This window comes from Salvia hispanica, chromosome 1, assembly GCF_029641045.1.
Source record: "Salvia hispanica isolate PSC_SH4W2 chromosome 1, Shi_PSC_v1, whole genome shotgun sequence".
Lineage (NCBI taxonomy): Eukaryota > Viridiplantae > Streptophyta > Magnoliopsida > Lamiales > Lamiaceae > Salvia > Salvia hispanica.
In genome coordinates, this window is record NC_142692.1 from 19,956,059 (window position 1) to 20,028,147 (window position 72,089).

The 72,089-nt window shown below is 41.1% G+C and overlaps 2 long non-coding RNA genes and 1 other non-coding gene across 3 annotated transcripts; 1 reads left to right on the top strand and 2 right to left on the bottom strand.

Moving 5' to 3' along the window:
* Positions 1-6,746: 6,746 nt before the first annotated feature.
* Positions 6,747-7,801, bottom strand: LOC125218653 (uncharacterized). Its single transcript, XR_016135866.1, has 2 exons — positions 7,743-7,801; positions 6,747-6,937 (listed from the first exon to the last, which is right to left on the bottom strand). It is a non-coding gene; the product is annotated as an uncharacterized LOC125218653 (long non-coding RNA).
* Positions 7,802-8,327: 526 nt separating this feature from the next.
* LOC148933404 (uncharacterized) lies at positions 8,328-10,259 on the top strand. The gene is made up of 2 exons (XR_016134757.1): positions 8,328-9,952; positions 10,038-10,259. It is a non-coding gene; the product is annotated as an uncharacterized LOC148933404 (long non-coding RNA).
* Positions 10,260-63,196: 52,937 nt separating this feature from the next.
* On the bottom strand, positions 63,197-63,303 carry LOC148933405 (small nucleolar RNA R71). Its single transcript, XR_016134794.1, has one exon. It is a non-coding gene; the product is annotated as a small nucleolar RNA R71 (small nucleolar RNA).
* Positions 63,304-72,089: the final 8,786 nt, after the last annotated feature.

Below are 72,089 nucleotides of genomic sequence, written 5' to 3' on the forward strand. Positions count from 1 at the left end.
GTCATCCCGTCCACTCGATCCTGGGGCATGGTCTTCAGCTTAGTATCCCACCAAAAGTCGGCGGACCCGGTCAGTTGATGCGTCACGCAAATCATTTTCTCCTCGCCGTTTCACACCAAAGTCTTGAAGATGCGCTCCAACGCGCGTACCCAAGTTTCAGCCTTCGCTGGTTCGCCCATTCCGTCGAAGGTAGGAACAATTTCACGATTTCCCTATCTACTCGTGGAGGTGGTGGTGGCGGCCTTGGTTGCGTCACACTTTTTTCTTCCGAAGCCTGGGAAGTGGATTCCTGATTCCCACGTCCTACGTTGGGTCTAGGCGGCATTCTAATTCATTTTTACTCGAGTCGTTAGCGTACTTATTCAAATCCAATAATAGTGATGTGGTATATTTGAAAGAAAAGTTTGATTCTTTCTACAAGCAGGGTCCAAGGAATGACCACTCAATCGCATTGTAGGAAAACAGTTGCGCAAGAAAAGAGACAATAAGGTTGCACCACAAGATGAAAGATGCTTGGGAGAAAAAAAATAGAACGGGCAAGTACATTCTCGCAATAAGGTAGAAAAGAGTAGAAGTGGCTCAGTGCAAGATAAAATAATAAAAGGTGCGAATTTCCCATAGAATATCAAAATGTGGTCTCAAAGGGGTCTCAGTACAACGAACGAAAAGGAGTAACGCCAATGCGAAGGTAAAATGGTAAGGTGAATAAAAGCTTTAGAAATCTCAAATTCCATACCAGACTGCCCGATCAAAATTTGCAAAAAATTTCGGACAGCGGTTATTGATCAATCATGTCAAGGCCTAAAACAATCAGTCGCGTCAGAATTTAGGAATATAGACAAATGTCATGAAGTTGCACTAATAAGGGTTCGACGGGTTTGTTGAGGGAAACTCAAAGTGATTGGAACTTTTCAGAACCGTTAAGGAAGAAGAGAACATGATAGCCTTAACTTGGTGCTGAAGAAAGAAAAATCATTGGGTGTGAAACAATATATGTAGTGAAACCGAGCTAAAAAGAATTTCACTTCTGTCAGAAAGAGCTTGCCACAAACATGGTTACAAAACAAAGGGGTGAACCAAAGTTCCAAGAAGAATATTCCATCCTTTGAAGAAAAACAGGTCTGGAGATGTGATCATACTGAAGGTCATAAGTTACAAACAACTTTAGGATTAAAGTTCAATGTCGGAAGCTCATAAAATCAAATATCGTCCTTATGAGTGACGAATTAAAGAAGTCTACTCAATCAAGATGTCCAAGGTTACAAGGGCAAACACAAATTTTCAAGTCAAGTGAGCCATGACTCGATATAGGAAAAGAAATAATGGACATCACTTGCAAATTGCGAGTCAACCAAGATGTTTAAATAGACAAGGCTCACGGCTATTCAAAACGTCCCGAAAAGAACTTAGAATCCAAGTAAGTACTGTTGATTTAAAAATCGGTCATTCTAACTACGAAGGTCGCACTCCCTCGCACATTTTTCCGAGCTTGATCATGGCAACGTCGTTCTATGAAACCGTGGACTCCAAGTTGAGATTCATCGTATCGTCGAAATTAATAACTATTTTGATGGTCGCATCTTCAAAGTCTTCTTCTTTCCATGTCACATAGTCTTTTTCGATTGCCATTATACACGTAGTCTTAATGTGTCGTAAACGTCGTAGTATTTGTGTCGCGTCGCCACTTTGAAGACTGCATAGTTTTATTAGATCTTAGGTATGATCTCGCCATTGTAAGGATACACCAAAGTTCGGAATATATATATTTTCGTTGGTTTTATCACTCAGGAAAGTGATATTGCAGTTGTCAACTTACAACTAAGTTCTAGCCTACTTCTTAGGCACTCGATAATTTCAAGCATAGCTTGAAGTCTCATACTAGTCATTCCGCGTTTCTTGTAGATATAAGCGCTGTGATCGTACAACTAAGGCATGCTAGGTTCCAAGAAGTCCAGGTCTAAGCATCACAAACATTGCAACATAATCTCACGTAATCACATTCGCATTTCACAATTTTAACAAGTTCTCATACAACATTCAACGGATCACCATTCGAGAAGCATTGCTTCACATTCACAATATTTCCAACACTTATGGCATGCTTTCTATTTTCACAAAATAACATTTCCCACCGAAATTTTTAAGAGCAATCTATTTCAATCATAAGTCATAGCAATATTTTGTACCTCTTTCTTCGTGGTTGAACGGGACAAGTTGCGGTGTTGAGCCTTCCATATTTAGTGCGTTAGAAAATGGTGACAAGGATAAATTTTAAATTTTGAAAAGACTCTTGGGTCCAGAGCGGAAAGAACTGAGGCTCTGATACCATCTGTAACAGCCCGCCCTCCTAGGGTACAATAAATGCGGCGACTGCTACCAAAACGGACTTAAAAGAATTTAACATAGGCTAGGGATTCATTTAAAGAGGCTTGGCCTAGGTATCAAACGAACTATCAGAGTCGGTTTAATCAAGAGAAATAAATGAAGGATAAGTACTATAAAGTATGATCAAAACTTAAGAGTTCAACAAATCCCAATGATACCACAAGATGTCTCAAGATTCTAAAACGAAAGGAACAAGTGCAAAATATCCGAATAATACTAAAGTGTTTCGAAGAAAATTCAGCGGAAACGACCAAGAGTGCAGCTATGTATGAAGACACAACTACGCTTGAAGTTCAAAACATCCATCTTAATTAGTTAATATGCTCAACACTCGCCGCCGCTCGTCGTCGTTCAACCTGCACATAAGGAAAACACATGTAGGGCTGAGTATTTTAAAATACTCAGTGGACTCGTGCCAAAACATTTTATTTAACAAGTTATGCCACCCTTAACATAGTGAACTCGAGGTTTTACAGTTATCAAAATAAATATTCAACGAGTAACACAAAAATAATTTCCATAGACTGGCCAGTCAAACATCTCCCCGCTTTCTCATCAATATCCACAATCACAATCTCAATCACAATCACAATCTTTCCATAGTGCGACGAAAGTGTGGCCACATTTTCACCCACGAGACCTGCCGACTAGCAAGGACGGCTCCCGATCCCACCGTGTACACAGCCTGGTAGGGTTTGCGGCCCGTACTCAGACCCGAATTCGTTTATACATATCCATAGCCACTGTAGCCTAATGGAGCGTACTCACAAACTAGGCATTAGGCACACATCATCACAACAAAACAGACATAGGCATGGCATAACAGTTAAACCACCCTTATCTCTCCACTTTCATAAATTTGCAACATAAAAGAGTTTGAGAATAAAGCCCACCTCGACTGCTTAGATTTCAAGTATGTTCTTTCCTTTGTTATCCTGCTTCGCAACCGAGGTTTCACCTTTTAATCACATAGGCATATATCACAAATCAGATTCAACACGAACTCCTAACTCATGCATGTCTCAACGCTTTCCCTTTACCCATCGATTTATCTTAACATCATCAATCAAGGCCATGTTCATCACATAAGTTCCATTCGCATCTCAACTCTAGATCTAACATCAACATATGTCACACAAGAGTATTTTGCCAACATAGACACAACACACACACGCAACACGCATACACACCACGCCACGCACACACACGCCACACACACACACACACACACACCTACATGTTTTCCATATTCCCTTTATCCCACTTTCACTCAAACAAGATGCATGAGGGTTCAAGAATACCGATTAATCGGTTAGAAAGAAGAGGAATCGAGTAGAAAGAAGAAGATTAATATTAGAATACCTTTTTGAGAAAAACAAACGATAGAAACGAAGTAAAGACTTGGTTCTTCAAAAATCTTGAGGCTCAAACTCTATTTCTTCTCAAAGGATGGAGGATTATTGGAGAAAAGTAGAAGATAATTGAGAGAGTGTGAAAAGAGGGAGGGGGCGAAAATTGTGATGGCTAGGGTTAGGGGTTTCTCTTATTTATAGTGCTCAATAAAATCTTTAGGTAAATAAATAGAATATTTGGTAAGATTTGATTCTACACAATTAAAATATTGTGGAGTAGGGAAGAAGAAATAACAAAAATAAACTAGGGTATCAAGCATGGAAATTTCGAAATATATGGCTCTTAATTAGCCAAGATTTTGTTTTGGTATAGTTTACGGAGTAGAATAAAATATCACGGAGCAAAATAAAAATAAGAATTCTCCCAACTAGGGATTGGAAATACGCATGTAGTAGGCCTTTTAAATAAGGAATGGATTTTTAATATTAACTAAAACAAGATATGGCAAGATCTCTTGAGGCATGGAAAGATTTAGTAGAATATTTAAATTCTAGGTATGGAAGGAAATCAAATAAGGGATCAATTAAAATAAAATTAATTCTTCCTTCCCAAGAATAGGTGATTTTCGAAATCACCTTAGAAATAATAGGGTGCGATTTTTTTCTCATTAAGAGATAGAGAATAATTGGATTTTGGATTTAATTTGGATAAATATCCCAATAATTATTAAATCCGGAAAAATAGAATTCCCTCTCCAAAGAGTCAAGGGGTTCGAAAATCTCAAGAATTAGGTGGCTAGTATTTATGGAAATTTTTCCTAATATTCTCACCCACCCTTAAACAAATAATTCACCTCATAATTCCTTTAATTCAAATATTCACATGCCACGTCATATATTCAACAAGTTTGACTTTTCAAACTCCAACGCAACCCTAGACACAACTCGGTCATAGAAACTCATGCAATAAATTCATTCATCGTTTAATTCACGTCTCCCACGTCATCAAAATTAGGGCTCGAAAAAGCGGGGTGTTACACTTTAATCTTTGCGAGGTATGAATAAATGAAATTAGTCAAATATTGTACTTTGTTTTATTTGGGGGGAAATTTCATTTATTGCAAAATTCTATCTGTTTTGTATTATGTTTATGACACTATTATAGATAACATGATATTCATTACAAATATTAACATCTATTAACTTAAATTTTGATTAATTTTGCTATGATCTAGTATATTCCCAGCGCGTTGCGCATCTGACGAAATTCGTACCACATCTATAATCCGTGCGAGGTATGAATAAAGGAAATTATTTAACACACTCCGTGCCCAAAAGTTTTGTACGATAATACATCAATGATACAATTTTATTAATCCCTTCCCATTCTTCCGTTTTTTTAATTTTCTTAATGACACCTTTCCACGATATTTCTTCCAAATTTAGAGTAGTACTGTTCTTTTAATATTAATGATATCTCTTCACGATAAGTTTTAAAATATTATGAGTAGTACTACTATTACTTTTTGTCATAAAAATAAATGATTTAGTCACTTTAAAACTTTACAATATAGGAAAATTACTATTAATATACAAAGAACAACGAATTGAATATAAGTAATTAACGATTAATATTACTTTGATATATCATGATATGTAATATAAACGTATGATTACAGTCGAATCTCGTTAAAATATGTAATTTTGATTTTGTTTCTTTAATTTTTAAAATTTCAATTTCTTTAATTTCTTTTATGTTTGGAATGCTACAGTCGAATCTCGTTAAAATAATTCTTGTATTCTTAAATCATCTATTTCATATTTTAAAGCTATATGATTGATGTTTTCTCTGTTTCTTTATAAAATACACTTTGCAACAAAATCAATTGTTTATACTAAATATATCATATTAATATTAATTTAGTTTACTGTTGTGATTTTAATAATTTCATAATTTTAATTCTCCATTATATTTATATCTTTTACGCTCTCCAATCAAAATCAATAAAAACATAATCAAATCTTGCAATATATAATAAAGTGATTTGAATTTCATGAAATTTTAATTTTTGAACATTACAATCGAACTTTGCTTAAAAAATCACATGTTCTTAACTCATCTATTTAATATTTTAAATCTATATAGTTAATATTTTATATTTTATATAAAATATTGCATAGCAAAAAGTACATTACACAGTGTTGTTAAATTGTAAACTATGTTGCTAAGTCGGTACTACAACCTAGCCCTATCGATTACTAAACCCTTTGGGGATGGATTTAACTTCAATCACTTAGTGAACACTATGCCATTGAGTCGGTGCTACACCCTAGCCTCATGGACTACTAAACCCTTGGACTGTTGTTCCCTAATCACATTAAATTGTCAATCAAATGACATTCATATGATTAGTAAATTTGTACTTCAGCCCAACGTGATGCGCATACGACGATATTTATAGTAATCAAATAAGTACGTAATCATGTATTATTGATACATGTGAACTTTACTACTGTTATATAGTACTATCAAATTGTTATGCATGTGAACTTTTTGAATGCACATTGGAACTTTCGTAAATTCACATTCACAGTAAAAGATGGAATAAATATTAGAGTTCTTAGGTCTATTCACTACTAATATCAGTATTATACTTCTTTTTCTTTTCCTGACACTTGTCATTAATTTTATTATTGTCTCTGTGTGAAGAAGTGCTACATTGTTGAAACAAATACAAAAAAATAGTATTCTGGGATGAATATAAAAAAACAATGATTGTAGATTACATGCTCAATCATGTTTTAGATTACCACCCGTTTATACATATAATAAATATATAAAAAAAATAATCGATAAACAGATCACATTGAAATCATATTTAAAATATAGTTGATTTAATCTGTCACGACCGCACTTTCTAAGGATAGAAAGCTCGGTTGATCGCGACTAAGGGAGGATGAAAGAAGCGGGAAAGAAAGGGGGAAACTGTGGCACGACTGAACATGAACTGAAATAACTTGGAATATATGTATAAATCAGAGTGCATAATACAAGGAGTGTAAACTCGACTTTTACATTGCAGCGGAAGAGTCAAGAGCAGATGACATCGTGTATGGAGACACGACGCATCCAAGAACTATTCTATCGAAGGATCTTCATTTGTCTGTGCTCAACACCGCCGCCGTCATCACTGCTCAACCTGCACATTTTTAAAACATATGCAGGGCTGAGTACTTGGTGTACTCAGTGGACACGTGCCGAAATATATTTTACTGAAAAGAAAACTAGTTTTGTCAAGCCACTACTGAGTGAGCTCGGGGTTTTATCTTAAAAGGCCCGAGGACACTAAAAGCATTTTCTAAGTAAAATATGTGATCATGATCTATTTTTCCTGGAACTAATGCCATGTCTGAACTGAGTGAACCGGGTATGTATGGGTTGACCCCACTTACAAACCCGCATTCACTAATTTCTGGTGAACCGAAATTCACGAACTCCTGGTCCAGTAGGGACGTCGCCCTTGCTAGACAAACAGATAGGCAAAGTTCAAAATAAAACTTGGCAAGACAAAACATACTGATAACTAAAATAACTGAAAGCATTCGTACTGGGAACGTAAATAACTGTACTGTATTCAAACTGCAATACATACTGGGAACATAAACAACTCAAAGCATATCATATAAGGCTCACGTAATATCATTTCACAATAGCACTTTTCATAAAAAAAACTGTACTTTAAATATAAAGGCATCATCGTATCTTAAATAGAAAGCCTACAATCATAGTGTAGGTTAGAAAAGCCCACAATATACTTATCATAAATACTGTATATTAAACAGAAAGCCCATAATATACTTATCATAAATACTGTATATTAAACAGAACTGTACTGTAAATAGAAAGCCCACGTAAAATACTTCTCGTAAAGAACTGTACTGTAAATAGAAAGCCCACAAAACATATACTTATCATAAATACTATACAGTAAACAGAAAGCCCACCTTGTTCGCTTAATTTCCTTTACTTGAATTTCTCGCTCTGATCTTAACTTGCGGAGATAGTCCTTTGTGAAAAACACAACATACTAATTAGACTTGAGACAAAAACTCATACTTAGGAATGCATGCCCTAATTAATTTCTTTTATTCTTTGCTTACTACTTGGAAAATTCTAGAACTTGCATATTAATTAAATCGGGAAATTTAATTAATAGCACTTCTTTATTAAACTTAATTATTTTCATGGCTCGAGAACGTCGTATCTTTTTCCTCCCATTTCCTTAGTGGCCGTTCGAGGCGTCGCGGGGCGACGCCGGTCGACTTTCGCGTCTCCCACTTTTCTAATTTATTTTCCTGGAATCTAAATAAATTATTCGGAAATTAATTAATTGGGCTACATCTCAATTCTTAAATAATTCCAACTTCTCATAATTAAATCTTGGCCCAAACAAACACCATTTCCGGCCCAATGTAAATTCCTCAAATTACTTCTCAAGAGGCCCAACTTCGTTAAATAAAATTGGTCCATGCTCCTTTCCACTTTAAAACATTTCGGCCCACTTCATCACTAAATACATTGAGCCCATCCAACTAATTAAATCAGCCTCCACTTCAATTAATTACTAAAGCCCAACTAAAAGCTATATCACTAGCCCATCCTTTTAGTTAATGGAGGCCCAAACAAAGAAAAAGGGGAGAAGCCCAATTTCTCCCTAACCCATAACCATCGACATCTCTCTCTCTCCTTCACAAAATTCCCAAATCCATCACAAAACCTAAACCAACTCTCTCTCTTCTCTCTGGGCGGAAATCGCCGCCATCCGCCACCGCCGCCTCGCGGTCGCCGCTCGTCCTCGGCTGTCCGACGAGCAGGGCTGCCGCCTGCTGCGTCGCTTGGCGCCACTCCGGCCATCTCCTCTTTTCCCCTCTTCTTCTTTCCTTCTCGGCGGAAATTGACTCCGTTCGCCCCGCCTCGCGGCCGCCGGAGCACAGCCGTCGGCTCTGCTTGGTGTTTCCCTCCTCCGTCGGCGCATCTGAAAATCGGATTCCCACTCTCGAATTCCCCTCTCCGTTGAAGCCATGGAGGAGTTCTCGGCTCGCGCCGCGTCGCCGCTTTCGGCGCGACACCTATCTCTGCCCCCTTTCGGTTCGAGGCCTAAGTCGCCGCTTCCTCACACTGCTGCTCTAGCAGCGCCGCCGTACGGTCAGTTCACCGGCTCCGTCGTCATTCGGCCCTAGCTGGACAGCCCTGTTTGGTCCCACTCTCGATTCCGAAGCTAAGCTCTACTACTCCCTTTCATTTCTTAAAATAATTGTTTGAAGCTTGGGCAGTAGCCCTGTGATGTTAGAGCTCTTGATTTAGGTGTTTTATAGTTGATTTTGGAGGAAGCATTAGCTCTCTGGAATGAGCTTGACCTTGTTTAACTTGCTATGTTAAATGTTGTTTCTATGATTCTAAGAGTTGGAGTTCTACTGGGGCTTTACTAATCTGCAGTTATCCTATGAGTTTGGTTAAGAAATGTTGGTCCCTTGATTATTAAAGCTCATTACTTGCTGTGAGGCTGGATTTAGTATAGTTAACACTTGTGCTATGTGGTGATTGATCTAAACATGATGTAGATAAGGTGTTGGGGTGTTGAGGTGTTTACCTCTTGATGTAGTGAAGGAATGAGGCTGCCCTTGTTGCTGCTTGAGATCAGCTCCTAAGGCACCAAGCTTTCTAACTCTCTCTGAATTTTGCTGATTATTTTGAGAAGTGTGGGAGGGAGTTCGAATGTGGTGTGGAGGCCCTTGTTTTATAGGCTGATTTTGTGTACCTTAGGGGAGTTAATGAGGCTGACCTTGTTTGGTTTATTGCCCAGCATATCTCTTGTTCTTGATCCCCAAAGCAGCCTTTTACATGACACATTTTGGTGCTACTTGGAGTACTAGAGTTTGACTAATTAATTTAACTTGTTCTCACATGCTCTCATAGTACTTTGGTTCATAACTTCATTTGTTTGCAAGCTGCAGGAAATCTCTCACTTCCTTGATCTCCACTACTTTGTTTGAAGGAACTTGGTGTTTTGCTAAGGACAGAGGACTTCTCATTTACTCACTTTGGTGGTTTGTGTGACTAAGAAAAGCTGGTGTGCCGGCTGTTTTTTTAGAGGAGTATAAAGGCAGATTTGGCTTTCCTCATTTGGGTAGGTCCTTAGTCCTCTATCACTAAGGTAGGATTGTCTCAATTCCTTAAACAAAACTCCATTTAACCTCCTGTTCCCTAGCTGAAAATTAAGGCTTTATCTCATATTGCAGGTGGGTCACCTTGGCTGCTTTGATGTTCTCGGATTCGGCCCGCCGTTCGGCCGATGGGTTGCTCAAACGGGCCACGATTTGGGCCTGAGGAGGAAGGCTCGAAAAGCATCTAAATTTTATTTTCTTTGTTTTCTTTCTTTGAAGCCTTGATCCACATATTGTAGTATTTTTGACATTAGTTGTTCGTTTGTTGTATTAGAAATGTTATTCGAGAATTCTCTTGATCGGTCGTAAACATCCAATGCTCCTTTAATCGTCTAGTTCGATCGAAGATTTCTTCACTTGATCGCGTAATTGGAAATAAACGTGAAAATACTTGAGCTCTTGATCAATCTTAAATGTCCAAATTCTCCTTTGATCGTCTTAACGATTATCTGTAAAAAAAAATTTGTCTAGCCATTTCGGTGTCCCTTTTAGAAGAGCTTAAAAGATGTCCAAAAGTTGGGGTGTTACATAATCATTCGATTATATTGTTTTTCTAATTTTAGAAATTCAAGGTTACCAATTTAATTTTATTTTCTAATTAAAAATTCATGGATCAACAAACAAAGTCAATACTCATTGATAAATACTCCCTCCGTCCCACTTTAGGAGTCCCGGTTGAGTTCGGCACGGGTATTAAGAAATGTAAAGGAAAGTTGGTGAAAAAATATAGTGGAATGTGGGTCCTACCTTTTTATATTAGTTTTATAATAAAATGTGAGTGGAAAAAGGTTAGTGGAATGTGGGGCCTATTACCAATTATGGAATATTCCAACCGGGACTCCTAAAGTGGGACATCCAAAAGTAGTAAACCGGGACTCCTAAAGTGGGACGGAGGGAGTATAAAATAATGATTATAGTAGTACATATTTAAACATAGTTTAGACTATTGCCAATTATATTATAAGAACAAAATCATTAATCTATTATTGGGATAATTTTGATATACTAAAAATCATATCGGAAATATGATCAATTAATCTATCATTTAGATTTTTTAATTTTAAAAATCAAATGAGAGAAATTCAATTTTAAATTTTAAAGTTCATGATTACCCGAAGGAACCAAAATCCATATATAATTGAAATTAGAAGTTAATATCAAATAATTTGATTTGGACTTATTAAAGGTTCGAATAAATAAATAGATGAAAGCCATAATTTAAGGATCTTATTGAAGCCTATTACAACTATACAATGAAATTTAGGTAATTAATTGTAGGTATAGTTACTGATATTTTAAATAATCTATTAACTAATAGTTTGATATATTGAATAATTACTAAAAATTAGTATTTTCTTATGATGGATGGTAAAAAGAAAATATAATTTTTGAAAATGCGAGAACCACGTGTTCTTAACTCATCTATTTAATATTTTAAATCTAGATAGTTAATATTTTTATATTTCATATAGAATATTACATAGAAAAAATATATTGCACAATGTTGTTAAATTGTAAACTATGTTACTAAGTCGGTACTACAACCTAGCCCTATGGATTACTAAACCCTTTGGAGATAGATTTAACTTCGCTCACTTAGCGAACGCTATTTTTTTGTGTCGATACTATACCCTAACCCCATGTACTACTAAACCCTTGGAGTGTTGGATTTACATTTCAGCCCTGCCGCGATGCGCAACTGACGATATTTTTAGTAATCAAATAAGTACATAATCATGTACTATTGATACATGTGAACTTTAAGAATCGAATCGTTATATGCTCCATCCGTCTAATGAAATATTGTCCATATATTCAATCCCAGCGCGATGCACTATTTTATTAATTGAATAAGTATATATAATTAAGTATTGTTAACAACGTTAAATTTTGATATCACTATATAGTATTAAGATTGATTTCTATTCCACAAAAATAAACAATTAATGATTTAAATGAAGAGAGAAAAAGAGCAAGATATTTTAATTGGAATGAGAAACGTGGTTAAGTGTATCAACTGAAGAAGGAAAGTTTTAAAAAAAGAGAAAAGTGTCATTTTATTTGGGACAAACTAAAAAGAAAAATGTGTCATCTTAAGTGGGTGATAAAATTTACTAAAACTAATACTCCTACATGGCCATGATTAAAATTTTTAAACTAATACACCTACATGACCATAATTAAAATTTTACTAAAACTAATACCTTCAATTTACTAAAAATAATATTCCACACGGCTATAATTAAAATTTACTAAAACTAATACCTTCAATTTACTAAAACTAATATTCCTACGCGGCCATAAATTAAATTTTAAATTATCATTTATTAATTCGAAGTAGGGTTTACTTAATCCTAATTATATTTGGTCCAAAACATATTAGCTTAGCCCAAATTCACTTTTAGGGTCCAATGGCATTTTTCAATTCCTCCTAGCGGCCCCTCTCTTTCTTAGTTATTTCTACCTCTTTCACGCCACAAATTTTACTCCAGATTTCTTAAATTTTTTTTGTTTGCTAAGAATATGGAATGCGTATATTGTGGAATAAAAAAAATATGGAATGCGTATGATGTGAAATTTTACTCTAGATTACAAAAAATAAAAGAATATGGAATGTGTATGATGTGTCTGATATAATTTGAAACTTCATATAGTGTTATTATAAAAAATTAAAATAAATATATAATGGTGTGGTTGGATACTCACTGATAAATAAAAAAATGTATAGTTGAAGGGTTAAATATTGAGTATATCTTAAAATATTACTCCCTCCGTCCGCGAATAGGAGTCCCAGTTGAGTTGGGTGGGGGTTTCAAGAAAAGTTTGAGTGTAATAATTTAAGTGTGTGATAGTGGAATGTGGGACCCATTTATATTATTTTTTGCAATCAAAGTGGATTAAACTTAATTACATCTTCTAAATTAAGGGAAAAGTGGGGTCATTTTTTATAACCAAGATAAAATGTCTAACCGGGACTCCTAATGGCGGACGGATGGAAATGGCCAACCGGGACTCCTATTCGCGGACGGAGGGAGTATAATTTATTATTTTGGGTTCTCTTATACATATATCATACAAAAAGTAAATTTTCCATTGTACAAAACAAAAGCTTGATTGATAAAAAGCAAATGTATACATTGAGCCAAATTGATTAAATTTATATACTCTATATATATCAGAATGTGAAACTATTTTTAATTTATATGACCATACCTAATATAAAGTACATAGCATTACACTATGGTAACAAATTTTTACTTTGTATTCGTAATTAGTTTTTGACAAAATTTAATAAACCATTTAAACGATTAAAATCTAAGAAATAGTTTGATACATACCATCATTATGATCTAATTAATGTATATTTTTTTGGAAATCGCTAAACAACTTATTTGATAATACCATCAGTATTAATTACCCGGTAATCTTATGTTTAATCGGATAATGTACAACAAATATTAATAAAATTATTAATGAAGGAGTGAGGCGGTAGGTCAGGCCAACAACATAACAGTGTGGGTCCCATCCCAATAATCCAATCGCCCTTTCCTTTATCCCAAAAAATTCCAAAAGTTACATCAATTATATAGTTTCTTTAAAAAGCTTTGCACAAAATCTAAATTAAATAAAAATGTATACGTTGTGTCAATCTCTGTAGGGGTTTTTAACATGTGAGATATAGATAAACTATTGATTAATGACATAAAATTATATTTCCTTCCAATTTGATCAAATTTGTATATTCCAATATATATCGGTATGCGGAACGATTTTTTCTTTGCACAAATGAAAGGAAAAGATGGATTAACAATTTATGATATTGGAATAGGAATAGCCATTATAGCGTCTACAGTCTACAGTGTGAATTGGGAATATGAAAATGCATTGACAATAGAGAAAACTTTTTGGAATATGCATCATATGGACAATTCTTTGTGTGGAAAGATTAAAATTATAAATAATCACTTTAAATGTATATTGTTAAAATATATTCCCTCCGTCCCTCTGTAGTTGAGTCATATTCCTTTTTGGGTTGTCCCACTGTAGCTGAGTCGTTTCCTCTTTTTTGGCAAAAAGCAACAACTTTTCTTCTATCTTACTTTACTCTCTCTTACTTTATTCTTTCTTCATCTCTCTACATTTATCATTTTCTACTTTATTATTCATTTATTTAACTCACTTAACACAACTTTTGTTAAATCTCGTGCCGAAAAGAAACGCCTCTACTACATAGGGAAGGATGGAATATCAATTATATCACCTAATATCCATATTATATCCCAAAATGATAAACCAAGATCCAATGTAATCTATACATCCATATCTGTATTTATACATATGTAAACGTTAAGTTATGAAAATTTTTGCATATGTATGCTAGCAAATGATTAAATGAAAAAAAATGTCTAAATTTTAATGTTTAGGCTAAAAAAATGCTGACAACATTTTCGGTCTTTTTTCTAACATGCATATGTCGTACGAAATTGATTGGTAGTAGTTGAGACAACTATATAAGTCATCTTAAAAAGAATGAAATAAGGAAGATTTACTTAAGGAATGAAATCTACATTAATCATAGATAATATTATCGGATTAAAAAATTATGCTCCACTTACATATAGGATTATAATGAAATAATAATCTAATTAAATTTCATATCACAATATGGGCGAATATATGAGAGAATATTAGTAGCAAACATTTTCGTATCTTTATTGAGAGAATATGAGAGAATATTGGCAGCAAACATAAATGAAATTACAATCCAATTAATTTTCGTATCTTTATTGTGCAATTGAATTTGTAAAAACACACAATTTAACACAATTGAAAATCTATCATTTCTAAATAAACAATGCTTATAAACAAAAAATCAATATCTAATGTCTAAAATATAAAAAAATAATACTATTTATATAATACTCTTTTCATTCCCTCATAGTCGGGAAAATCTTTTTGGCACAGTGTTTGAAAGGAATATTTAGTGTATTAAAAGAATATATATGCTCTCGTTAATTTATTAGAATGATGCAATCGATTTACATTTCCTTATGTACTTGAAAAATTGAAATAAACCGAGCGACAATATTGTCATATCTTTTAATATTAGTAATGTTAGTTAGTGAAAATTTAGTGATAATGTAATATATATTCCCTAAAACTATAAAATAATATATTCCATATATACACCCAACCTTTTCAATTCTAGAAATGAAATATATATCTTCTATTAATCTATTATATTTGATAGATATTAATGTATATGTAATTTAGTAGTACCATCAAAACTAATTAATATGGTTAGACGTTAGACGACTACATGAAGTATAAATAGAGACAAAGCAATAGATAGAAAAGGTTTACAAAAAGTAGTTGAATATAATTATTTTGGGTTCTTTTATATATATATGATGAAAAAAATAAATGGTCCATTGTACAAAATAAAAGTTCAATCAAAGTTAATAAAAAATTCTAAAATTTACAATAATTATATAGCTTCTTTAAGAACTTTTGCACAAAATCTAAACAAAGTAGTGATTCAAAATACTGTAAAGCCCCTTCAAACAAATTTGATTATGATATTATGTTTTTCACAATTTTAATAATACATAGTGTATTAAGTTAATTTAAATTGTTGTTAGATTATAATTATATAGAAATAAATAAATAAAATAGAATAAAACCTTAAATTATATCCCATAAAACCTTAAAAGTTTAAAACTAATACACCTACATGACCATAATTAAAATTTTACTAAAAGTAATACCTTCCATTTACTAAAACTATTATTCCTACACGGCTATAATTAAAATTTACTAAATCTAATACCTTCAATTTACTAAAACTAATACTCCTACACGGTCATAAATTAAAATTTAAATTATTTATTAATTCAAGTAGGTTTTAGTTAAGCCTTAATTATTTTTGGCCCAAAACATGTTAGCCTAGCCCAAATTCACTTTTAGGGCTGCATTATTCACTATATAATCCAATGGCATTTTTCAATTCCTCCCAGCGGCGCCTCTCTTTCTTACTTAAATCTACCTCTTTCACGCCACAAATTTTACTCCAGATTTCTTGAATTTGTTTTGTTTGCTAAGAACATGGAATGCGTATGATGTGGAATAAAAAAATATGGAATGCGTATGACGTGGAATTTTACTCCAGATTACAAAAAATTAAAGAATATGGAATGCGTATGATGTGGCTGATATAATTTGAAATTCCGTATAATGTAAATTATGATTGATTTAATGTAAATTATGGAAGACGTATAATGTAAATCATGACTTATTTAATTTACAATGAATCAATTATAATACAAAATGCTGTATTTTTCTTTTTATTAATTCGATCAAGCCCAAACGGTGAAAAGCTCAACTAAATATTGGAAACCATTTGCTTTTTATATAATTAGAAAGTTAAATTAAACAGAGAGACTATCTCGTCATATTTTTTAATGCTAGTAATATTAGTTTTGTGTATAACTTTGTCATGTATAATTTAATTTGTCTCTATATTCAAAAGTTGATGTGATGTCTGTTTGATTGTAAGTTTTATCAGCTTTAAAATATTGTTATCTCATAGTCAATTAACAATCATTGAAGTGTATTTAAATATTTAAAAAAAATGAACATATCATAGTTATAGTGATAAGATAACTTTCCCTTATTTATGAAGAGTCACTTTTAAAAGTTGTTGAATAGATTATTAGAATCTCTTTTAACCTGAAAAATTTATTTTCGATAAATGATTAATAAAATATTGTAAAAATCTATGTCATTTTAAAATTCATATTTTAAAAAAATAAAAAAAGGATAAATTTTTTTATACAATTACAAATTCATAAACTTTATGATATTGTAAGAGTATTGCAAAATGATATTAATAAAAAAATATACGTTATTTATGTATAAACTTTGTATAAATTATAGATACAATGAATTTGAGTATCACTTACTATCTTTTCTCATAGTCAGGGAAAAAAACAATATTTTTTTAGATTGATATCCCTCATACTTGAATAGTCTATTTATATTTAATAAACTAAATAATTTTTAAATTAATAAAATAGAAAATAAAATAAGAAAGATAAAAGTGCATTAAAAATGAATATGATATGGTAATACTAACACAACAAAGGGGTATAATTTGTCATTTTTAATATTATCAATTTTTGTTTAAGATTTTCTATAACGGTTGAATTCAAGCTTCAATTATAATTTTATTAAATTAGAAAAAATATGATCTATTAAACAACAATAAAAATATTAAGCAAATAAGTTAAATATCTAGAAACTATAAATAGTATGTGATAAGTCGTATTCTAAGCCTTGGTTACAGGTCAGGATGTCGTGAAATGCATGTATTATCTGCAAAACAGTTGCTCAAGTGCGCAGGATTAAGGGATCCAAGTCAGTAGGAGATGATTCAGGTGACGCAAGTGAAAAGAGCGCCAGAAGGGTGCAATACTGACCAGGATGCATGCCAGAGAAAAGGCTCGAGATGGAGAAGAAGGATAGCTGGGATGATCATTAACAAGGGCAGAAAAGTCAAATCGTGAAGGAAGTCTACCCTAAAAGTAAGGGCAAGCCTCCCTATAAAAGAAGCCACTTGGAGAGAGAAAAGAGGAGGTTCGGTTCGGAGTTCCAAAGCTCTCGGTTCTCACACACACTTAGTAGAATTCTCTCTAGAAGATCACTCCTTCAGCATTGTCCAATCTCTCGTTCCTCGCCACAGCTATGGTCACTTGACGTCCAAAAGTCTGCCGGAGATTCATCATTCTACCGTTCCAGCCAATTTGTCGTTGTAGTATAGCAGTATCATTGCCCGGAGTGGCAAAACAATTGTTATTTTGCTTTCTAGTTTAATCTTTACCTGTTTTCGTCGTTGGATTTGTTGCAAACATTTATCGTTGTTTCCTTTTGAAGTACTTTGTGAAGATCCAAACGTTTAAGTTATGAAGTTTCTATTTCGTATGTCGCTTTGGTTCGAGTTTGCTTCATTCTGCCTAGGAAAGTTAGATCTAGTCGTTGCTTTTAATTTCTAAGTGTTTTCTTATCTGGAGTCTTTAATCTGAGGTGGTAGTTATGTTTCAGTCTAATTTTCGTGCATGAGTCTTTCGTTCTGCATTATAATCACCACCTTGCATGTTAGTCAGTAGTGGTAAACTGCAGTTTCGCCGTTCATCTTAAGTTTGAGTATTTTAATTTTATAGATCTTGAGTTTGAAGTCATGAATCCGAGTTTGGTTATGGTGTTTGTGTTCATATGATTTCTGTTAATGCTCGATGAAGAAGAAAACGTCAAAATCAACTTTAGTTTGGACCACTTTACTTTTAAGTTACTTTTGCTTTTGTTCCCTACTTTTCAGTTGTACCTTCCAGACCTGTCAGAAAGCCAACCAGCCACCAGATATACCTTGTTGTCTAAATTTCCTCTTTTAGTAACTGTCTACTTTTCATATACCTCTGAGACACCCTGTCCCCTATTTTCACGAACACAACCACATGCCTGTTATTTTCATGCCTACTAGTCAGTAGAGTACCACCTTTATTTCTTGCCTAGGTAAAATCTCAACCCAAGCGTGGTAGCTAACCAAAAAAACACCCAGGAATGTAACCACAGTATCCGAACGTGTCCATCCTTGTGGGATTCGACCCTTACCTCCATTATACTAATCAGTAGAAGTGGGTTGAGGAATAATTGTTTGATACTAGGTTATGGTTATCGTGCCAACGACTCGGCTGGGTCGGGAATCTCATCCTGATCAATTGGATACACTCTTGCAGTTACATACGTTGACCGAGAGAAAACCTGCACTTCAAAATGGCGTCGTTGTCGGGGATGGATGGCGTTCATACCTGTTATTGTGTGTGATATTATTGGTGTACATACTGTTTATAATTTCCTTTTCTTTTTATTTTTAGTTTATGAGAAGTGGCTCGGCTCCTGGCCAGTGGAGACCAAGGATACTTCCCCGAGAAACGATACTCGTTACCACTCGTTCTGGTCTGTCGACAGCACTGTCCGACCTAGGCACGAGCAGCGACGAGGAGAAAGAAGATCTAGAGTACCAACTCCCGGAGCTTCCACCCCAACCAGTAAGAACACTAGTGAGAATGGCTGACCAAGGTGAGGACAATCCCGAGCTCGCAACACTTACTGCACACGCTGATGGAGATCCCCCACAAGCCATAGTGGTCACCCCAGGCCAGACCGCCTGTGATGTGAAACCCCACGTTATTGCAATCCTACCAACGTACTGTGGGAAGAGTTACGAGGGACCCTACGAATTCTTAAATGAGTTCTGCAAAATCTCTAAGGCGCAGAGGTGGCCAGCAGGAGCAAGCGAGGATGATTACAGACTGAAAGCCCTACCTTTTGTCCTAAAGGGAGAGGCCAACACCTGGTTCATGCGCCTGCCAGCCGACTCCATCAATACATGGGCCGATTTCAAGTCAGTTTTCCCAGCTGAGTTCTTCCCAGCTGAGCGAGTACTGGGAGAAGTACATGAATCTTCTGGAGTCATGCCTCAACCATCGCATGAAGCCGATAGAGGTGCACCACACCTTCTATGAAGGGATGGACAAGGAAACAAAGGATCTGGAGAATTCATCATCCGGAGGCGATTTCACACAGTTGAGAGCCAGTGAAGCCAAGAAGGTGTTACGTAAACTGTTGAATGCGAAGAAGACGTACGACAACGCAAGGGATGGGTACAGCAGAGAAAGGGTAGCAAGTGCTTCTGCTACTGACTAGGAGGAAAGGATGGAATTGAAGATGGATGAACTAAAGAAAGAATTACTTACTGCAATCAAGCAAAACACTCCACCACCTTCTCCGACTGGAGGCAAAGAGGCCCCAGAACTACCATATGATCAGCAGGACAAGTCGCCAGATGTGGAACAAGCAAATGCCGCAGGATACTACAATTCCAACGGCAATTGGATTCTGGGAAGGCAGAGGGATGCACCGTGGAGGGACCACCAAAACTTCCGATGGGGAGATGGAAATCAGAATCAGAACCAAAATCAGGCTCAAAATCAACCCAACCCCTACCCGAACCAAAATTCCTACCGTGGCCCAACGAATCCTGACTACAAGTCTAACTGGGTAGGAAGAAACCAGCATCCTCAGAACCAAAACCCTCAAAACCAGAACCCGAACCCTGCCTATGTACCACCCCATCAGCGAAACAACCAGAACCAAAACCAGAACCAATTTAACCCACGGCCTCAACATAACAGCCACAGCCAAAACCAAATTCAGTACCAGCACAACCACGACCAGTACAACCCTCCTGCCCAGTATAACCAGTACCCACAAAACCAAAACCAAAACCAACAAAATTTCTCGGGTTATCAGTCAAACCCACCACCCCAGCATTACCAGCACCAGGGCTCGAACCAATTCCATCACCCAAACAGATCGAGGAGGTCTATAGAGGACATGATGGGAGAGATGCTTGCTTCGCAGCAGAGCATTAAAAGCGACTTGCAGTCCAGTAATGAAACAATGCAAGGAATGCAAAGTGCCCAGAAGGAGCATAGGGCAAATATGGATATGATGAACAGGCAGTTGGCCCAGCTCGCTAACTCGGTGGGCGAAATGAAAGGGAACTCAGGGAAACTCCCATCTACAGTTCATGTACCTGAAAAGGCAAATGTGAGTAAGATTACACTGCGGTCTGGAACAGCCTATAATGGATCTCAACTCAAGAACCCTATTGGGGAATCTAGTGGAGCAAGGGTGCTGAGCGACACCGTCTCAGCAGAAGAGCTCAAGAGGCCTCTGCCTCAGAAGGAGGATCCGTTTTTTCTGAACGAGGAGCCTACTGCGGAAGGAAAGGAGGGAAAAACACAACCTGGAAACGAGCAACCTGAAGGAGCAATACCCGCATCAGGACCTCAACCCCAGGAGGCACCAAAGGAAAGTCCACCAAGGCTAACTGAAGAGGGTAAGGGAGAAAAGCCGTTTCCATATCGGTTTGTTACGAAGAGGAGGAAAGAAAACCATGTGGATTTCATGTTAATCTTCAGAAAGCTGGATGTCACAATACCATTCCTCCAAGCCGTGAGACTACCCCCTCTGGGGAAGTTTATAAAGGAGTTCATAGCCGGAAAGGCCCAGGAGGATGGAAAAATCATGGTGGAAGGGATAGCGTCAGCTATTGCACAGGAGAAACTACCACCCAAGAGAGCCGACCCAGGTATGTTTACTTTACCCATAATAATTGGAGATGTAAAAATCGAGCATGCAATGTGTGATTTAGGAGCATCTATCAATGTTATGCTGTTATCCATTTATAATCGGTTGAAGGGGGTAAAATTGTCAAATACTAGGGTGTTGATCCAACTGGCTGATAGGTCATGTATAAATCCGGAGGGTGTGTTAGAAAATGCGTTGGTCAGGATACGAGACTTTACTTATCCCGCTGATTTTTATATAATTAAAATGAGTGAACCAGAAGCTAGGGAGTCTAGCGGGATATTGTTAGGAAGACCATTTTTAAAAACGGCTAAGACAATTGTGGATATGGCTGAGGGGACAATTTGCATTGAATTTAATGGTGAGAAATTTGTTTTTGACATCAATGAAGCCATGAAAAAACCAATAGATTCTGAAAATCTATGGTATGTTGATGTAATTGACCCTTTAGTCCAAGAATTTCTTGAGACCGAATTATTGCAGGAAAAACTCCAAGCCTTGGATGTGTATGCCCAGGCTGATGTGGAAGCAGCTGCATGGTGTGATCTGATCAGTAGCTGAGGGTTAACTGACGAGGAGATCGATGAAGCAATTACGGAATTCTGTCAGAAGTCGGAACTAGCGGGATCCGTAGGGGCTTTGCTACCGGCCATTACGGAGGAAAAATCAGATGGTGAAAAAGTGCGAGAGGAGGATTCAAAAAAGAACCCTCTACCTACAGACACACTACCCCCACAAGTGGAGTTGAAAAGGTTGCCAGCGAACCTTAAGTATGCCTACCTCGGGGAAGAAGACTCGTTCCTTGTAATCATCAATAGCGGGCTGACTGAAGAGCAAGAGGCAAGACTACTAACTGTGCTGAGCAAAAACAAGAAGGCTATTGGATGGAGCCTTACGGACCTGGTGGGGATAAGCCCGGACGTCTGCATGCACCACATTAGGCTGGAGGAGGGAGCCAAGGCACATAGAGATTCGCAAAGAAAGGTGAACCCAAACATGCGGGAAGAGATACTGAAGGAAATCTTGAAGTTACTCTCACTGGGCATTATATACTCGGTACCCGATAGTGAATGGGTCAGCCCAATCCATATGGTCCCCAAGAAGTCAGGGATCCAGGTGGTTAAGAATAAGAGGAATGAGCTAGTGCCCACCAGACTAGTCACTGGATGGCTGAAAACGAGGTGGATCTCACGGTGCGCACAGAAGGAATTTAACAGATTTCCTTGGTCCAGCAAACCCTCTAGATCAAGCGGTCTAGGAACTCGTTGGTCGTCGGAAAATCCTGGTCGTCGGACAAACAGAGCACTCTTTCAAAAACCCTCAACCACTTTACTAAACCTAGTATAGGGAAGTAGAGATCGATCCCACAAAGATGGATGCATAATAATCATGTTCAAGGATTTGGACTTGTTTTTGGGTTTGGCTGCTGCCACGCATTTTTCTTGGGTTGAGGAAAATAAACTTAACTTGGGAATTTAAAAACTGCTACGCTAACAGCTAGATCTAGGCGAAATAACAAGCATGCTAAAAAACTACCCGATCTATCACTAGATTTAAGAAACTACTCTAATTACCTAGACTTGGGAAACAAACTGACCGTGGGGACCATGACTGATAAAAAAAAACAGAGTACGGACGAAAAGCTGGCAAAAACAACTAACTCTGGTACTAACGAACAGCGACATCATCTTCTTCAACCAAATTGCGTAAAAACTCAGAATAAAAATCACATGAACCAAATCGGAACAGAGCAGACTGAATCTAAACCATTTTAATGAGTAACAATTAAGAACTAAACAGATCTACAGATGCTAGACGAAGTAAAACAGAAAGCAAGCGGAAAACTCAAAATCCATGCACAACTCAACCTCCTCGCTTCGGATTCAACCTCAGACGCTAAATCCACTCCGGATCCAAGCGCCTGACACAAACTACAACGTTTCACAACTTCAGATTTAAACAACAACCTCCAATAAATCAACAAACCATAGATCTATCACAAAATTTCCAGATCGAGTACTACCGCAGCAAAAACAGAGATCGACATATAACTTGTCAAAAATAAACTCTCAACAACAGGATCTATGTAAATCAACTTGAACAGATCACAGATAAACGCAAACAAACAGAGTGAATAGATAATCAGTAGCATCAACAACCGAATCGACTCCCAAAAGTGAAGTTCGACCGAAAAAGTGCAAACAAACTGAGATTTAAAGAGATTGTATCTTCGCCCACACGCGGACGGTGTTGCAACTGAAACTTTCTATAGAAATGAACCCCTTCGTAACCCAAACTACCCCAGATCTCCCATTCCCAAGTGTGTTATGTGTGTGAGCTACGAGTGAGCGAAAAAAAAGTGATGATTTGTGTGTTGCATGCTCTTCTATTTATAGGCGTTGGAGTGGGGCCCAGCGAGGTATAGATAGACTTTGTTGCCCTCAGCTACTGACTCCCTCCTTCACGCCTTCTTTTTTTCTCCTTAGCTTCTGCTCATTTTACTTCATTCATTCGTTAGATCGTTTCCTTCAGCACTTCCTTGATCTAGCGATTCTGTCACACACCTGGCTTATAAACCATGTTAGACCCAGCAAAATGTAACGCTTTTCACCATATAACCGATGCATGAAATTAGCCTTATCAAACTGCTCACACTTAAACCATACTTGTCTTCAAGTATAAAGACAAGAAAGAAAAGAAAAAGAATAAGGCGAATTTCAAGCAAGGTTATCCCCTGACCGACTCCTTGGACTCTAGATAGACTCCTAGACCTAGACACAATTAAAAACTTAAAAATTTTAAAAAAAAACATACAAACACATAATCACATATGCATGAGCTAGCTTCAACTTTTAGGCAACCGTCCCCACAAGATTAAGGTCAATCCAATAGGTTGCACTCCTCCAAATAAGCCCTTTCCCTTCATCTACCTAGCCAATCTGTCAGCTTGTCAAGATAGCCCTTTTTCTTACCCAATTGTTGGATTCACTCGATCACTCATACCTCACCAGGGATTTTAGGATCGATTCTCTCTTAAGTTATTGCCACACCACTGAAGCGTCGGGTTATGAGAGTTCCTCCTTTTCCTGGGTCAGGCTATTACTGTTCCTATCCTTTAGGCAACTTCCCCCTGGACTTCGTCCAGCTTATTCCTCCTTATATATATATATTTTATTTTCTCTCCCTGTTTTTTTCTTTTTTTTTCTCTGGACTTTGTCCAGCTTATTCCTCCATTTCCTCCTCTTTTCTGGACTTCGTCCAGCTTATAACACCTTACCCTGGACTTCGTCCAGCTTATACCTTCATAACCCAATTTCCCATTTTTCTCCTTCACAACTCTTCTCCCTAAGCATTCAGTGGTGGCCCTTAAACATGTGTTAGCTCGAAGTTAGTTAAGGCTTATAACTCGCTATTATAGTAGGGCTTCACAACTAAGTAAGCAAGGGCATCCTCCATCGTTCTCACTTCACTCAGATTGACTTGGCTTATTAAAGGAAAAAGCTTCTAAGTTGAAATGCCTCCTACTTTCAATTACTCTCACTAAGGGAATCATGCCGTATTATATTCACTGGCTCATGCGACAAAACTTAGACTTACAAAATCTTAACATGCAGACAAATTAATGCATTGGCTCCTCTCCCCCTCCCACTTCACTCAAGCTTGTCCCCAAGCGATCGTCGTGAAGGGGGGAAACAGAGAGATCAATGCAAAACAACAAAACAGGTTATAAAAACAAAAACTTCTCACACTTAGACCAAGCATTGGGCTAAGTGGGAGAAAAGCACAATAAAACAGAAAATACAAACTTCTCACACTTAGACCACGCAGTGGGCTAAGTGGGAGAAGACACAAACAATTATAAAATACACATAGGTAACAGAAATAACAATAAAAAAAAAACTGAAAGCATGAAAATTAAAAGTTACTTGGTCATGGGGTGGTGATTCACTTCTGGGGCTAGCTCCCTCGAGAGCCAGACTAGGGTAGGATTCCGGGTCGGGTCATCCTTACTTTCTTCTTTGCTATCTGCTCCAGCGCTTCCTCCTCCTGTGCTGATTGTTCGGGTACTGGCTTCCTCACTATAGACTTTGATTTAGATGGGGCTGGAACTTGTTTGGGAACGGGCGGGGAGATCAACTGCTTGAGCGATTGCTGCGGTTGCCTAACGGAGGGACTGCTCTGAATGGGCTGCTTAACTTCACTGCTGGACCCAGGAGTTACCTTCGACTGGGTCAAGGGGAGCGTCTGCTGCAGCCACTTCAACATTTTCATCGAAAGCTCCACCGCTACCGTCATTCGCTCATTTTGTTTGGCGCACTTCACCGCCAAATCTGCAATGTTGCCCCTCAGGGTCTTCACTTCCTCCCGATTCCCGTTCAATTCCTTTCTGATCCCACCAAGTTCCTTTATCATTTCCCTCCTCATTAACTGCATCTCCTTCTTCACATCCTGGACTTCCTTACGTAGCTCTTCAACCTCTTCACTTGGCATGGCTTCCTCGGCTTCCTCAGGCTCTGCTTTTACCTTGTCTCCTAACGAGTAGAAGAGGGTCTTAGCGCCATGAGTCTGCAGCAACCCCTTGTTGAAAAAATAATCAACACTGAACACTTCCGGGGGTTCGCACATGACTACCAACGGAGCGGCCTTGGCAATCTTGATTTCTATGTTTCGTTGGAGGTAGGCACCGAGGAGGTGGCAGGTATACATATGACGCGCAGGGACGAGAGTTGCTCGTCATTTGGTGGCATGCCTGAGCCAGCCAATAGCCTTGGTGCACCTTCACGCCTTTCGCCATGGACCATATGAAGTAGAGGTCGGTAGTTGTAAGAGCTGAATTAGCGGTACCCACCAAGTTGTAACTGACAAACGTCTGAGCAAAGCGGAGAATTCGGTCTTCAATGTGGGAGGCTTTGGAGTAGCTGGAATTAAACGTTCCTGCCTTGGGGTGCGTGATCAGTTCCCATGCCGTCTGCACCTTGAAACCAAGCGTGTTCTTCGGCACTCCAATCATCCTTTAATTCCATGCCCCCTCTTCATCCTCGGCTTGGGTAAACAACCCCATTCGCAGAGACCATTCCCGGATGCTCATCTCATATTCTTCATTAAAAAGCCTGAACGTTATTGAATCCGCGTCGAGATCAGTGGTGTTTTTTAAACGAAAGATGGAGAAAAACTCCCTTGCTAGATCCACGGGCACCCTCTCCTGGCTGTGCTGTAATAACCACTCAAACCCTATCGAATAGATACAAGCGCGGAATTCCTTGTCACATGCAATCATTTTAAGCTCCCTTGAGCTGTACTGCTTCCCAGATTTGACCATCTTCCCAGCGCTACATCTTTCCTTGTACACTGCGGTCCTCTTCTGATCGTCGAACTGCCTCATCTCCTCTAACAACTCTTTAGTCAGCCAGACTTCCGGACGTCCTGGAATAGGCTCTTCTTCAGCTTCTTCAGATTCATAATCGGGCTCAGGGATGGGCTCGTCTTGTTCCTCGATAGAGGGATCCTCGGTTATAGGGGAATGGGTCTCCTCGACCTCCTTGACGGAGGGAGCTTTCCTTGACCGAGTCGATGAGGTCGCCGCCGCCTTCCCTTTTCTCGCCCTTTCCTTGGCCAAGCGGTGTTCCTCTGCCTCTGCAGCATCAGGAACTAAGTCATCGACTTCATCGAGGAGACTCCTCCTGGTGCGCCTCCTTTCTGCCCTCTCATCTATCTTAGGTTCATCTTCATCCTGGTCACCCACCAGGTCTACAATCAATTTCAGCCCTCCCTCGGGCTCCGGTACTCCAGTCGCAAGTAGATCTGCTTTTTCCAACAGCTTTTCCGGGGTTTTCCCTTCACGTTCCACTATCGGGGTCGCCCCCTCAATATAAATGGGGTTCTCACCCCAGACACCACTCGGGGTCGCCCCCTCTTCCACGAACTCAGGGGTCGCACCCCTGAAATCAATTGGGGTCTCATCCCCAGTTTCCAAAGGGGTTTCCCCCTCAGCCACATCCTTCACAATAGGGGTTTCCCCCTCAATCATACTGTCCACAATAGGGGTTGCCCCCTCCACAACTTCATCTAAAACATGGGTTTTCCCCTCACCATCTTCTTTTCCCTCAAAACTAGGGTTCTCATCACCGTGCTTCTTTGTCTCATCATCTGTTCCACCGTTTGTTGGTCTATCCTCCCCCGGCCGTTCGTGTACCGCCTCCCCTTTCTCCGCCTCCTGTGAAGCGGTTTCTGCGCGTTGAGATGTAAAGACTCTTGCGGTCTTTCTTCACGAAGATTCGCCGGTTGTGCTGCCGAGTCTGCCGGAGTCGTCAGTGGTGGTACGACCGGCGCGGACGTCATCAGGCTAGCGGCAAACATGGCATATACTTCTTTTGCTTTCTCGACGCTTCCCAATTTCTGCGTCAATTCCGCCAACAGGGCTGGGTCGTATATCGTGTTTTGTGAACTTCCGGTGAGTTGGGTTGAATCCATCACTGCAGATCTGAAATTGAAAAAAAAATCTGGTCGAATTTGGGTTAGGGTTTGTTTTCTAGAGAGAGAATGAAAGTAGAGAGAAGGGAGAGTAAATTCAGTTTTTTTTTTCTTTTCTCGTCGATTTGGGATTATTGGAGAGAGATAGAGACGACGGTTGCTTTTCTGATGAAAGGATGGTGCAGTTGCAGGCATGATGTAAGCAACCGTACAACTTCCATAATTATCGGCAGATTTGAAATTCAAATTTTCTCCGTCCCTTCTTGACCTCTTCCTTCAAGTTTCCCCTGATTTCTTCCTTCAGATTCTCCTCCAGACGACTCCCTAGACCATGACCCTACATAAAAAAATTGAAGGTTCCAGACTCCCAGGTCAAGGTTAGAGTATAAAGTATCGGTTTCCTTCGGAGTCTGGTGCTTCGAAAATATTTTTGGATTTTCTAAGTTTTGAAAAGTAATTAAACTATTTACACACTTCTTTAGAGTATTCCCGAGATTCCCTGGTTCAGTTTGTATTTTCAAAATTGTTAACCTACTACTTGACCCAGGAATTCATCGAGAATATCCCCTCGTCCGTCTAGGCGATAGTAGGGAGTGCATGTAGTGGAACTTCGTCCACCACACACAACTCGGAATTATCCCTGTAGACTTTCACTCTATGACCATTGACAAGGAAAGGGACAGAGTTAGGAGCACTTCCCTGGATCTCCACTGCTCCGTTTGCGCGGATGCCGACGATGGTATATGGGCCGATCCATTTAGACTTCAATTTTCCTGGCATTAGCTTGAGCCGGGACTGGAAAAGGAGCACCTTTTGTCCCACATGAAGTTCCTTGACTCGGAGATTCTTATCATGCCATAACTTCGTCCTTTCTTTGTACCACATGGCAGACTCAAATGACTCCAGCCGAAGTTCCTCCAATTCTTGCAATTGTAACTTCCTTTGTTCTTCGCAAGCTATCGGCTTCATGTTCAGTTCTTTCACTGCCCAGTACGCCTTATGCTCAATACCAATAGGTAAGTGACACATCTTGCCAAACACAAGCCTGTAAGGCGACATTCCAATAGGCGTCTTAAAAGCAGTTATGTAAGCCCACAATGCGTCTCCGAGCCTCTTGCTCCAGTCCTTCCTTGACGGATTAACTGTTTTCTCCAATATCGCCTTGATCTCGCGATTAGAAATCTCTGCTTGGCCATTAGACTGGGGATGGTACGGAGTCGACACTCTATGGTGAACACCATATTTCTTCATCAACGCCTCGATGGTGCGATTACAGAAATGAGTTCCTTGATCTGAGACGATAGCCTGAGGAACTCCATATCTGTTGAAAATATTGGCCTTCAAAAATTTTGCCACCTCCTTCGATTCGCATGTTGTAGTGGCCTTAGCTTCTACCCACTTAGACACATAGTCTACTGCAACCAATATATATGTGTTCCCACAAGATGATGGGAACGGTCCCATAAAGTCCATTCCCTACACATAAAAAATTTCGCACACGATCACCGGGACCTGAGGCATCTCGTCCCTTCTTGAAATTCCCCCCGTCTGCTGGCACCTCTCACAACATTGGCAGAACTCAAAGGCATCCCTATTTAGCGTCGGCCAATAAAAACCGCTGTCCAAAACTTTCCTCGCTGTCTTCCTCGGTCCAAAGTGACCTCCGCAGCGTCTAATCACTTGATCTGAGCACATTTTCCACAGGTAAGGGTCGTCCCAAAAGTAATATTTAGCTTCACTTCTAATCTTCATCCTCTGGGCTCGGGAAACTTCGTCTGAACTTGGCATCTCTCCCGTGACCAAGTAGTTGGCTAAATCAGCAAACCACGGTTCTGCGTTCAGTGTGCGCTTCCCCTTATCCGATTCCCCCAGACCGGTTAGAGCCAAAACTGCTTCCCAGTTAAGTGGTCTAGGAAATTTCTCCAGAAGGTACAAATGCTCCTCGGGGAAGGCATCGGGTATGGCCTCTTCTGTTTCCCCCTTATGTATTCTGCTCAAGTGATCGGCTACTCTATTCTCCATCCCTCTTTTGTCTCTTACTTCCCAATCAAACTCCTGCAAGAGTAACACCCAACGGATTAATCTCGGCTTAGACTCTTTCTTAGCCAGCAAGTACTTAATCGCCGCGTGATCCGTGAAGACTATAACCCTCGACCCAAGGAGGTAGGGTCGGAATTTTTCAAACGAGTATACGACAGCCAACATTTCCTTCTCCGTGGTGTCATAATTTTTCTGAGCCTGATTCAGCGTCTTGGAAGCATAGAAGATCACATAGCTTTTTCCATCAATTTTATGTCCTAGGACAGCTCCCACAGCAAAATCACTCGCATCACACATTATCTCGAAAGGATAGTTCCAGTCTGGTGCCCTGATAATTGGTGCTGATACTAACCTGTCCTTAAGCAACTGGAACGCCCTTTCGCATCCTTCGTCAAAGACGAATTCCACATCACTATGTAACAAGCGAGTGAGTGGTTGCGCGATTTTTGCGAAATCCTTGATAAACCTCCTATAGAACCCTGCATGACCTAGGAAGCCTCTCACCTCTTTTTGGTTCGTAGGGTATGGTAATTTTGATATCACATCCACCTTTGCTTTGTCTACTTGAATACCTCTCTCAGAGACCACGTGACCCAGGACAATGCCTTCAGTCACCATGAAATGGCATTTCTCGAAATTCAACACTAAATGCTTCTCTTAGCATCTCTGTAACACTAGATCAAGGCTGGCTAAACAAGTATCAAATGAGTTCCCATATACGGTGAAATCGTCCATGAATATCTCAATGCATACTTCCAACAGATCCGAGAAAATGCTCATCATACACCGTTGGAAAGTTCCCGGTGCATTACACAATCCAAACAGCATTCTTCGGTATGCATAGGTACCAAAGGGGCACGTGAATGTGGTTTTTTCTTGTTCCTCTGGATTAACGTAGATTTGGAAATAGCCGCTGTATCCATCAAGGAAACAAAAGTACTGTTTGCCAGCCAGTCTTTCCAGCATCTGATCAATGAATGGTAGGGGAAAATGATCCTTCTTTGTGGCTTCGTTCAACTTCCTGTAGTTGATGCACATCCTCCACCCTGTCACTAGTTTGGTGGGTACCAACTCATTTTTTTCATTCTTAACAACCTGTATTCCAAATTTTTTTGGAACCATATGGACAGGACTGACCCACTCGCTATCTGGAATGGAGTAGATGATCCCTAGGGCAAGCAATTTTAACACCTCCTTTAGGACCTCCTCTCGCATGTTCGGATTCAGTTTCCGTTGTGCATCTCGATGAGCCTTCGCACCTTCTTCTAAACGAATGTGGTGCATACAAAGATCCGGACTTATTCCTATCAAATCTGAGAGAGTCCATCCTATTGTTTTCTTGTTTCTTTTGATGACTTCCAGTAACTCCTTCTCTTGCTCCTCGGTCAGGTTGCTGTTGACTATTACCGGAGATGTCTCATTTTCCTTCAAGTAAGCGTACTTGAGGCCTGGTGGAAGTGTCTTCAGTTCCTTCTTTGCTCCGTTCGTCTCCTGGGGCAGGGGATTTTTGTTCGCAATTTCTGGTAACGCCTCCTTCCCAGACCCAGGAGATTTTTCCAGACTAGCCACGTGAGCCGATCCCTTAGATTTGGCTGACTCAGGACTTCCTGCAGAATTCCATAATGGCCTCCGTGAGTTCCTCATTTGTCAATTCTGCTGTGTTCATTGCTGCACACCATCCTAGAACTTCTCTGTCAATCGAATGACTCAACTCCGAGTTGTCGATTTGTTCCTGCATCAATTCCATCTCAAGATACTCTTGGACCAAGGGGTTAATAACATCAATAGCATAGAGATTCTCAACATCTAAAGGCCTTTTCATCCCCTCATCTATGCTAAGAGTATACTTCTCCCCGTTATAATCCAAGCAAATTGTTCCATCAAAGACATCGATAATGGTCTTAGCGGTACGCAAAAATGGTCTCCCTAAAAGTACACAACTGGACTCAGCAGACTCATTATCATTCATCTTGATCACATAAAAATCAGCAGGATATAGAAAATCATGCACTTTGACTATAACATTTTCCAACACTCCTTCAGGGTAGATGCAAGTTCTATCTGCTAACTGGATCACTACCTTGGTAGCAACCATCCTCACTCCAGTCAATTTCTTATAGATCGAAAGCGGTAAAACATTTATTGATGCCCATAGATCACACATAGCATGCTCGACCTTGATGTCCCCTAGAGAGATGGGTAATGTAAACATACTTGGGTCGGTGCATTTTGAGGGCATCCTTCTCTTTTGTATCGCAGCAGACACATTCTCCCCGATCACAATCTTCCCATCTGGCTTGGTCTTTCCTGCAATGAACTCCTTGATGAACTTGCTGAAAGAAGGCATTTTTAGGGCTTGCAAGAATGGCAGGTTGATTTCCAACTTGCTAAAAATCTCCATGAGATCCTCTGTATCATCCTTTTTCTTCTTCGCTTCCCCGCGGTATGGAAATGGCTTTGGTCGCTTTACTGCATTGGTGGAAGTCCCAACCTGGGTTCCATCAACTCCCCTGTTTCCTTCCTTACTCACTTCTTCAGGTTCAGGGTCTAGGAAGAATGGGTCCCTTGGTCGAGGTAGGGATCCCCCTAAATCTCCCTTCTGGAGGTCTTCCTGAACAAGGATTTCCATGGGTCTAGCGCTTTCCTCTTGATGCAGCTGACTCTGTTTTCCTTCACTAGCCTGCATAGGCACTTCCTCATCAATTTCCAACGTCGGCCCTTCATAACCCCACCCAGATCTCAAGGTGATTTGACTAATGTTTGCTCGGTCTGGCGGTTTGACGGTGGCAGGAAGTTTCCCTTCATTTCCTCGCATCTCATTCAAGGAGACTGCAATCTGGGACAGTTGCTTTGCCATCATATCCATGGCGGCTTTATGTTCAGACTGAGTATCTTGTAACTTGTGCACCACGTCATTGTTGGAGTGTAGGTTACTCTGCATGAACTGCTGTGAATTCACTAGATCGTGGACCATGTCATCCAAACTCCTTTGTGGTCTGGAGTTGAATTGACCAGAATTCGGTCCTTGACCTTGATTCTGATGATAGTTACCTTGATGATTGTTATATTGGTTATTAGACCCTTGATTTCCCTGATGGTTGTAGTACTGGCTACCAGACCCTTGATTCCCTTGATGATTTGGTTGGGAATTCTGGTAGTTCCCTTGGTTATTTCTTTGATGATGTGGCACATAGGAGCTCCCTGGATTGTTCTGATTCCTATTTCCCCAATTAGTATGGTCCTGATTCCTGTACCCCAGCTGCAATTGTCCCTCTTGACCTTTTCCTGACTAGTTGGACTGCCTCTCCTGAGGATGTGCATAATTCGTGAGCTGAAGTGGGGGTGGCTGGCCTTGATCATGGTCGGTTCACTTAAAGTTTGGGTGAGTCCTCCATGGAGCATCCCTTTGTCTTCCTTGGTTCCAACTTCCGTCAGGATTCCAACTTCCCATCGAATGTGCTTGAGCTTGGCACTCCCCTTCGCAGGGCTGACTGTAATACGGTTGAAGTTGCATTTCCTCTTGATCAGGGGGTTTCTCAATTTCCACTGGAGCATGCGGATTGTATTTCTCAATTGCATTTAGCAAGGCTTTTTCCAGTTTATCAATCCTATCTTCCACCTTCTTGTCTTCTTATTCCATAACTGCATTGGCTGATCCTCTCCTCAATATGCTTCGCGAGTTATCATAGGCCTTCTTCGCCTCGATCAGCCTTCCCAAGGTTTCCCGAGCTTCACTTGCTTTATTCTTGGTAAAATTTCCCCCACTCGAGGAGTTCATCAAGTCCTTTGATTCAGGGTTTGCACTATCGTAGAACAGATAGTAAGTCTCCGCTTCTATCATCCTGTGGTTCGGACAAGCATCCAGCAGCCCCTTGAAACGGGACCAATAAGAACTAAGAGACTCATCGTATTCCTGCTTGCACTCCTGAATCTCCTTCTTCAAGTCATTCGTCTTGTTGGACGGAAAAAAGTAATCCAAAAACTCTAGTTTAAAGTCCTTCCACGTGTTGATCGAGTCCGGTGAAAGCCTTAGCAGCCAAGTGTTCGCATCCCCTTTGAGAGCAAACGGGATTGCCCGAAGATGGTAGTCCTCCTCTGTTGCCTCGTTGGGTCGCTTTTGAATGCTGCATACTTTACTGAACTCGTTCAAAAATTCATAAGGGCATTCGTTCCTTCGCCCAGAGAAAGTGGGTAAAACTCCGAGTACATTCGTCTTGATATCGATCGCCCTCCGTCGTGGGTTCGAGACTATAGCATGAGCGGGTTCACCGTCGAGATGTGCGGTGAGAGACCCTATTTCCGGATCGGGATCTATCAGATGAGCCATATTCGGGTCCTCCTCCTCCACGGTCTCGGAATGCTCTGGTTCTGTTGACGACTCCGGGTTCTCCTCTGTCGACGAATTCCACTCTTTTTCACTCTCTGACTCGAACGGAAATGGATCCTCCGTCCTCAATCCTGATCTGGTGGTGATGGTAGATGTAGATTCCTTGACTCGCCACTTGTATTGGCCACTCCCTGACCCAGATGAGCTCGCCCAACTTCCATAAATTGTCAAAGAGAAAGAAAATAACAGAAATTAAAATATTTACACCAAATCCTTAAACGCAATAACAATAAACGCCATCCATCCCCAGCAACGGCGCCATTTGAAAATGAGGTGGATCTCACGGTGCGCACAGAAGGAATTTAACAGGTTTCCTTGGTCCAGCAAACCCTCTAGAACACGCGGTCTAGGAACTCGTTGGTCGTCGGACACACAGAGCACTCTTTCAAAAACCCTCAACCACTTTACTAAACCTAGTATAGGGAAGTAGGGATCGATCCCACAGAGATGGATGCGTAATAATCATGTTCAAGGATTTGGACTTGTTTTTGGGTTTGGCTGCTGCCACGCATTTTTCTTGGGTTGAGGAAAATAAACTTAACTTGGGAATTTAAAAACGGCTACGCTAACAGCTAGGTCTAGGCGAAATAACAAGCATGCTCAAAAACTACCCAATCTATCACTAGATTTAAGAAACTACTCTAATTACCTACACCTGGGAAACAAACTGACCGTGGGGACCATGACTGAAAAAAAAAACAGAGTACGGACGAAAAGCTGGCAAAACAACTAACTTTGGTACTAACGAACAGCGACATCATCTTCTTCAACCAAATTGCGTAAAAACTCAGAATAAAAATCACATGAACCAAATCGGAACAGAGCAGACTGAATCTAAACCATTTTAATGAGTAACAATTAAGAACTAAACAGATCTACAGATGCTAGACGAAGTAAAACAGAAAGCAAGCGGAAAACTCAAAATCCATGCACAACTCAACCTCCTCGCTTCGGATCCAACCTCAGACGCTAAATCCACTCCGGATCCAAGTGCCTGACACAAACTCCAATGTTTCACAACTTCAGATTTAAACAACAACCACCAATAAATCAACAAACCACAGATCTATCACAAAATTCCCAGATCGAGTACTACCGCAACCAAAACAGAGATCGACATATAACTTGTCAAAAATAAACTCTCAACAGCAGGATCTATGTAAATCAACTTGAACAGATCACAGATAAACGCAAACAAACAGAGTGAATAGATAATCAGTAGCATCGACAACCGAATCGACTCCCAAAAGTGAAGTTCGACCGTAAAAGTGCAAACAAACTGAGATTTAAAGAGATTGTATCTTCGCCCACACGCGGACGGTGTTGCAACTGAAACTTTCTAAAGAAATGAACCCCTTCGTAACCCAAACTACCCCAGATCTCCCATTCCCAAGTGTGTTATGTGTGTGAGCTAAGAGTGAGCGAAAAAAAAGTGATGATTTGTGTGTTGCATGCTCTTCTATTTATAGGCATTAGAGTGGGGCCCAGCGAGGTATAGATAGACTTTGTTGCCCTCAGCTACTGACTCCCTCCTTCACGCCTTCTTTTTTTCTCCTTAGCTTCTGCTCATTTTACTTCATTCTTTCGCTAGATCGTTTCCTTCAGCACTTCCTTGATCTAGCGATTCTGTCACACACCTGGATTATAAACCGTGTTAGACCGAGCAAAATGTAACGCTTTTCACCATATAACCGATGCATGAAATTAGCCTTATCAATGGCAAATGTGTATAGATTACCGAAAGCTGAACACTGCAACCAGGAAGGACCATTTCCCCCTGCCATTTATCGATCAAATGCTGGAGCGACTGGCTGGGAGGAAGTGTTGGGACTACCGCAGCGGAAGACACGGAAAACAAATAGGTCCTTAACGGATCTATTTAGGTGATTATGTATTCGACTCCAATTCCATGCAATAAACATAGATCTATAGATTTAACATCAAATAAACACATAATCATGCATATTCGATGTAGATTCGATTGTTACCTCATAATCCATCATTGGATTGACGTTGCTAGTTGCACCACCCGGAGATCCTTGGTTTATCGACCACGAATCTTCCGTACTATTCCCTTGTCCTTGATACTCCATCTGTGTGGGCGGATCTTAGATTATCAATTAAATAACTTCGAATGGATCTAGGGAAACCCAATACAAACACCAAATCGTCTAGATCTAATCCTATGAATTAGGATAGATCAAGAACAATAATCAAAACCCTAATTCTCCCACGTGCTAGGCACGAAAATCGAGACAAGTGAGAGAGAAGAGGGAGGCGCCGATTTTGCCTCCTATGGTTAGGGTTTGAGGTCCCTTGGATTGTGTGCTAGGGTTTCCATTTCATTCATTATTTATAGTGGACCTTATTGTGCTAGTAAGGGGATCCATGGAATGACTTAAGTGTTGGGCTCACCCATTAGATAATTAACTAATTAAATCAAAAGACTCGTGATTTAATATATTATCAATGGAATATTATTTTGTTCCACTAAAGAATAATATTGCACTCCCACTAAAATCACCAAATTACAAATAACTTTGGTCCATTTTATTTTATAATATTTCCCGCGTTTTAGATTATCTTGATCCGTCAATTTAATTCTTTTGTCTGCTATATGACTAGAATTAAATTAATTCTCCAAAGAGTTTTTCTAGTTTGAAACTTTATTTATTATTCGTGGAATAAATTCCAACTGCGCAGTTTTCTGAATAATAAATTCCTTTTTCGAACACCTCTTGGGGATCACCCCTTAGGGATTTAATCGTACCACACTGGGCACGCGAATTCTATGAAATAATATTCCAATACCTTCATGTTATTCAATTACTACCACCCAAGATATCATGAACTTGAGTTACGTACAAACTCTCACATATTGATAAGTCAAAGTGGCGTTTGATTGAATAAACAATATTGATATTAATATCGTAGACTAGAAAATACTAAACTTTCTGAAATATATTCTTTCAGTAGATAGCAATAAAGAATACATTTCGGATTAGATCCTTTCAGTGCTTTACCACACCGGCGTTACTAATCTCTTCTTAGGTAAGAGAGAATTATCACAAACACCGCAACCGTACCAATAGGTAGCCAAAGCCTATCTAGGTTGTGAGTACGTTTTTCTTCTTACTAGATCTGGCCAAGTCCCCTACTGGAAAACTCATGAGGAGATTCATCGAATTTCCCTACTTGACCTTCTTAGTAAAAAGTCTTAGACTTGTTTATCATATTTCAATAATATACCATTATATTAAATTATTTATTCTCATAATTAGGTAAACAAGTGGACGTGGCATTTCTCGTATACATGCACAAGCTGACTGTACAAAGGCATGTACGCTCGAAGCATCTTTTAGTATACAAACCCCAACAGTAAGTACTTCTGCTTTTTGGATGGGTACAGTGGTTACTTTCAAATCTACGTGAACTCAGAGGACCAGGATAAGACCACGTTCACTTGTCCGTTTGGAACCTATGCGTATAGGCGTATGCTGTTTGGCTTATGCAACGCCCCCCGGTACTTTCCAACGGTGCATGATGTGCATATTCTCAGATTTGATTGAAGATTGTATAGAGATCTTTATGGATGATTTCACTGTCTACGGAGACTCTTTCGACTCGTGCTTGCAACATTTGGATGCGGTGTTAGAAAGATGCCAAACAAAGAGCCTAGTCTTAAATTTTGAGAAATGCCACTTTATGGTTACAGAAGGAATTGTCTTAGGACACGTGGTGTCAGAAAAGGGAATCCAAGTGGATCAAGCTAAGGTGGATGTCATATCCAAACTACTCTTCCCTACTGATCAGAAAGGAATAAGGGGTTTTCTGGGCCATGCTGGATTTTATCGAATATTCATCAAGGATTTCGCCAAGATTGCCCAATCCCTTACCAGACTTCTCTAGAACGAGGTGGAGTTTGTTTTCGACGAGCATTGCAAGGCTGCTTTCGACCTCCTTAAGGAAAAATTGATCTCTGCACCGATTATTCAAACTCCTAACTGGGATTACCCCTTCGAGGTGATGTGCGATGCTAGTGACTATGCAGTGGGGGCCGTACTGGGTCAGAAGATCGATGGGAAGAGGTACGTGATATTCTATGCATCTAAGACCTTGAATCAAGCCCAACGGAACTATGACACCACCGAAAAGGAGATGTTGGCTGTTGTCTATTCGTTCGAAAAGTTCAGGCAGTACCTACTAGGATCCAGAGTCATCGTCTATACTGATCATACGGCCATTAAGTATCTCATTGCGAAGAAGGAGTCAAAACCCCGACTGATCAGATGGGTGCTGCTTTTACAAGAATTTGATTGGGAGGTTGAACAAAGTAGCGGACCACTTGAGCAGAATAATACAAGAAGGGAACAGTGAGGATGTGAGAGATCGATTCTCGGAAGAGCATTTGTGTGAAGTGATTTTCTCCGCAAGGAAGATCGACTAGGAAGAAGTAATGAGGCTTACTGGGCAGGACGCAACAACCAAGGGCAAGGAGAAAGTAGGACAGGAACCCTGGTATGCGGACTTGGCCAACTACCTAGTGACGGGAGAGCTACCAATGGTGCCAAACGTGACAAAGGCTCAGAGGACGAAGATCAAGAGTGAAGCAAAGTATTATTTATGGGACGACCCATACTTGTGGAAGGCAGGAACCGACCAAGTTATAAGAAGATGTGTTCCTGACTGGGAGCAACGGGATGTACTAACACACTGTCACTCCTTGGCATGTGGAGGACATTTCGGGCCAAGGAAGACTGCAAGAAAGGTGCTGGATAGCGGATTCTACTGGCCGACTCTGAACAGAGATGCATATGAGTTCTGCAAGGGCTGTGACCGTTGCCAACTGACCGGTGGGATCTCCGCAAGGGATGAAATGCCGCAAGTTCCAGTGATTGTTTGCGAAGTGTTCGACATCTGGGGCATGGACTTCATGGGTCATTTTCCCTCGTCTTATGGGAATTCCTACATCCTGGTGGCAGTTGACTATGTATCAAAGTGGATAGAAGCCAAGGCCACAACACTTGCGAATCTAAAGAAGTGACCAAGTTTCTCAAGAGTCATATATTCAGCCGATTTGGGATACCAAGGGCAATCATCTCCGATCAAGGGACTCATTTCTACAACCGAACGGTCGAAGCATTGGTGAAGAAGTACGGGGTTCGTCACCGCCTATCTAGTCCTTACCACCCTCAAGCCAACGGGCAAGCAAAGATCTCAAACAGAGAAATAAAGAGCATCTTAGAGAAAACAGTCAACCCCTCCAGAAAAGATTGGAGCACAAGGTTGGAGGATGCTCTGTGGGCATATCGGACAGCCTACAAAACTCCTATCGGGATGTCCCCATATCGCATCGTCTTTGGGAAGATGTGCCACTTGCCAGTAGGAATTGAGCACCGAGCGTACTGGGCAGTTCAGCAGGTTAACGTGGATGCTAAGGCATGTGAAGAGGAAAGGAAGCTGCAGCTACAAGAGCTGGAAGAGCTCAGATTGGAGTCGTTTGATTCAGCCATGTGGTACAAAGAGAAAACAAAGATGTGGCATGACAGAAATCTGAGAACCAAGAATCTCTAAGTTGGTCAGAAAGTACTACTCTTCCAGTCGAGATTGAAGCTAATGCCTGGGAAACTCAAGTCAAAATGGGCAGGACCTTACATTATCACAGCACTACGTGCCAATGGAGCGGTCGAGATTTCAGGGAGAATCCCTAACTCTGAACCTTTTGTCGTTAATGGGCATAGATTAAAAATATATAGGGAAAATGAAGAGATGTGTAGAGTGGAAGAAATTCCACTACATTTTAATAGCGTCTAATTGACCAGTAGAAAAGGGGTTTTGGAGTTCCACCTGGTCAACATAATATGATGAATATTTAGTAATTTAACTTAAGTTCAGTAGAAAAAAAATACCAAAAAGATTTTCGGATCTTAAATATTAATTTGGAGTCCATACTGACCACGAAGATACCACTTGGGTGAAACTCTGAATTATATTTAAGAGCCATTTATTTGCTTTATTTCTATTTTTAGCTAGTTGAGAGGGAGGTATAGAGTGAAATTTGAATTTTGGTGCGTGTTGCAGCTTTGCAGGCGAATGCAGAGACTGGGAGGGCGCGTGGAGCAGAGACGTGACATGGGACGTCCAATCAGCTGCGAGAACGCCCAACCGCCTCCCACCCGAAGCGTCGTAACCTGACAACCGCCTACAACCGGTCAAAACCCTCAACTACCCACCCCACTATAAAATACCCCACCGCCTACTCCCCTTCACTTTACAAACCCTTACCTGCATTCTCTCACCCACAACCACCACCCCACTCCGAAAACTACCACCCCACTACGAAAACCACCGTGAATCACTACCGGAAAAAGAGAACCACCACCAATACAAACCATGGCGAAGAGTAAAGCAACCAACAACCCAGCACCCAACACCAGCGAAGACCCTCCAGAAGCCCGAGCGACAGCCGAATCGCGGCCACCAAGTCCACAACGATCACAGCCAACGCCGACGACACAAATTCCGGCAATGGTTCCTTTAGACGCACTGGCAGCGTACCTAAGGCAACAAGACCCGAACAAAGATTGGACAGCAACCCTGGCCGGATTTAGCCTGACCGGAGGAATGCCGGTGACACCAAACCCTACCCCAACTGCAACCACAGTAAACCCACCCACCACCACCCCAAAAACCTCAAATCCGACATCCGAAAAGACCTCCCCAACAGTAACTGCACAATCAGAACCCTCTCACCTTTCTCCCATACACTAACAAACAGAGCCGCTCGACGTTAGCCCTCTTTCCGCCTATCAAGATCCCAACTGGGGAGAAACAGAGGAAAAGGATAGCGGAAGGGGAGTAAGCGAGGGCGAGAAGGATGAAGCCGAGGAGATAATGGCCACTGAAGCCACAGCCGATGAAGCAGAGAAGGAGGAGATAGATCTGAACGAAATGGCCAAGAGGCAAGGGTTAATGACGGATGATGAGTTCCAAGCGGTTTTGAGCAAGGGAGATAGGATCGTGGTAAACCCTGAAGGGGTGGCTGAGGTACTGGACCTAGCATCCCAGGCAGTAGGAAGGGGGGAAACAACCATGAAAGCAGATGAATCAGAGGGGGTAGTCCACCAATCCGTGGAGAAAATGACAGAAGAACAACCGAGTAAGGCTGACAAACTTGAGGAGGAGAGGCAAGAACCCGAAACACATCATGAGGAAGCCTCAGTGGTGACTAAACCAAAGCCAATAAAGAGGAGGCTAGTGTTGAAGAACGACCCCAAGGTAGAAAGGCAGAAACCCCAAAGAGTGTCACAAAGATGCTCAGGAAAGTGGAAGTCCAACAAGGCAGGAGCAAACACAGCAGCAGATGCAGTGGAGGTCTCTAGCGATGACGAGAAGACTACTCCTACAAAACCTGGGGAGAAGCCCTCGACAACTAGCCAGGAGGACGCACAGAAGGAAACAGGGACAGTTTCATCAACGCCGACTGACCAGAAGGGAGAAGCTGACAAGGTGGTTGAGGGTCTGGACCTCGCATCAGAGTCAGTAGGTCGGGAGGAGGCGGCAGGAAATGATACTAGTACCCTTGCGGTGACCGAGCCTACCACCCAGGAGGACGTTTCAACACAAGCAGACGAAGAAGCAGAGGCAATGGAAATCGAAGAAGCCAAGTACATCCAAGAAAGAAAGAGAAAGGAGAAAACCCCTGCCAAGAAGAAACAAGCCGTAAAGAAACAGCGCACTGCCAATGCCAGCATAGTGATCATAGAGCCGGAAGAGAGAGGGAGATTAAGCGACAGCGACTACACTTCCAGTGAGGAGTCTGACTCGGAGAGTGATATCTCTCTAGAAGGGGAAGAATACCATGAGCAGCAGCTCCCCGACAACCACCATGAACTAGTCCACCCTCCGGTAGAGAGGATCGTGTACCGACGGTGGAGGGTAGAGCTCACTGATGAGCTTATGGAGGACATGAAGCACTACGACACCAAAAAGCTTCAAGATGCATTTGACGACAAGGAAGATAGCAGCAAGCAGGTTAAATGCAGAAAGGTACTCCACATACCCTCTTTGGATGAGTTATCTGTTCGTGATTCCTTCCTGGCCAGTATGGAAGCATTGGGTTTTGAGTGGCTGTTAGAGAATAGGGACACGGAGATATCTGTGAGATTAGCGAAGGAGTTCTTCACCACATTTAGGTTCCAAGTCACTACGGACCTAGACGAGGTGTCAATTTCCTTTAGAATATTCGGTGGAGAACTGTCCATGAGTCTGATTGAGTGGACTGTGCGACTGGGTATGTGTAGCCTGGAGGAGGCTATAGGACCAGAATGGAGAAGCTGTGAGAGGGGGGTACCATGGAGACACATACACTTTGAGCCCCAGGAAGACTGGGAGGAGCTAACCCACCTCGATGTTGGTCAGTTCACCTCCACTACATCCAGATCCACCCACTTCAACAATTCCATGCTCAGATTGGTGCAGCTCTACTTAGGCTATAACTTATTGGGACAGAGTAATTCAGCTGCCAGAACGTCCATGACTGAATTGTACATGGTATGGTGCGCTAATCGTGGAAGGAGGCTGCATTTGGAATTCTGGACAGCCTATCAATGCCACCAGATAGCAACCCACCCAGCTAGGAACTTGTCCCTCTGCCACATACTAGGAGCCTTCGTGCGCAACAACATCATCATAACAGAGGCAGAAGACCTATCTCCGATGTACATGGTCGACACTCCTGGCATGTTCGATATACCCTTCTTCGTCCGCACAAACTTGGTATACTACAGAGAAGGAGTGCCCCAATTCTACCCGATGGGAGAAGCCCCTGGTGGAAAGGCACAACAGTTCCAAGAGGGGCAAGCTGGGCAAATCGACCAAGCGCAAAGGTTGAGGCAAGAAAATCTGGAGAAGGCAGTCACTGAGCTAGCGGAGGAGAATAGACAATCACGGGCAGAGATGGCAAAGCTGACGACCCTAATGGAGAGCATCCTAAAGGAATTGGCGAAAGGAAAGGAAAGCACTGGAGCTGGAACAAGTGGATATGGAGGACAGAACGAGGAACCCACCGAACCTGAGGAAGAAAAAGGTGATGAACAAGAGGAGGAAGATGACAACCAACCGGAATCCACTGAAGAGGAACCAAAGGAACCACCTGCACAGACACCTGCGCCAAGGAGGAGCAGGAGGAACGTCTGACAGACCCCCCCAAACTGACTAGTTAGTTTTCTTTTTAATTTTTTAAGTTTTCTTTTATTTCTGTTTTTTTTTTACTTTTGTTAAATAGGTAGAAATATGTGTATTAAATGTGAGCAAACCTCATTCATAACACTTAGCCTATTCAATAGTCTAAGTGTGAGAAGTAAAGGGTTTGCTACTTCGGTGCATGTGTTCTGTCATAAGCATGTTAACTCACACTAAGCCTACTGCGTAGTCTAAGTGTGAGGAGTTTATATGTTTAGATATCATGTTTTGTAAATATTCTGCTCTGTTTTATAAATCTATGTATATATCTGAAGCTCTCCCAGTTAGCCTATGCCCGTATCTGGGGCAGACACTTGTGAAGAGAGAGGGGGGAGGAAATGGCCAGTATGACATGTATATATGTGTTATTTGAGTCAGTGCATGTTAGTTTTTTTTAGGGTTTGTTTAAGTCTAGGAATTATGTGTTATGTGTTTTTTTTTATGAATGGGCTTAAAACTCAACTGCCTCGAACTGACGGTGAAGGGAATTGAGGGAGATAAGGCATGCCGGAAAACAGAAACCACCCCCTCCAGTAACCCCTAGTCAGTATAGATGATGCGAGTATGAAGGAAAAACCCATCCCTTAGGTCAGACATGAAAGCCCTCTTAAAAGGTGAGTTAGAAGCCCCAAAGTGAAACTGCTTTCCACTAAACACTGAAAAAAGAAGAGTGGCTACCACATGATGTCTAGGGCAAGGTGACCGCGTGTAGCAAACCCTGAAGGCAGTAGGAAACACCCCCCCCCCCCCCCCCCCCAAAAAAAAAAAAACCCTACCCTTAGAACCCCATTTTCTAACCTGATTTATACCCCGAAATAACCCATCAACCACTGGAACTGTGTGTGTGCAAGGCATAAGGCAAGGAGGTAACTGCCCAGGAGGACATACAAAAGAAACCAGCTAAAGAAAAGAAAAGCAAAGAAAGAAGGAGAAAATCGATCTGGAAAAAAATCCAGATCCAAAAATATAAGAAGGTATAAGGGTGGCAAAGCCACAGAAAAGAAAATCGAAGAAAATGGTCGCAGATACTTGACCGCAAAAAGAGAAAGGAAGAAGAAGGAATAAGGGTGGCGAAGCCACAAGGAAGCTACTGACCAGTTGGAAGCCAATGTCAGAAATTGTCCAGCCAAAGAAGAAGCCCTAGCCAGAAGCCCAAATGCACACAGTTCTCCCACATCGAAATAAGTAGTTAGTTTTTGAACCTTAGAGCCTTAGGAACAACCACCCCAAACATTACAAACCAATAGCCCCGTTACAAGCCTTAAAGACCTTCAGGAGCTGCACGTGAGATCTAAGTCCGAAGCATATGTGGTTCAGCATTGAGAGAAAACAGTCCTAACATCCCCTGTGAGGAATGAGTGACTGAGTGAACCCAGTGTTTGGCCTAGGATTGGGTGATCCTGACAAGCGGATATACTGACTAGGGAGGAAAAGGGGGGCGGCGGAAGTTCAAGGCTGCCTAAGGCCGGATTGCACCTGATCTCGAGGGGAGGGATGGTTGAAAATATAGCCTGTTCTATGTGTTTAAGTTATTTATATGTGTTATGTGTTTGTGCCGTTGTTTGTTTTCTTTCTTTGCGTCAGAGTCTTGAGTCTAGTTAGGTAGAGTCGGTCAGGGGGAGTAACCAGGCTCGAATTCGACTTATTTCTTTTTGTTTGTCTTCACACTTGAGGACAAGCATGTGATAAGTGTGAGCAGTTTGATAAGTCATATTCTAAGCCTTAGTTACTGGTCAGGATGTCGTGAAATGCATGTATTATCTGCAAAACAGTTGCTCAAGTGTGCAGGATTAAGGGATCCAAGTCAGTAGGAGACGATTCAGGTGACGCAAGTGAAAAGAGCGCCAGAAGGGTGCATTACTGACCAGGATGCATGCCAGAGAAAAGGCTCGAGATGGAGAAGAAGGATAGCTGGGATGATCATTAACAAGAGCAGAAAATTCAAATCGTGAAGGAAGTCTACCCTAAAAGTAAGGGCAAGCCTCCCCATAAAAGAAGCCACTTGGAGAGAGAAAAGAGGAGGTTCGGTTCGGAGTTCCAAAGCTCTCGGTTCTCACACACACTTAGTAGAATTCTCTCTAGAAGATCACTCCTTCAGCATTGTCCAATCTCTCGTTCCTCGCCACAGCTATGGTCACTTGACATCCAAAAGTCTGCCGGAGATTCAACATTCTACCGTTCCAGCCAGTTTGTCATTGTAGTATAGCAGTATCATCGCCCGGAGTGGCAAAACAATTGTTATTTTGCTTTCTAGTTTAATCTTTACCTGTTTTCGTCATTGGATTTGTTGCAAACATTTATCGTTGTTGCCTTTTGAAGTACTTTGTGAAGATCCAAACGTTTAAGTTATGAAGTTTCTATTTCATATGTCGCTTTGGTTCGAGTTTGCTTCATTCTGCCTAGGAAAGTTAGATCTAGTCGTTGTTTTTAATTTCTAAGTGTTTTCTTATCTGGAGTTGTTAATCTGAGGTGGTAGTTATGTTTCAGTCTAGTTTTCGTGCATGAGTCTTTCGTTCTGCATTATAATCACCACCTTGCATGTTAGTCAGTAGAGGTAAACTGCAGTTTCGCCGTTTATCTTAAGTTTGAGTGTTTTAATTTTATAGATCTTGAGTTTGAAGTCATGAATCTGAGTTTAGTTATGGTGTTTGTGTTCATATGATTTCTGTTAATGCTTGGTGAAGAAGAAAACGTCAAAATCAACTTTAGTTTGGACCACTTTACTTTTAAGTTACTTTTGCTTTTGTTCCCTACTTTTCAGTTGTACCTTCCAGACCTGTCAGAAAGCCAACCAACCACCAGATATACCTTGTTGTCTAAATTTCCTCTTTTAGTAACTGTCTACTTTTCATATACCTCTGAGACACCTTGTCCCCTATTTTCACGAACACAACCACATGCATGTTATTTTCACGCCTACTAGTCAGTAGAGTACCACCTTTATTTCTTGCCTAGGTAAAATCTCAACCTAAGCGTGGTAGCTAACCAAAAAAACACCCAGGAATGTCACCACAGTATCCGAACGTGTCCATCCTTGTGGGATTCGACCCTTACCTCCATTATACTAATCAGTAGAAGTGGGTTGAGGAATAATTGTTTGATACCAGGTTCCGGTTATCGTGCGAACGACTCGACTGGATCGGAAATCTCATCCTGATCAGTTGGATACACTCTTGCAGTTACATACGTTGACCGAGAGAAACCTGCACTTTCAGTATGTTTAAAGTTTAGGGACTAAATATATGTGTAAACGACAAAACTTTAAGATGGTTCAAAGAATATTTAACTCAATTTACAGAGAGTTTAACCCAAAAAGTTTCATTACATCTCTCTTTAAATATTAATTAAATATAACTCTAAGATAAAAAATTCACGTGAAAACACAATTTTATTAAATATATATATATATATATAACCCAATTTTATTAAATATTTATTAAATATAACCCAAAGAAAAAAGTTCGTGTGAAAACTAATTAAATGTAAATGTGAGAGAGCCAGAGAAGTCTCATTACATCTCTCTTTAAATTGGCATGAAATGAGATTTAAATATTTATTAAAAATAAATAACCCAAAGATAAAAATTCAGCACATCTCTTTAAGATAAAAAATCGAATTATATTTTGTTATGCTTTCACTTTTTGTTAATTGTACTGGTGAAATATTTAATTGTTTGTGAAAACATGAAATGTATATATTAGTACCTATTAATATTATACTATATTAATTATTGATTGCTGATTTTTTTTTCAAATTTATTTACTTTACAAAAGTATAGGATTTTAACTTTATGTAACATGTCAAATGTATTAATTATTGATAGCTGAATTTGACTTTAAAGAATTGCATATATTAAGAAGACATATTTTTAACCTTGGTGTATATATAGATCTGTCCTTAAAGAAAATTTTATTTTCTATATAAGTATAAAAAATAAAACTTACTTTTAATACGACAGTCTATTCAATTAAACAAAATGGAAGCAACTTGCACTATTTGCACAATCCTCAATGTCTGGAAATGAAGGTTTTCAATCTTTTGTCTTTTCACATTTTATAAAATAAAATGAAACAAAATAAATTAGCAATGTACACATCATTGGATGGATATGAATTTTGGGATATTCAAAAATCCCTCAAGAATCTCCTCTCTTTTTATAAGCAGTACAACTGTAAATTTTGGTAGAAAATTTTTTGGAATAAAAATGATTAAAATAAAATCTGCCAAAAATAGATTAAGTAGGAAGGGAAAATAATATATGAAAAGAATAGTTAAATTGTGGAGTAATAGGAAATAGTATTACCAAATTTCCAATCCCTCGGATTCTTTTAATCTCACCTCCTCATCCTTGTTCTACTTTCTCTCTTCATATATATACATATATCATATTTGCATCTGTATAAAGTGTGAAGGGGTCATTAATATTGTCCACCAATGAAGTACATTGGAACTTGCAATTACAAATTATGACAGTATATTTTATTGTTCTCAAGGTTTAAAATATATTGCTTCACAATAATAATAACTACTATACTTAATCCTACTCTTTGCGCCGCCTACTTCTAATTGTATCTCTAATTCTCTCTCTTCTTTGCAATATACTGTACGAAAGCAATGGTAAAGAAATAGACCTCTATTCTTAAAAATTAGAGAGAATACTCTTCCAATTTGCTATAGATGAAGTTTGCAGGATTTATTTCTGCGAAAATCAGAGTTATATTTTTGAAACCATTGGTTAATAGGATATCTTTAAAAGATGCTTTCCATCTTTCGAACCAGCAATTTATAAGGAGTAGATCCCCTACGCAAGATTTTATGCATCAAACGATCCATCTATTTCTCTCTCTTCTTTTAATATCTTCTTTCTTTAATAGTTTTATACCTTATCTTCTTTCTATCAATCTTTGTTTCTATATTATAAAATAATTAAAAAATATTGTATAATCTTAAAATATTAGTTATAGTGTTCATTCTTGAGAATATTTAAAATATTAACTATTCAAATCATTAAATAAATATTTTGATGAAACACAGTCATCTATTTCTCTCCCTTCTTTTAATATTATCATTCTTTGCTTTTATACTATACTACTATAACATACTGAAAAATGTTGTAAATCTGAGAATATTAATTAATTATAGTTATCATTGTTGAAATAGAAAAAATAGCTCAAAGTATGTTGTCCCTAACTATTTTATATGCTTTTGATGATTTGGATAGTTATCATTTCAAATCCATAATTTCTTTCTTTCGTTGTTAAATAGTACTACTATATTTGATGATTTGAATAGTTATCATTTTAAATATTAAATATTCTCAACTCTCAAGATTATCATTTCAAAACTATAATTAATATTTTAAGATTATATGATATTTTTTACTATTTTATAATATAGAAACAAATAAGAATGAATAAAAATAGAGAAAGAAAGAGAAGGTATCACACAATTAAAGATAGAAGATATTGAAAGAAGAGAGAGAAATAGATGGCTTAAAGTATATTAAAATAAAAAAAAAGAAATGATATTGATTTATTGATCTATAAAAATATATACTCCATTTACATAGAGAATGGTTCAATAAAAGTAAAAAATGACATTGTAGATGTTTATTTTATATAAGTTGATTTATTGATCTATAAAAATATATACTCCATTTAATACTATTCGAAATTTATTTGATTAGATAATATATTTAATGGACTTATGAGAATTAATACAAATAAATAGATAAATTAAACTCAAAATCCATTTTACAGTTGGAAACTATACAAAATTGTGCTGGCATGGAGTATCTTTTTGATGCATTGAAAGTTGTAACTTGTAACCATGTAAATATTGGGAAGAACAATAATGATGACATATGTCATATACATTCTCTCTCTTCAGACTTCACCTTGCACCAAACCCATTTTCATTTCTCTCTTTTCGGCAAAAAAATTGAAAGGCTTCTTCCTTCTTCATTCTCAACAGTGCCTTCCCTGCCGAGAGATTCCGTACGTCTCCCTTCCTCACTTCCTTCTTTTCTCTCTGCTCAGTCTCATCTCACATTGCGTGAGGCGGGGGTGGAGACACGAACGCCGTAGGTCGGAGGCTAATGAAAACAGGTAATGCTATTATAGTTAGTACAACCACAAATAAAATCATAAATAAACAAAAATAAAAATTATAAATAAACACAAATAAAAAGAAATACTAACAAACTAAAAAACAATAAAGAGTTAAGCTATGTGATAAGGCTCGTTTCATGCATCGGTTTAGGGTAAAAATCTGTGCATTTGGGGCGCTAATGTGCGTTATATAAGTTCAGGTGCGTAGTAAATCTGCCGGACCCAGGAGTTGCTGTTACCTGACCAGGCAAATGCAAAAGAGATGGAATAGAAGTGAAAATCAGAAGTCGTCGCCCGGACCTGGGAGAATTAGAAGCTAGCGGCAGGAACAGAATACAGCATGAGCAGATTCCTTTTTAAGAGTCTTATTCAAGGGCAAAAGCGTCAAATTACCAGAGGGATGCCCTAGGGATCACAGCCTCACCTATATAAAGAGCTAAACCTTGAAGAAAAAGGAGGCTCCTCGCTCACTTTTGAAGGCTCTAGTTCCATTTCCTTAGTTCCACACTTTAAAAATTCTCATTTCACTTGCTGCGCACTTGGAGATGTGGTGATTCCGGCTACCGTGGTGGTTCATCGTCGATATTTTGCTGCTGTGTAACACCGCCTTGTGAAGGCGAAGAAACAATATTTATTTTGCTTTGTTTAGTTTGTTTTCGGTTTTAAGTACTCGTTCGTTTTAGTTTCGTAACTCTTAGTTGTTGACTTGGATCTACTGGATTTGAACCTATCTCTGCATTTATGGAAGTTTACCTTTGCTTTTGTTGGATTTTGTTCAGTCGAGCTTGTTCGGTTGTTTTTATTTTGCGTTGTTGAATTATTGTTGGAATATTCGGAGCTGAGATTTGTTATTTGGTTGCTGGAGGCTGTGGATTTTTGTATGGAGTTGTTTGGATTTGTTGACTTATGTTGGATTTGAATTGGAGTTTGGCAGATCTGGTGTTTCTGTTTACGTTTCTGCATGATCATGGCTATTTACGTTCTGTTTCTCCATTTCTTAGGTCCAGTAGCGTAGGTCTGTTAGTTGCGACTTTAATTTCTCGTTTTTAGTTTGGATCCGAAGTTTACTCTGTTTTCATGATGTTAAATGCTCTGTTTTCTCTGTTATTGTCATTTGATTCCTGAAGAAGATGATGTTTGGTGGTAGTTAGAATCAGATCTGCTTTATGTTAGCACCTTTCTGCAAGACCTTTTACTTTTCTGCATGTACTTCTGCTTTTCAGCTGCTTTTCCAGACCCTGGTCGTTTAAGGAAATTGGTCCCCACTGTTTGTTTCTCCTTTGTTTGTCTAAATTAAGAAAGTCTGCCTAGTTACTTAACTCCAATTGTTTTTTTTTTAATTCTCAAATATTTCATTTCTTAAAGTCATGCATGTTCCGTACGTTCTTGTTTCTTAGACCCAGTAGGTAGAGTAAAGTAGTTTAAGTCTCTCAGACCCAGTAGTTTTAGTACTCAACCCATAATTTGCGTGGCAGCAGCCAACCCTTTCTTTTTGCAAAACATCCTCAAATGCAGTTTCGTAGCACCTTCATCCTCGTGGGATCGATCCTTTACTTCCTCGTGGGTTGAGGTTTTGAGGGAATAGAGTGCATCCAACGACCCCTTTCTGATAGTTCCACGGTTTTCTAGCCTTAGAAGTCTAGTCGAATCCTTTGGACCTGTTAGATCGCGTGATATCATCCCGCACCTGCATTGCACTCGTTAAAGCTCTAGTACTCTCAAATGGCGTCGTTGCTGGGGATGCATGGTATTATTAGTGTGCTTGCGAATGTTTTGGTGTAAATAATTTATTTAACATGTTTTCTTTTGTTTTTTTTTCCAGTTTATGAACAGGAGCTACCGGTTCGGACACTGGAACAACTCACCTGGTTGGAGAAGCGCCCAGACTAGTTGGCGGGTCAAGGAAACTATATTCCCAGTCACCACCAGATCGGGGCTTACAACAGGAGATCCAGTTCACCTGAGTTCGGAGAGCGACGAGGAGTCAACTTTGTCAGTAAAAAGAGAACCAAAGTCAACCTTAGAAACAGATGAGGAAAACGTTGAAGATATGGCCAACGCAGATGACGACCCGGAGATCGGCTGGCTCACTGGCCATTTGGATGGCGAGCCAGCCCATGCTATCGTTTCTACCCAGCGCCAGAGGACGATCGACATCAAAACTAATGTGCTGGGTATTCTGCCAAATTTCTCGGGCCGGAGGAATGAATGTCCCTATGAATTCCTCAATGAGTTCAGTAAGCTTTGCAGTATTCAAAAGAGGCCCAACGATACAACAGAGGAGGATTACCGCCTACGCGCGATTCCGTTTGCGCTGAAGGGAGAGGCGAACACTTGGTTGCTAAGGTTGCCACCAGAATCAATCCATACGTGGAAGGACTTCAAGTTGGAATTCTTGGATTACTGTTTCCCATCTAATAAAACGAATGCTCTGAAGAAGGAAATTCAGGAATGCAAGCAGGAGTATGATGAATCGCTGAGTCAATATTGGTCTCGGTTTAAGGGACTGCTCGATGCTTGCCGAACTACAGGATGATGGAGACCGAAACCTTCTATTTGTTCTATGAAGGGGCGAGACCGGAGTCTAAAGACTTAATGAATACCGCTAGTGGAGGGAATTTCACCAAGAGGAAGGTGAGTGAGGCCCGGGAGATACTGGACGATTAATTGATGCAAAAAAGGCATACGATTCACCTCGCACCATTCTACGGAGAGGAAGTGCAGATGCAGTAACAGTGCAAAATGAAGAAATATTAGATGCCCGAGTGGATGCAAGGATGGATGTTAGAATGGAACAGCTGGAGAAGACTATCCTAACCGCCTTGGGAAAGAACAACTCACCAGAAAAAGATAAACAAGCACTAGGTCCAGAGGATGGATACAATTGGTGCGGACCTCAAGGAGGGATGAAGTGTCCAGCCCATATAAATGCTGTAGGAAATTGGAACCAAAATAATCAGGGCAGTAATTGGAACCAGTGGAAAATTAAGGACGCTCCATGGAGGGACAACCCGTGTTTCAGGTGGTCCGACGGGAATCAACAACCCCAACTTCAGATTACTAACTCAGAAGGAAATCAAGGAAACCAATCCAACTGGTCTGGAAGGAATCAAGAGGGACAGGGCAACTGGAATCAAGGAGGCCAAGGAAATCAACCCAGCTGGAACAATAGGAATCAAAATAACCAGGAAAGCTCATATGTACCCCCACACCAGAGGAACAACAACTATCAGGGACCAGGGACGCAATACAATAATAACCAAGGAGGCCAAGGAAACTTTCGGCAGCATCAAGGGGGTGGACCAAATTATGGTCAAGGGCCAAGTGGCAGTCAACCGAACTCCAGGACCCAGAGGAATCTGGACGATATGGTCCATGACTTAGTGAATTCTAAGCAACACATGCAGAACAACCTACTGGCAAATAATGACGTGGTCCACAAGCTCCAAGATGCTCAGCAGGAACACAAAGCCATGATGGATATTATGTCAAAGCAACTATCTCAGATCGCAACATCCCTGAACGATATGCGAGGGAATGAGGGAAGGATTCCAGCCTCAGTAAAGCCGCCAGAAAGGGCAAACATCAGCCAGGTTACCCTGAGATCTGGGAAAGCATATGAAGGACCCAAGCTGAAGGAAAATGATGAAATGTCAGTGCCAAGGAGCGAGGATGTTATCCACCCGGTCCAGCAAAAGGAAGAAGTTAGAGCAGAGGATGATAACCAAACCGGTGATTTGAAAGGACCGTTACCTCGGATGGCTAACCCATTTTTCTTAGACCAGGAGCCTGAGGTAGAAATTGAAAAAAAAGAAGGAGAGGCGGAAGAACCCTCTGAGGAAGATCCTACCAACACGATAAAGAGGGTGAAACCTTTTCCCTACCGAGGAGATGCCAAGAAGAAAAAGGACAGCCCCGTGGATTTCATGGAGATCATTGGAAAGCTGGAGATCAACCTCCCATTCCTGGAGGCTTTGAAGGTTCCCCCGTTCAGCAAATTCATTAAGGAATTCATTGCAGGCAAGGCAAAGTCTGACGGGAAGATCGTGATCTGGGAGAATGTATCTACAGTAATTCAGAAAAGGATAATGCCTTCAAAGCAAACTGACCCAGGTATGTTTACCTTACCTATCACTATAGGAGGTGTCATAATCGAGCATGCTATGTGTGATTTAGGTGCATCTATTAATGTGTTACCGCTTTCCATATACAAAAAACTGGTAGGAGCGAGAATGACTGATACGAAAGTGGTAATCCAGCTAGCTGATAGATCAAGCATTAGCCCTGAAGGAGTATTAGAAAATGTGATAGTAAAAGTTCATAATTTTTTATACCCTGCTGATTTTCATGTGATAAAGATGAGTGACAACGAAACAGCTGAGTCTAGTGGCGTTCTTTTAGGGAGACCATTTTTGAGGACCGCTAAGACTATAATCGATGTTTTTGATGGAACCATCTGTTTAGATTACAATGGGGAGAAATTCACTTTCAGCATTGATGAAACTATGAGGAAACCACTAGACGTGGAAAACCTCCATTTTGTTGATGTCATTAACCCCCTGGTCCAGGAGTTTCTTGAGACCGAACTATTGCAGGAACAGGTGGACACCTCAGAAATGACTGAATCCATGAGGAAAGAAGTTGCAGGATGGTGTGAAGCGGTTATGGAACAAGGGCTATCTGACGGAGAAATCACAAAGGCAATAATGGATTTCTGTGGTGAGGCAAGATCCCCTGGGTCCAAGGAATCAGTTCAACTGGCCAGTATGGAAAAGTTGCCAGAGTTGGACGAGCTAGTCAAGAAAGGTATGGAGAAAAATCCATTACCCCCTGAAGTACCCCCTCCAAAGAAAGAATTGAAGAATCTTCCTCCGGGTCTGAAGTATGCTTACCTAGGAGAAGGCGAATCTCTGCCTGTCATAATCAACAGCCTTCTGACCCAGGAGCAGGAAGTTAAACTATTAGAAGTGCCGGGGAGGAACCAGAAGGCAATAGGATGGACTCTGTCTGACCTAGTGGGGATCGGCCCCGACCTATGTATGCATCACATCCGTTTGGAAGAAGGAGCCAAGGCATACCGAGAACCACAAAGAAAACTCAACCCCAACATGAGAGAGGAAGTCTTAAAGGAAGTATTGAAGCTGCTGCCTGGGGATCATTTACTCTATTCCCGATAGTGAATGGGTGAGTCATGTCCACATGGTGCCTAAGAAATCAGGAATACAAGTAGTCAAGAATGACCGCAACGAGCTTGTGCCCACAAGGTTAGTCACGGGATGGAGAATGTGCATAGACTACAGGAAAATCAATGCAGCCACACGCAAGGATCATTTCCCACTACCCTTCATCGACCAAATGATGGAGAGGTTGGCGGGAAAACAATACTTCTGTTTTCTAGATGGTTACAGTGGGTATTTTCAAATCTATGTCAACTCAGAGGATCAGGAGAAGACCACATTTACCTGCCCCTTTGGAACGTATGCCTACCGGAGAATGCCTTTTGGTCTATGCAACGCACCTGGGACATTTCAGAGATGCATGATGAGCATTTTCTCAGATTTGCTGGAAGATTGCATAGAAATTTTTATGGATGATTTCACCGTCTATGGAGATTCTTTCGAGGCTTGCCTGGGGCACCTAGATGTTGTTTTGGAGAGATGCAGGAAGAAGAACCTGGTGCTAAACTACGAGAAGTGCCACTTCATGGTCAAGGAGGGGATAGTGCTGGGACATGTTGTATCAGAGAGGGGCATCGAGGTAGATCAAGCAAAGGTGGAAGTAATCTCTAAGCTTCCATACCCAACGAATCAGAAGGAAATTCGTGGATTCTTGGGACATGCAGGGTTCTACCGAAGGTTCATAAAAGACTTCGCAAAAATTGCCCAGCCCCTAACACGACTTCTGCAGAATGATGTGGAGTTTAAATTTGATGATAAATGTGAAGAAGCCTTCCAGCTACTCAAGGATCGTTTGGTCACAGCCCCGATAATCCGCTCGCCCAACTGGGATTACCCCTTTGAGGTAATGTGCGATGCGAGTGATTTTTCCATAGGAGCAGTTTTAGGCCAGAGAATCGAAGGAAAAAGTTATGTCATATTTTACGCCTCGAAGACTCTCAACCAGGCCCAGAAGAACTATGACACCACCGAGAAGGAGATGCTGGCTGTGGTGTACTCATTTGAAAAATTTCGGCCATATCTACTGGGGTCGAAAGCAATAGTTTTCACTGACCATGCAGCCATTAAATATCTCCTAGCCAAGAAGGAATCCAAACCAAGGCTAATCAGATGGGTGTTACTATTGCAAGAGTTCGACTAGGAAGTCAGAGATAAGAGGGGGACCGAGAATAGAGTGGCTGACCACTTAAGCAGAATTATCCAAGGAGAAGATAAGGAAGCCGTACCCGATGTTTTTCCAGAGGAGCATTTGTATCACTTAGGGGAGTCCACTAGACCAATCAGATGGGTAGCAGTGCTAGCATTGACTGGACCCGAGGAGTCAGAGAAACGGAAAGGCAAACCAAATGACGAGCCTTGGTTCACGGACCTAGCAAATTATTTAGTCACTGGAGAACTACCTACCGCACAAGAAGTCACTAGGGCCCAGAGGATGAAAATTAAAAGTGACTCTAAGTACTACTTTTGGGATGACCCATACCTCTGGAAGATGGGTTCAGACCAAGTTATAAGAAGGTGTATTCCAGAATGGGAGCAAAGAGACGTGCTAAACCATTGCCATGCACTAGCGTGTGGTGGACATTTCGGCCCAAGAAAAACGGCGAGAAAAGTTCTGGATAGCGGGTTCTACTGGCCTTCGCTGAATAGAGATGCTTATGAGTTCTACCAGAACTGCAGTAGGTGCCAACTGACCGGAGGGATTTCTATGAGAGATGAGATGCCACAGACTCCAATAATAGTTTGCGAGATCTTTGATGTTTGGGGCATGGACTTCATGGGCCCATTCCCATCTTCGTATGGAAATACGTACATATTGGTTGCTGTAGATTATGTGTCCAAGTGGATCGAGGCCAAAGCTACAAATTCAAGCGACGCGAAGGAAGTCTCAAGATTCCTAAAGGCCAATATATTCAACCGGTATGGCGTGCCCCGAGCGATCATCTCAGACCAAGGGACTCACTTCTGTAATAGGACTATTGAAGCGCTGATGAGAAAGTATGGAGTCCACCATCGGTTATCTACTCCTGTTATCTACTCCGTATCATCCCCAGTCCAATGGGCAGGCTGAAATCTCGAATCGAGAAATAAAGGGCATCCTAGAGAAGATAGTGAATACCTCGAGAAAGGACTGGAGCAAACGTCTAGACGATGCTCTCTGGGCCTACAGAACCGCTTACAAGACACCAATAGGAATATCACCCTACAGATTGGTATTTGGAAATATGTGCCACCTGCCCGTGGAGATAGAGCACAAAGCATATTGGGCAGTCAAGGAAATGAACATGAAGGCTCATGCCTGTGAGGAAGAGAGGAAGATGCAACTGCAGGAACTGGAGGAATTGAGGTTAGAGTCATATGACTCAGCCATGTGGTATAAGGAGAGGACCAAACTCTGGCACGACAAAAACCTCCGGGTCAAGGAGCTGCAGGTTGGGCAGAAAGTACTCCTTTTTCAATCAAAGCTCAAGCTCATGCCTGGGAAGCTGAAGTCAAAATGGATAGGGCCTTACACAATTATTGGCATTCGACCACATGGTGGAAATTGAGGGAGTCAATGCTAACTCTGTACCTTTCCTAGTTAACGGTTATAGAGTGAAAGTGTTTAGGGATAGTTCGGAGTTGTGTGAAGTGGAAGAAATTCCGCTCCACACGCCTTCCACCACTGCATAGTAAACCATGTTTTAAATATTCTTCGGGAATTGTTGGGTCAGGTAGATAGGGTACAATTGTAGATCAACTGACTGAACCAGTTAATACCCAAGAATATTTAAACATTTAGGTGTAAATAACATGAATAAGTTTTTTTTATGAAAATATAAAAAATATACATATATGCTTCTAAAACCCAAAAAGATTTTTGAAAATTCTGATCGCCTGGGAAATGCACAAGTGTGAAGGGCTCATCTTTTTGACCCAGACGATTCAGCAAATTTCGTTTTTTTTACTAAGTGTTTCGGATTACCTGGTCAGAGGGAAGTGCGAAAAATCAGGGGAAAGTTTGAATTTTGAAATTCAAAAAGCTGGCGAGGCGTACGGTCACTGGCGTCAGAGACGCGACCGTTCGCCTGCAGCCAATCATGATATTCCTTTTCTTATTTTATTTTTTCTTTTCCTTTATTTCTTTTATTTTCCTTTTATTTTCTTTTTCCTAAAATAACTTCCCTAAACTAGTTAACTTCCCTCACATAAAATTATTTTCTCATAACTCACCATTCCCAAACTTTTCCTTCTCTCTACAGATCCGAGAAGTGCCACCACCACCACAAAGACACCGCCGTAAACCACCGCTGTACACAAGATGCAGAGAAATCCGATGGCGCGCTCAGGCTGCGGGAAGAACCCGCCGAAAGAAAAGACCAAAAAGAAGGTGACGGGGGCGACGAGTTCGACTCCCGCAGCCGAGAAAGTACCTACGCCGCCACCAGAAGAAAATCCCACTCCGCCGGAGGTTCCACCGCAGTCTATGCCAACAGAAGTGCAACCACAGCCAGACATCGGACAAGACAACCCCGCCGAGGCGAAATCCGACGAAGCAGAACCGGATCCCGAGGAAATCATACAAGAATTCATGAGGAAGTTCGGGAAGGGGCCGAAGGCGAGCAAATTCTTTGCCCAAATGTCGGAGGCATGCCGGATACAAGAAGAGGTAATTCCTGCCCTCACCCCACTTACAATTCCACCAAGGCCCAGAACTTTAGTCGAAACACCCACTGCACAAGCCTTACCCACACACCCTGAAAACCTCCAAATTTTGCCGGAAACCCTAACCCAGGAGACGAACCCCCCACATACGAATCGTCAAAAAGAAACTGAGCCCCATGCCGAACCCTCTGTAAATGAAGAAGAAACTGAAGAGGATGAGGGTGATAGGATGGAGACGGGGGAAGCGGAGAGAGAAGAGGGAGGGGGTAGTCTAGGTGAGCAAGAAGATACACCGGATGAAGAGGCCGCTGGGTCAGGAGATGACAAAGAACAGGAGGAGGGTAGAGATGATGGGGAGAGTGATAGAACAGAGGAAGTGGGTCAAGAAGAGACAGGGGATGTGGGAGAGAGTGAGGAACAGGGTATTGAGGAGACTTTGGATAGTGAGAAGGGTAGTGAGGGCAACGTAGGTGAAGAAAGTGAAGCAGTTGATGACAAGGAAGCTGAGGAGGAAGGTGAAAGGATTGATGAGAAGGTTGCTGCTGAGGAAACTGAGAAGGAACAAAAGGAAAAAAGAGAGGATGGTGAGAATGAGGAAGAAGGAGACGGCGATGAGCAAGATGCCGAGAAAATTTGCAAAGAGATCGAGACTGACATCGTCGTGGTGGACGACACGACTACCGATGACCAAGCAACTCCGACGGATGAGAGGATGACGAGGAGGCAATCTCGTCGAAATAGAAAGCAAGTGGATGAGGCAGAAGCAGGCAGGTCCAAGCGCCTGAGGCTGGAAGACATAGAGGAGACCGGGGATGATATCCCCCTGGTCCAAGAAACTTTGCCAGCCGAGGAGGAGATCTCTCCGGAGGCCCTGGAGACGAGATATAAAGCGGAAAGGAAGAGGAAGGGTAAGCATGCTGCTAAGCCCCAACAGAAGAAATCTCGCCCCGCGAATTACACTGTGGTGATCAGCGAACCAGAGGCAATCCATGTGTCGTTTGCCCATCCAACTGACGAAGAGGTGGCTGATAAACCAGCCGTAAAGAAAAACCCGTTTGAGATAATGGAGGTCCTTGGGACCAAAAGGTTGTTGGAAGCGATGGTCCAGTTTGAGGACCCAAAGCTACAGAAGGCATGTGATGGCCGAGCCACGAATGGGAAGTCGGCAAAGTCCGGGAAAAAGCTGTGCCTTGGGGACCTGGAGGAACTGGGAGTGGATAAGAAGTTTACCTCCTACTTCGAAAGCATCGGGTTTGAGTGGCTTCTTAAACACAGCAACGCAGAAGTGCCAGTGGCTCTGGCGAAGGAGTTCTTCACATCCTTCAAGTTCAAACAGTCCACAGATCTCGATGCAGACACAATCTCTTTCCGGATATTCAACGAGGAGATGGAGATGAGTATAAGGGAGTGGTCGTTGAGACTGGGACTATTGATACCCGAGGAAGAGGTAGAAGGAGCGTGGAATGAGAGAGAGATCGGTGCACCCAAGTATACAGCTGGCTTCGATGCTGAGGAGGCCTGGAGGATGGTTGCCCACAAGAAAGTGGCCAAGTTCAAGACAAGCACATCGAAGGGGATACACATCACTGACCCTGTACTCCGATTGGCACAAGTGGGAGCCACCCTTACCACTCCAGAGCTGTATTTTATGTGGTGTATGCTGAACAACGTGAAGGTCCACCTCGGGTACTGGACTGCCTATGCATGCCAGAGAGTCAGAACTCACTCCGACCGCCATCTCTACACATGCAACTTGCTGGGAGCGTACCTCCAGAGGAATGTTTCAATGAAAATAGCCGACTCAGTCACTAATCTACCAGTGTGTAGCGACCCAGGATACTTCGATCTCACGTTCTTCTTCAACAAGGGATTGACTATAATGAAGGATGGCGTGTTGAGATTTTACGAAGTAGGAAAGGGTGAGGGAGTCAAGATAATAACTGAGAAGGCAGAGGAAGGAGGTGAAGAGAAAGAGGCGAGTGAGGAATGGCAGACAAAGGTGGGAGAAACGATGTTGAAGCTGGAAGCAACTGCGGTGCAGCAACAGGAGATCTTATTGAAGCTGCACCAAGAGGCGGTAACTCAGAGGGAGATGATGGCTGCGCAAGCTGACAGGATGACCTAGGCCGTGGAGACAATGATGAAAATGGTCACCGTGGTTGACCAAAAGATCCTTGGGGTCCAGCAGCAGCGCATGCCTCCGAAATTGCCCACAGAGCTGAAGCAGGTGACCCCAGAGAAGCCAGCCTCCGGTGCCCAGGGAATGCCACCAGAGAAGAAGAGGAAGGACAGTGAGACCACCACCAGTGTACCAGTGAAGAAGGATACCCCCAGGCTAGGGGAACAGAAGGCCAAGAAGGATGATGAACCAAAGCCCAGCCAGAAGAAAGCAAAGACGGTGCCCAAGAAATCTGGTCCCACGGGGGACCAGAGCCAGAATTGACCCCCCCCATAACCAAGTAATTTTAAATTTCAGTTTTTTTTTGTTTTTTTTTTTTATATTCTAGTTCTTTCTACAAAGCATGCCCGTTTTTTATGTGTCTGTGAATATTTGAGTTATTTTTATGTAATATGGGTTAGCTATCTTCTCCCACTTAGCCCGATGCTCGGTCTAAGTGTGAGAAGTTTGTGTTGATATAGCATGCTTTGATATATGTTAATTTGTGTATCTTCTCCCACTTAGCCCGGTGCTCGGTCTAAGTGTGAGAAGTTTGTTTTCATATAATATTTGTTTTGTGAGTCTGTCAGTGTCGCACTAACTTAGCCCTGTTTTCCACTTCACAAAAAAATGCTTGGGGAGAAGCATGGTGAAGTGGGAGAGGGGAGTGATACGCCCGGATTTTGCACTGTTTTAAGGCCATTATTTGGTCCGTTTTTGTTATCAAAATCACTCTACATGTCCATTATTTGCATATTCTATACATTTTGGTATTTTGACGTGTTTTGTGAGAAATGTGCATATTTGAGCCAAAAAGGGGAGTAAAAACGCATAGTCTGGAAATCTGGAGTCAGACGGCGACCAGCGACCGCCGCGAAGTTGTACGGCGACCGCCGGCGCCGGCGGTCAGAGCTATGTGGCGGCCCGCCTCGGAAATTTACGCTAGGAGAAGAGTCTCGCCCGGCGACCGCCGGAGGACATGTGGCGGTCCGCCACCGAAGGGTCAGAGTCTCTGGACTCCAACGCGGCGACCGCCGGCCAAGGTGCGGCGGCCCGCCGGAGAAAGGCGGCGAATCCGACCAGCCCTAGATTTGCTCCAAGATTTACCAAACTTTGAAGATCTTTTCCTTCTATGATGAGGAATAATCTTCCCCTATAAATAGGACCTCAAGCTTCATCAAAAAGAGTTTTCACACAACAAGAACACATTCATAGAGAAAGAGAGTGACTACTTGCAACATTCATAGAGATCAAAAGCTAGAGTACTTCAATTGTGCAAGGAGTTGGAGAAGGATTTCAAGAACATCAAGAACGACAAGGATTCAACCTGCGGGTTTTATTTGCGTTAGTTTTATGTTCAAATTGTTTTCCCTTCAATCTATGTTTTTAGTTTATTCAGTCATGTGTAACTAAACTCATAGGATTCTAGGGATGTGTTAGTAGCAACTTTGGTTATACAATTCCGTTTTCTATTTAATATCCGTTTTGTTTTTACTTTGTTTCTTCCCTAAGTTAATCATGATGCTTCATAATTGAGTGACACAATTATGTATGATTCAATACAACTTGCTTCATAACTGTGACAGAGTTCTAGCGAGTTAGATCCACTTAGTAGACACTACAGTTAGCTTCCTTTAAAACGGCACTGTTAATTGAGAGTGAGGACTTTTCAAGGGTCTTAGGAGCTTTTTGGAGTTACGTGTTAGGATTGACAACCCTAATGTTAGTAATCAACGTTTGTATCGCATGAGCATAAGCTAGGTGACTCGTCCTTTCAAAGTATTAACTGTGCTAGGGTATTGTAGTTTGGAATTTGTATAACCATAAAAGTGAAAGCACATCCCTGGAATTCCCCTTATCTCTATACTTTTCTCTCCGTGATTTGCTTGCATTTAGTTGTTTACTGTTTTTTAATATTTACTGTTTTCAAAAGTTTCCAAAAATTCTTGTTTCTCCAGATAGTAATTGAGTTCTAGTAGAAGATAGACACTTTGTATACATCTTCCCCGTGTTCGATACCCGGTACTAACCTTTTGCTATACTATACCTACTCTGTATACTTGCAGGTATTTATAGTGCAAATAAAAAGTGCATCAAGTTTTTGGCGCCGTTGCCGGGGAAGACAGTTCACTTTGGAGTGATATCTTCAAACGATAATTTTACTACTTTGGATTTTTATTGCTTTTTGTTTTAATTTTTTTTTTTTTTTCGAGTCTTGCACGTTTTGTATGCGAACGCGTTCTGGGAGGTACATCTTAGAGCCGCTTGATTTAGAACTTGAAAGAACTCGTAGAATAATAAGAAGTGAAAAAGGATCAGGAACAATGGGTGACCGAACAGATATTGAGAAGCTGCAGGAGATGGTGAAGTTGCTGATGGATGAGAGAGATGCGGAGAGAGCAGCCCGAGAAGCCATGGAAAAGAAGAACAGAGAAACATTACCTGTGTTGAACATGTTCAATCATGGGAATATGATCACTTTTCCTAACGGCCCTCGTATTGATGCTAACAATTTTGAGTTACGCATGCCCCTTATCCAAAGGGTCGAGCAAACTCCTTTTGCAGGTAGGGCGACTGAAGATGCTAACCGCCATCTCTCCAAATTCGTGGAAATTGCAAACACTCTGAAATTAAATGGTGTCGACGATGATGCCATACGGGTAAGACTTTTTCCATTCTCATTGATTGATTCTGCTAAGGAGTGGTTTGAGTGTATGCCACCAGAAAAGGTCTCCACATGGAAGGACATCGTAGCTACCTTCCTCGACAAATACTACCCGCCAGGCACTATTTTGAAGCTCAAAAGTGAGATCTTTCAGTTCACACAAGGCCATGACGAGCCCCTCTATGAGGCATTTGCTCGTTTCAAAGCTCTTCTTCGAAAGTGCCCAAACCATGGTTTTTCCATAGACCATCAGGTAGGAATCCTCTATAATGGATTTAATGAAAAAATATGTGCTATGCTTGATTCAGGGGCAAATGGAGGATTTCTAAGAAAGACAGGAGAGGATGCCATGGCGGTGATCGAGGAGTTCGCCACCATCAGTCGAGGGTGGTCGAAGGAAAGGCATGCCACGAGAAGAGTAGCAGCCATAGAAGAGGCCGAAGAAAGTTCTTTTGCTAAGGAGTTAGCAGAACTTAGAGTCAGGATTGATCAAATGGACATCTCGAGGAAGGAAGATCCAATTCCGGCAACTTCCATAGTGGCGGTCAAGGCACCCGAAACTGCTATATCAACTGTGGAAGAAATCAACTACGTGCAAGGAGGCGGTCCCAGAAACTACAATAACAATTATCGCCCTAATCAGGGGGGCGGTAATTTCAATAATTATAATGGGAACCGTCTGCACCCAAATCTTTCTTATTCTAACAATAATTACTTGCAACCCCCTGCAGGATTTAATGTTAGCAAAGGAGGAGTGGTTGAGCCGATGAAGAAGGAAGACAAGTATGAACAAGGAATCAAGAAGATTTTGGAGGTAATTACGCAAGATAGGAAGATTAATGACACCAAGATCGGAGTGGTCGAAGCAAGGATAAACAACCTCGAGCAAGGAATGAACACAATCTCGGCAGCTGTAACCAATATTACCACTCAAATGGAGCAAATTCAGAAGAAGTTAGATGAGGATAGAGCAAAGGCAGCAGCAAGAGTGGATGATATTAACAAGAAGTGGGTGGCAAAGCAAAAATCTGGGGACTGCCCAGTCGCCGGCGGACCGCCGAACACCCCGCAGCGGCCCGCCACTGAGAAGGCAGAATCATCCACTAAGCAGGAGCTTGTGCGGCACAACGGGATTGTACTCCCTTTTCAGCCAAAGAGGAAGTTCAAGCTTGAAGAGCAGTTCAAGCAATTCCTTAACATGTTTTGCAAAGTCCATACTAACATTCCACTTGTTGAATCGTTGTAAGAGATACCAAAGTATGCGAAGCTACTAAGGGAGGCGGTAATGAGGAAAAAAAAGCCGACCAAAGCCGACCTTAAGCTACCGCATCATTGCAGCGAGATCATCCAAAAGGAAAGGGCAGTGAAGCAAAGAGATCCGGGCCAGTTCATCATTAGGTGCCGAATTGGAGAAGGGAAGGTTGACAAAGCACTGTGCGACTTAGGATCGTCCATCAATCTCATGCCACTGAAGTACTACGAAAAGCTCAACATCGGGCCACTCAAATCTTCAGATGTAACACTCAGGTTGGCCGATAACTCGTCCATCAAGACTGTAGGTATGATTGAGGATGTCTTAGTTAAAGTTGATAATTTTATTTTTCCTGCCGACTTTATTGTGCTTGACATGAAAGTAGACAAGAACGTCCCTCTAATCTTAGGGAGAGATTTTCTATAGGCACTGACTTCGATCTTTTATATCTTGCCCGCTTTTGGTTTAATATGGTATCGATAGCAATAGTTGTTCATTAAGGAGTGTCACGACTCTAAATGGGCTGGCCATCCTGGAATGAGACGCACATATTTGGTGTGGAGCGTGGATATTATTGGCCTCAAGGGGGCTGTTAGCTACATCAGCACTCAAATTCCTTCCCCTGAAGCAAGCAGGCAATCTCACTCGCTTGAGGCGAGCCTCTCTCATTTATGTAACTTGGAGGCTGGGGGTACTATGGATCCTCTGACTCCCAATCGGGTTGCCTTCCCAGGTCTCGCCGGTGTTGCCTGTAGGTCGTGATGCGCCTTGAGATGGCCGTCTCCTGTCCCCCGCCACTTGCAAAGCTTTGATTGATGTAGGTCGTGGCGAGATCACAATCAGTGATAATCATGGTCAATCCACCTATAAGATTGAGAGCGAGATGCTAAAGTTTGAGGAGGCAAAGCGGGCAAAAATGGAACAACAGTGCAGAGCAGTCATGGCTACCGACTTGACCAAGTCCAAAGATCCCTTTGAAGCGGAGGATCCTTCTACCTCCACTATCTACATTGTCAAAGAGGTAAGACACTCTTCTAAAAAGGGTGATGCTAATTCTTCTACATCTGCTCCACAGAAGAAGAAACAGAAGAGAAAGAAAACACCCAAAGAGGACCCCGAGATATACGTCATCAAAACGAAAGAGGGGAAGTACAGGTGGTGGAAGAAGCTAGGGACCAAATTGCTCCCTATGCCAATTTTCAACACTCGAGTTATTGATCCGCCCAACTAGTGGGCCACTTCAAGTCGAGCTAACGACTTTAACAAAAGCGCTTATTGGGAGGCAACCCAATTTTCTTTTACTTTTTTCATTTTCTCATTTTTTTTTTTATGTTCTGTTAAAAAAAAAAAAAATTTGGTGGCGGTCGCCGCACTTAAAGCACGGCGGTCGCCACACGTGTGTTAACATGTGCAGGAAGGATCGGGCCTAGGGCAGGCTTAGGGCGGGCCAGAGTAACCGCTGCACGGGCCGCGGCGGCCTGCCAGGAGTGCTGTTTACGAAGGCCCGTGTGGCGGCCCGCCACGAGAGACGCGGCGGTCGCCACACGCAGTCCAGAGACGGGATTTCCACCATAAAAGGTATGTTTTCCATTCCTTTTCACATTCCTTCTCAAATTCCTTCCTTACACACAACCCCCACCTATATAAATCACCAAATTCACACACCCACACTATCATTCTCTCAATTCTCTCAAAGTCTAGAACTCTTCTTCTACAAATTCTCTCCACAAAAAGGTATGAATCCTAACTCAATTTCTGGGTTTTTCTTTACTTCTTCCATGGATTGTGCTTTATTTTGGGTGAATTGTTCGGTAGAATCTCTTAATTCATGATGGGGGATGATTATGTGTATGAATTTTTGAATTCTATGGTTTAAAATTTGCTTGGTTGGTGATTATTAAGTTGTGAATGATGATTCTCTCTTGGTTTTTAGAGTTTAAAAGTAGCAATCATGTTCATAGCATTGTGAGGCTATTATTACTTCCATGAATTGCAATATTTGTGATTTTGTAGAGATTGTTGGTTTTTATGGATATTTGGTTGATACGTCTCTGCATGGGGGATGAATTCACGTTGGGGGATGATTTTTGGTGTCCTAATTTGGTTGTTTTTTCTTAAAATGTTATTATGCTAAAAATTAGGATGCTATTTTACCCAAGCTTGCATATAAGTTCTTATCTCTTGATTTTTACTTGGTTGAATGCAAGTTTGGGGGAACTTTTGATCTCCTACTTGTTGATGCTCTTTTAAGAGTGTAATTTCTTTTGTAGGATAATGGGATCAAAAGGGAAACCGGAGAATGCAAAGAACTTTGGCATTAGCCTTGCCACGGAAGAGCAAAAGGCTATGTGGAAGAAAGTGTCGGCCCGAGAAACGGCACCTTCTAGATATCCCCACGATTTCCCTCTCCAAACTTTGGGGATCATGGAGGATTTTTGGAAGTTGTGCGACGTGGGTGATGGGAATGGCCTCGTCTACATGTTCCAAAGGAAGTGGCCATCGTTTCGAAAGTATACTCTCGAGTTCCTCAGCTCGCTAAAGGTTACTAAGGATCGCCGCCAAAATTTTCCACTTAGCATCGATTTCCGCCTAGGGAACCGTTGGCACTCGCTCACCATGGAAGAGCTTAGTGGGATCTTCCATTGCTTCGACCCCAACCCCGAAGAGGACAATGAATATGAATTTTCCGAGGTTTGGGGGACGATGACAAATGAGCAAGAGCATGCAGCGGGCTATGCCAAGTCTTCATCAATTCGCAACCCCGTCTTGAGGCACCTCCATCGTGCTATGACTCAGCTTATGTTTGCTCGTATCGATGGGGGAAGTGTCTCCCAAACGGAGCTCAACGTGATGTGGTGCCTACTCAACAAGAAGGGAATCGATTATGGGACCCTCTTTACTTACTATGTGGATAGGATCACGAAGAAAGACAGGGGCGTCATTTGTTGTGGGGGATTGATTACGGCAATTGGCGAACATTTGGGGGTCTCTTTTGCCGGTATGACGGAGGATGGTGGAGAAAAGTTTATCACTTATGAGGTGCTATTTTCGGTGGGGCTTTTGAAGACCAATCATTGGGGTCAAGGGTATTTTATGCAAGTAGCGGGGGATCACTTTCCCGTTCCACTCCCGCAATTGACCAAGGTCGATGTTTGGGCAAACCAAGCCAATTGGAAGCTCGACACACCCGCCCACCGGAGAGCTATCGAGGCTAACCCCGTCAATGGGGAATTTAGAAAGAGGAACATTCCCTCTCGCATTCCTCAATTTGAGCCCGATGAGGATTCCGCATTTGATGCCATTGATAACTATGAAGAAGGCGCGGAGCATTCACAAGCTCAAAGGAGTGAAGCACCGCCACCACCGCAATCCCAACCACGACGAGAAGAGGAAGAAGAAGAAGAGGAAGTGGAAGGACATCGCCGCCGGACAAGAGCGAACCGCCGCCGCGGGAGGCCAAATCCGGAAGAGGAGTTTCAAGTCAACACCTCCGCCCAATTAGGAGAAATTTTCTCCTATATGCAAAACATGTCCAACGCTTGGGACAATCGATGGGCGGAGCAACAAGCGGAGAATGCCTACAACCGCCAAGGGTGGACGGCTCAAGGAGATTGGCGCACGGCGGAGCAAGAATTTTGGGAGCAACAACGTTTGGAAGACGTTCATCGGCGTCAACAATATGAAGAGCTTCGAAGGATGGCCGCCGAAGCTAGAGAGGAACGAGAGACAATGAGGAGTGATATTACGTACCTCGTTGGAGCTTTCGAGGATCTTAGCGCCCGTTTCCCTCCACCTCCTCAAGATTGAAGAAGTCAAGCTCGATGACTTTAAATGAGCATTTGTACCATGTTTTTGGATATTTTTGAGACGACTTATTTCCTTGTTTTAACAATTTTTGCTTTAATTTTAAGTATTTTTGGTTTTGGTTTAATTTTGTGCTTTGTAAAAATTTTCGCAGGTTCTGACCTCTCCGTGGCGACCGCCGCAAGCTCTGCGGCGGTCCGCCACCTGAACGTTGGAAAGCATCTTTGACGTGCGGCGACCGCCGAACAGCTGCGGCGGACCGCCACCTAGGCACAATTTTCCAGCGCGATTTTTCGAAATTCTTCGAATTTTCGCCCCGCTCAACGTCTACGCGAAATTTTTCAGGGTACGTTTTTTTTCAGTAGTATACTCACGTCCCTACCGACTCTACAAACTTATTTTACACTTTGTTGTAAATAAGTTTGGGGGGATGAAGTGGTGGACCGTGAGTTTAGGGTTTTCTTTTTGTTGTTAGTTTGTTTTTGCTTTAATTTTCCAAAAACCCGTAGGAGATTTTTGTGTTCTAAAAATGTTTTCTTGAATCCATGTCATGAACATAACATGAAGAACTTAGAAACACGCTTGCTTAGGGACACATTAGACCGAGTTGCCAATGATATTATATTCCATCTATGTTTAAGTGTGGCTTAACGTTTTGATATGATGGTTGGGTGAAAAGGTGCATAATTAGTGAATTGCTTGTTCGCCTTGAATCGTGCTTTTACCTTGTGAGATTTGAACCTTAAATTCTTTCTTGTGTGATTTATCTGTATGCATGTATATGTTTCTAGAACTTGCTCCTAGTCTGCCTAAGTTTACATAGTGTTTAAGTTGATTTAGGAGGATGTTAGGCCGTCTTTTTTAGCTACTTTTATATCCAAAATTTTCGACCCTCTCAAATTTTTCCTTTGTAGCCAATTTTGAGCCTTTAAGCCTTTTCTTTGGAAGCCAAAATAAATGGGGGGACAATTCCTTGGGTTAGTATAGTTTTTGTTATCTTCTTTTGTAAAGGAATTGGAGAGATAAGGAGGAAAGTATGAAAAGTAGTGTGCTTAATATTAAGAAAGTACAAGTTGTGAAATTGAGAAAAATTCCAAATATGTGCTTGTTTTTAAGAAAAAAAGAAGAAAAAAAAAGAAAAAAAAAATGTGTGAAAGGTTGTGAAAAGAAAATAAAATCAAAGGATTGAAAGTAAATTGAAGGAGAAAAATAAAGTGTTAGAAGTGCCTTAAGTTTTAGAAAAGTGGAGTCATCTTAACTCTACTTGGGATATTTTTATATTTGAGTCACTTTTTAGCCAAATATTCCTCACCTACCAAAGAGCCTACGTTACAACCGAAAAGAAAGACCTTTCGGACTTTTGATGCTTAATCACATTGAGTAGAGGAGGGATTAGACTTTGAGCAAGCCTATGGTAAACTTTGCATGATGCATGATTTGAGTGATTTACACTTTACCTTTATACACTTTGAGAGTGAGAGAAAGAACACTTCCCATCTTTGGAAGTTTGCCACATGTGAGTGCTTGAATTCAAGGTGTTCCACGAGTTAGTAATGAAAGTGCACTATTAAGCCTTGCTTGATTTGATTGTGTTAATCCATGCTTAATCTATTCTTTCATCTTTTGAGGCAATTATGACGTCTAGTCCTTATGCATTCCGTGCGTCTATTCTTGTGTCTTTAGTGTTTTGTTCGAGGACAAACAAAAATGTAAGTTTGGGGGAGTTGATACGCCCGGATTTTGCACTGTTTTAAGGCTATTATTTGGTCCGTTTTTGTTATCAAAATCACTCTACATGTCCATTATTTGCATATTCTATACATTTTGGTATTTTGACGTGTTTTGTGAGAAATGTGCATATTTGAGCCGAAAAGGGGAGTAAAAACGCATAGTCTGGAAATCTGGAGTCAGACGGCGACCAGCGACCGCCGGCGCCGGCGGTCAGAGCTATGTGGCGGCCCGCCTCGGAAATTTACGCTAGGAGAAGAGTCTCGCCCGGCGACCGCCGGAGGACATGTGGCGGTCCGCCACCGAAGGGTCAGAGTCTCTGGACTCCAACGCGGCGACCGCCGGCCAAGGTGCGGCGGCCCGCCGGAGAAAGGCGGCGAATCCGACCAGCCCTAGATTTGCTCCAAGATTTACCAAATTTTGAAGATCTTTTCCTTCTATGATGAGGAATAATCTTCCCCTATAAATAGGACCTCAAGCTTCATCAAAAAGAGTTTTCACATAACAAGAACACATTTATAGAGAAAGAGAGTGACTACTTGCAAAATTCATAGAGATCAAAAGCTAGAGTACTTCAATTGTGCAAGGAGTTGGAGAAGGATTTCAAGAACATCAAGAACGACAAGGATTCAACCTGCGGGTTTTATTTGCGTTAGTTTTATGTTCAAATTGTTTTCCCTTCAATCTATGTTTTTAGTTTATTCAGTCATGTGTAACTAAACTCATAGGATTCTAGGGATGTGTTAGTAGCAACTTTGGTTATACAATTCCGTTTTCTATTTAATATCCGTTTTGTTTTTACTTTGTTTCTTCCCTAAGTTAATCATGATGCTTCATAATTGAGTGACACAATTATGTATGATTCAATACAACTTGCTTCATAACTGTGACAGAGTTCTAGCGAGTTAGATCCACTTAGTAGACACTACAGTTAGCTTCCTTTAAAACGGCACTGTTAATTGAGAGTGAGGACTTTTCAAGGGTCTTAGGAGCTTTTTGGAGTTACGTGTTAGGATTGACAACCCTAATGTTAGTAATCAACGTTTGTATCGCATGAGCATAAGCTAGGTGACTCGTCCTTTCAAAGTATTAACTGTGCTAGGGTATTGTAGTTTGGAATTTGTATAACCATAAAAGTGAAAGCACATCCCTGGAATTCCCCTTATCTCTATACTTTTCTCTCCGTGATTTGCTTGCATTTAGTTGTTTACTGTTTTTAATATTTACTGTTTTCAAAAGTTTCCAAAAATTCTTGTTTCTCCAGATAGTAATTGAGTTCTAGTAGAAGATAGACACTTTGTGTACATCTTCCCCGTGTTCGTTACCCGGTACTAACCTTTTGCTATACTATACCTACTCTGTATACTTGCAGGTATTTATAGTGCAAATAAAAAGTGCATCAGAGAGGGAGTTAGTGCAAGTTAATGTCAAGTATGTGTGTCTGTCTACTAGGTCTAGGAGTTAGTAGTAAGTCAGTTAGTAGGAAATTATGTGTTCATACATAACTGGTGAATAGAAAGCAAAGTCCCTTAGTGAGAGTGATTGAAGAGAGAATGCATGTCAACTTTGATGCCTTTTTCCTTAATAAATCAAAGTCGGTTTGGATGAAGTAAGGACGATAGAATATGCCTCGACTGATCTAGCTGTGAAGCCCTTCATAAAAGTGAGTTATAAGCCTTAAACACTTCATACTAACACAAAATGAGAGGGCTACCACTTGATGCTTAGGGAAAGAACTTAGAAGAAGAAAATTTTTGGTGATAGAAGTAACCTCTCAGGCCTAGGGGAAGGGTACTGGAGGTATAAGCTGGACGAAGTCCAGGGTCTATAAAAAAAAAAAAAAAAAAAAAAAAAATTTGGAGTTATAAGCTGGACAAAGTCCAGGGTGGAAGGAGAAAACTATAATAAGAGCTAAGGCAGGAGAACTATCTGACCCGAGGCATCAGTGGTATAGCATATAAAAAGCGAACGATCCTAACATCCCTGGTGAGGAATGAGTGATCGAACGAATCCAACAATTAGTGAAGTTAGGGGCTATCTTGACAAACTGACAAGCCGATTAGATAGAAGAAGGAAAGGGGAAGATTCGGAGACTGTAGGTTCTTGAATTGACCTTAATCTTGTGGAGATAGTTGCTAGAAAGTAAACCAGTTTATGTGTTTATGTGTTAATATGTGTTTTTATCTGTTTTCTTTGTCTAAGTCCTTAGCGTCTAGGTCTAGTAGTTTGAGTCTTTTTC